Below are 60,948 nucleotides of genomic sequence, written 5' to 3'. Positions count from 1 at the left end.
TTGGCAGTTGAAGTGGAGTTACTAGAAAATGATTTCTCTTTTCTACTTGGGCAGGGGAGATCAGTGTCTAATTTGTAGTTAATGCAGGTAATCAAGATCTGTATTAACATTTAATAACCCATGGTTTGAGATAGTGTGTAGGAATTGATGATGATACACTTGTTGCTTGATATAAAATTGCTCTTGTAACTTCATTGGGAAGTGTAGACTTCACCTGATTTTTGTACTTTCGCTGAAAGGTTATGACCTTGAATTTTAAGGGATTGGTGTCTTTGAGTAAACATTAACTAGTTTGGACTTGTTTATGTACTTCTTGTCAAAGCATTTGATTACTAGGGCATTAAGTCATAATAGGGCACAGTTGTGTATATGCACACGATGGTTATGCATTATCTATATATTACGTAAAAAAGTTTATGGTTCTGATCTAGATGGAAGTGCAGCTAGTGTGCATATATAAGAGAGGCTAGTGTGATAAATAAGGGTGAAAATGGTTTTACTTGTATCTTGATTCTTAACTGTTCTGTAACTATAGCAGGCTCCCTCTTCCCTTGTCTCATGGAGAGTGAAAGTCCCTTCTTATTAGATAATTTGCCGCCTCATTAGGAGGAGGCGGCAGCATCTCTTAAAGAAGATATTAGGAAAATTGCTATGTCTTCATACAGTTTTCTGACGTGTTTCTCTCCTCATCAAGACAGGACTGCCACCTGGTGTCTTTTGCTTGCATTCCACTCAAGAGTATGTTGTTACCCTCTGAAAGTACAGTATTGAGCTGAGGAGCATTGTGGTGTAAATGAGTGTAATGGCTGGAAGGAATTGTATCTCTAAAAGCTTAAATCGTACAGTAGTCAATGAACATGCTGAAGTGTTTGTCTCATTCCAAAACATCGTGTGGTTACCAGGGAATTCTTGATGGTATTTGAAGGAAGATGCAGTGGTTTGTTTTTTGGTATGTAAATAAAACTTTGCCTGAAAATTGTTCAAAACACTAAAATGTCTCTAGCTTATGTACAAGGGGCGCTCCCTCAATTCCTGAATCTTACAACAGTGACAAGTAAGGTCATACCAAGATGATTATAGAATCACAGAATGGTTTGGGTTGGAAGGGACCTTTAAGGGTCATCTAGTTCACCCCCTCCTGCAACGAGCGGGACATCTCCAACTAAATCAGGTTGCTTAAACCCCCGTCCAACCTGGCCTTGAATGTGTCCAGGGATTGGGCATCTACCACCTCTCTGGACAACCTGTTCCAGTGTTTCACCACCCTCATTGTAAAATATTTCTTCCTCGTATCTAGTCTGAATTTAACCTCTTTCAGTTTAAAACCATTATCCCTTGTCCTGTCATTACAGGCCCTATTAAATGTCTGTCCCCATCTTTCTTAGAAGCTCCCTTTAAGTATTGAAAGGCCACAATAAGGTCTTCCCAGAGCCTTCTCTTCTCCAGGCTGAACAACCCCAACTCTCTCAGCCTTTCCTCATAGGAAAGGTTCTCTCTCTCTCTGATCTTTTTTGTGGCCCTCCTCTGGACCTCCTCCAACAGATCCTTGTTTGTCTTGTATTGAGGGCATCAGAGTTGGATGCAGTACTCCAGGTGGGATCTTACGAGAGCAGAGTAGAGGGACAGAATCACCTCCCTTGACCTGCAGCCCAGGATACAGTTGGCTTTCTGGGCTGTAAGTGCATTTTGCCAGCTCTTGTCCAATTTTTCATCCATCAGTACAGTTTTTAGTCCACCAGCACTAGATTCTCCTGGGGGTTCACATGGGCCCACTTCTCAAGTTTCTCCAGGTACCTCTGAATGGCATCTGATTCCTCAGGTGTGTCACCGCACCACTTGGCTTGATGTCATCTGCAGACTTGCTGAGGGTGTGCTTAATCCCACTGTCTGTCATTGATGAAGATATTAAATTATACTGGTTCTAATATAGACACCTCAGGGACACCACTCATCACAGATCTCCATGTGGACATTGAACCATTGACTGCTACTCTGGATGCGACCATCCAACCAACCAATTTCCTATCCATTGAATCGTCTATCTATCAAATCCATATCCAGTTTAGAGAGAAGGATGTTGTGGGGGACTGTGTCAAAGGTCTTACAGAAGTCCAGATAAATGGAGTCAGTATCTCTGCCCTTGTCTACTGATGTAGTCACTCCATCATAGAAGGCCACAAAGTTGGTCAGGTAAGACTTGCCCTTGATGAAGCCATGCTGCGTGTCTAGAATCACCTCCTTGTCTTCCATGTGCCTTAATGCAGCTTCTAGGAGAATCTGTCCCATAATCTTTCCAGGCACAGAGGTGAGGCTAACAGGTGTCTTTCACTAGATGAGGTTGCTCAAAGCCCCAGCTAACCTGATGTTGCACACTGCCAGTGATAGAGCATCCACAGCTTCTCTGGGCAACCTGCTCCACTGTCTCACCACCCTCATGACTGGAGGCAGTTCCCTCACCCTGCCCTTGTGTGCCATGTACATTGCCCCCTCACCATCTCACAGGCCCTGGGCTGGGCCCACACCCTAAGCATCAGTGTCTTTGCTGGACTAGGGATACCAGGAGGGTACAGAGGAATCCAGATGCAGTCGCTAATGTACCAAATAAGAGATGAGAAAAGTGTTTTTACTGTTACTTTCTTGGTTTATTGTTCTGTTTTTTTTAAAATTGTTAATTACCCAACCTTGAAAAGAACTACTAACGAAGGAGCTAGAAGGGAACTCAATGCTTCAGGCCAGCACTTCTTCCTGGCAAAACTTCAGTCTTCTGCTTCTCTAAAGGAAAAACTGTCTCTAACTTCTTTGCTTGATCTTTTGCTACTCTTCATGCACCACTGTGGAGAGTCTGGCTTCGTCTTCAGCTACCCATCTTTCAACTTTCTTGTCCTCAGTCTGAGAAAACCTATCTCCAGGCCTTAGGGACTTCAGTGGCCCTCCAGGGGACTGCTTTTGTCACCCTGTTGCAGCAGCCTGGTGGAAGTCAGATTGTCTTATCCCCTTTTCTTGTGGCTCAGGGCAGAGGATGTGGCACCCCTTTAGGAGAGGTGGGGGGGAAAGAGAGGGGCTTACCTTGTGTGGCAATCAACAAAATAATTGTTAATGCTGGGAGACAGAATGGGTGAGCTGGCAGGACAGCCAGGTGCAGAGGCTGGGTTGATGGTGAGTGCTGGCTGGGTGCTCCTATGATGCTGTGTTGATGATGTCATGGAGTGGAGCCCCTGGTATGTTGTAGTGATGCCAGGAGAGCCATGCTGGAGGTGAATCCACCTTCATGGGCTCCACACCATCAGCCACATGAGCAATGGCCATTGCTACCATGTGGCTGATGGTGTCACCCCTCTGATGCTGCCTCCTCTTCCCCCGTGTCTCCCACAACCAGTCATCTGCCTTCCCATGCAAAAGTGGGCAGCCACTCGCTTTGCTGCTATGGGATATCTTTGTTCCAGTCCTCCTTGGAATCTGAGGTCCTTGAAGCTCAGTGAATTGTGGGCCAGATGCTGAGGTCCATGGGCTTATAGGGCCTGGAACATAAAGGTGGTGAGGTGGCTCGTGACATCAGGGGGCCACCGTGATGGTGATGTATGTGGCTGAATATGACTGTTCTGGGTGTTGGAGGAAGCTGTGGCCTGAAGGAAGCCCTCATGTGGGAGAAAGAGGGGAGTCAGGAGGGCTAAGGGGCCCCTTTCCTGAGGATTGCTCCTCATGCCATTCTACTGGCCCTTAGGCACAGGGACTGTCCTCCATCTCCCCTCATGTGCCTGGGCTCCAGCCCCCTCCTCATCTCATGCCTGGGGTCCCCTGGATGAGATAGTGGCAAGTGTTCAAGGAGGGTCAGAGGTCCTCAGTGACTTCCTGTATACCCAGCTCCTTTTAGCCCTTTGTGCCCAACAGTGACTGAGAGAGGGCAAAGCATCCAGACATCCTGCAGACAGGAAAGGGAGACATGGCCAGCATGCACAAGGCCTCCTGGCACTTTCATAAAGGATTTGTTGATTGGTTTTGTTTCCCTTCCAGTATCTTCGTTTGCTATGTCCTTTTGGAAATGAGAAGACTAGGATTGTGCACAGTATTTGAAATCTGGGTGCAACATGCATTGAGTTGTTGAGGAAAAAGTGTTTGTTTTGTGTTCTAATTGGTTTGTTTTACTTTCAAACCATCTGTTGGCTTCCTCCCCCCCAAAGTTTCTTTGAAACTTCACTATCTTATAGTCATGAAAGTCTAATTTTTAGTGTAAGTACTGGACTATTTCAAAAATTATTTTCTAGTAGGGCTCACATTCATGGCCTGAACAGGCTATTCGAACACTGAAGAAACTGCTACATCTTACTTTATGTTCACATGAGACTTGAAGTCAAATTGATCTTGCATTTTGTTTAAGAAATGTTGAAACTGTACCATGAAAACTCTTCTGTATTACTGCTTTTATTTTTTCATGTGTTTGCTGAATATAATGTAATGTAGTTAAATCCAGGGAATTGGAACAGTAAGTTACATCTTCCTTGCTAACAACACTCACAACAAACCTCACTGTTTTAATTGAAAAGAAATTTATTTTCAAGTAGATTATTGGGTAAGTATGGTCTCTTGTATTGAAGTGTTTAGAAATAAAACTAAGACATGATGAAGGGCAGAGTGTTTACACTACTTAAACATACAATTTTAATGGGATAGAAATAACAAATTCCTTCTTTTTCCCCGAACTCTCAAATGCAACAGCAGCAATGTGTGTTGTGTATGAGAGTCTTTTTTGCATTCATCAAATGGAAAAAGTGGGGAATTGAGTTATGGCATAACTGTGTATTGCTATAAATTGCCCTCACAGAAGAGAACTGTTTTGGTGCTGATCTTCAAGCTAGAATGCAGATGTCTTTTTTGAACAAAATAATATGAAAAAAAAATTGCCCTCGATTCCAGACTAAATGTGTAAGTGCTTAATTTTCCCATTTAATAGGTCTTGGGATATTTAATGCTTTGAGGAATTGTGCCCCAGCCTGCAAAGGAGAGGCAAGTTGTAGACAGCAGGTTTCCAGTGGGTGATGCTTTGGCTAAGTAAATTAGGCAGTTTAAAAAGTAGCCACTAGAGTGCCCTCTGTCAGTTCAGGTGACTGGGAATTCTGTCTAGCTCTCAAAGTTTTTCAGACATGCACTTGTGCTTAGCTTTGTTTTGAAAAGATGGTCCATTTCTGGTGTCAAAACAAGCACTTTATAAATGCTAGTGTGGTATCTGATTACTGTCCATTGTTTGGAGAAAGAAAAAAAAAAAAAAAACCAAAACCAACACTGGGAACTAATTAAGTCTACTTGGGTAGTAACCGGATGAAGTTATGTGAAACGGGCAGAAGGGCATGCTTAGCCTTTTAAAGAAATCACTTATTGCATTTAAGGGTCTTAAAAATGTTGGTAAAGTCTCTTTTAATGATAAAAGCGCAAGAATTAATCGCTTTGTCCTTCCCCAGACCTGTCTACCTATTTGGATTTTAGAAGGCAATGAATTATTTGCATTGGAAATGCTTTTGTCACGGAAAAATAAGAGCTTTTTGAAAGCCCGTGGTGGTACCAGGGACTCCTTTGGTGGATGCTCTCCTTGCATCCAGCAACTAAGTTATCTTGCTAGTTGCTACACAGGAGTTGTAAAAACCTGTTTTGCTGAAGCAGGCTACCTAATTTAGGGTGTGTTTCAATCATGGAAAAGTTTGTTGGTGCAAAAGTAACTTTTTTTATCTGTGCACTTGAACTCTATAATAAGAAAATTGACAGTTATGTTCTAAGTTTCGTATACTGCAGTCCTTATTATAACTCTATGTAGCACTTCTCAGACTTCCATATATTACAGAATCTTCAGCTTGATACTGATACACTTAAAAAAACCTTCTCTTACTTGAAAAATGAAACTGAGTGTTGCTGTAAAATCTGAAGCTCCTACCAGAAGCTCTGTATGTTTTTAACATCCAGTTGTCAGGTAAAACAGCCTTCAGTTGGCTAGCTGAGGCCGTTTTAGTTTTCTTTCTGCACTGGTCTAGATCCCCATGTCTGCTTGTAGCTACCAATACTCAACTAATGGTAGAAGTATGAGGTACCAAGTTGGGAGTCACTCCCTGCAAGGTATGTTTCTCTTATCTGTTCTACTGAAGTATGAAGCTTAAAAGTTTAACTTAAATGAGCAGCTTACTTTAGTGGGGTTTTTTTTTATATCCAGGGACTTCTGGATGCTTCAAAGTAACAAGTCTGTTTTGTAAAAGGTTCAACATAGGAGACACTGCCCAAAACTAAGCTTATCTGACTGGGATTCATGTCTTTGTCCTGTAGCTTGAAAACAGGAACATCTATATTCAGGAAAGGTATTTGACAGCAACATTGACTGGAAGCTATTGATACAATTGTTACCAACTTTTTTAATAGAGACGCCAATTAAGCATTTGGCAACTAGAAAGAGCCACAGACTGGTTACTGCTGAACAAAATACACACAATGTGGCTTTCTGCAGCTGTAGTAGCCAGAAGACTTCAGTTTATTTTTCTGGTCTGAAAGGATTGCTTCTAAGCTTTTTCTTCCTTTTAGCAAACAATTCAAGTGAGAATTTCAGTTACCTCTGTCTCACAGCAGTTGACAGACTTTCTTTGATTTGGTGAACTACTTTCTTTCAGATTTAAGTCAGGTGTTTACTACATGGAATGTTATTTCAGCATTAATTCAGAGGGGAATCTGTTAACAATATTAACTCAGAAAACAAAGCAATATTTTTCTCAATGCTAGGTGTTCCTTAGGATCTTGAATTGTCACAACTTGTACATCAGCAAGTTGATGTAAACTTTCAGAAGTACTGTTTACATGAATTGGATTTCTGTTAGTCTTGCAGGGATTTTTCAGAGATTATGGAAAGCTAACTCAAGTTACAAAAGACAGTCAAATATCTGCAGCAGCTTTACCATCTTTAACAAAACTTTTTTTTCCACATCTGAGAGTTTTTAGTAGTATTCCTGAATTATTTTGCTGCTTGTAGTATATAATCTTGAGCACATCTCGTCTTTGGCAGTCTTTTGTATCTTGCATTGAATCTCAATGTTGTGATTTCTCTGCTCATCTTGACAATGAAGTTGGACACTGGAAGTAACACAACCCAGTTGATCTATGGAGTTTATAATAAATTTGCAGATAGAGAAATTCTGGGAGGAGCACTCCTGATTTGTGGACATAAGGCCTAATTCTGAACTCCCTTAATGGGGCTGAAATTTGAAAAAGCATGAAGATAATTCAAAATTTCAGAACTGGCAGATTTGGGGAGGAAGGATGGAACAGCATGCTGTGGTAAGAGTAACAACTTTTTGTTTTTAAACTTCCATTCAGAGTTGTGATAGGCTGATTCTAGATTATCGTCAGTGATAACATCTAAGAAAATTCTCTTCTCTTCAGGGTTTCTGGACTTCATCTTTGGCATGTTTTATGTTGTTTATTTTTCCTTATTTCAAAGGACCTGAGCTCCTGTTGAAAAGTGATGGCCGGCACCTGACATGTTGAGGGAGCACCCCCTAAAAGAGCTTGCCTGGGAGACAGTTTGTGAAATAACGCAGTAACATGTTTGCAGTAGTATGCCTTTTTTTGTTGTTGTTGCTATTTTCTGTCCTTGAATTTCTCTTGAAATAAGTAACTGAGAAATACATTGAAGCTACTGAAATGAGTTTTGATCACTGCAGAGGGATTTACATCTGGAGTTAGCATTGATAGTGGTTACTTGCAAAGATGCTACTTTCACTAATTGGGGCAAGAGGAGGGATTTGATCTGCTTTCTAGAGGCTTAAAAAAAATATACTGTGACTTTAATGCACTAGTTTCACCTGCCTACAGTAAGTTGGTGTGTAGCCTGAATACCCACAAGCTAGTGTTTTTAATAACAACTTTGTACAATTTCATTAAGCTAATTTCTGAGATCAGGTGTTTTGAACCCTGCCTGTAATTTTACTAATACTTTTACTAAGAAAAGAATTTTTTTCTGTGTTTTAACTGATTAATCCTTGCATGGATCTCAGATGATTATAAGTATCGATAGGGCAATTGAAATTATCTATACTTTTTCCTGATTGATTTTGTTTGACTCCTGTATCTTTAAACAGAAAGCTGTGTAATCTAGGGATGGTTATGTATGCTTAGAACTTCTGATAAATGCCAAGCAAAGTAAGGTGGTATTAAGTGATCAGTGTGTAATGGTTAAAGCAACAATGGAAACCTTAAAAGCAATTAAAACTTCTCCATAGTGCGTACCAGGCTTTTCAATATTTAGGCCAAATACTGGAAGTCTTGCTAATGAGGAGAGTCATAAGGATTTTGCTGGATCCTGGACTTGTATCTGTTTTCTAAACTGCTGAAGTACTAATTTGACACTTCCCTGTTATCAGTAGCTGTATTGTGCATGCTGAATCCACTTAACGTGGAAATAAATGTCTACCTCTTAGTTTGCATAAGAATTAGATGCTTCTGGTTTAGTTTTTGTAGATTTTTATAAGAGCGTATGACAAAAGCATAGTTTGGTGGTTGTCTGTTAAGCTTGCTCCTGCATCTGGCCTGCAGCTTACAGAACTGTTGTAGCTGAATTAGTGCTGTTCACCTGCAGTCCCTGCTGTAGCTACATGTCCTCCCAGCTGATGTCGCTAATGCACAGCAGGAATGAACACGTGGAATTAATCCTTCACACTTGGAAGGCAGTACTAAAGGAGCAAAAGGAGTGTTTCTTTCCTTATTTAAATGAGCTCAAAACCATGGTGCTGCCGATTGTAAGGAAAGAAAAGTTTCTCTAGTATGTGTAGTACCTCTTTCAAACTGCTTAAATCCTGCAGTCATGTAAGGCCAGCTTTGTCAGAGGTTAGATGTCATGTGAAAGCGCTGTTTCGGAGAGTGGGCAGTGGAGCGAATGCTTGTTTTGAGCTTAACGAGAAGTGGAAGCAGGAGTTTATTGAATCTGTCATAGTCTAAATATTCTTTCCTGATAGCATAGTTGTCTCAGTAACAACTGCTTGCAAGATGTGTTAGAGCAACAGAATTAACGTGAAGGTACCAAAGCATTTAATAAGGAAAGGTTAAGTTGCTTGTCTTTACATGTTTCTGTTATGGCATTTTACAATGTTTCAGTGGTTGGGGCCACTGCCCTTTCACATGTTTGCTTAAGATATTTTTATTGTCCATTGTTTCTCCTCCTATGTCAAGCTTATGGAGGAAGCTACAGCGAGTGAGTAGGTCCTGTGTTGAAATTAACTCCAGCACTGTGTGCTGCCTGCAAGTTAAAATTACTGTAATTCCTCCACCTTTGTAGGTGTTTTCTTCAATGGTAGGGGTGATACTCTAGTGCATTTAGGCAGGGCCTGTTTTTTCTTCTCCCAGCTCTGTTAATTGCTGAGCAAGTTCTTCTGAATCAGGGACTTGGTGCATAGATTAAAAACAAAGGTTAGGAAGAGCAAATTCAACAAATTGAGAAACGAAGTTATCCTTTTCTTTAATGCAGACTAGCATGTTGCTTTCATGTAAGTAAAATCTTGGAGCTGCCTAACTTATCTTCGGATGTTAGAATATTGACTATTGCTAGAGGTACAAAAATTACTACCGAGTATTCAGTCATCTTTAATCAAGCCTGATTTTTGTAGCTTTTGATTGCCAGCATCTACTGTTGTGTCTCATTTGAGTTTTAGAAAGTTTCTATGTGTGCAGGTACCTTTAGGGTTAGAAGCTATGAAATACTACTGTGAAGTGTTACTACAAATACTACTTAGATTTGTAAACTTAATGCTTTGTGTGTATTCTTCTTATCCAGACCAGCATGTTTTGGAAATTTGATCTCCATTCGTCATCCCACATAGATACACTTCTAGAGAGAGAAGATGTAACACTGAAGGAATTGATGGATGAAGAGGATGTTCTGCAAGAGTGCAAGGCTCAGAATCGCAAACTTATAGAGTTTCTGCTGAAGTCAGAATGTTTGGAAGACTTAGTTTCGTTTATTATTGAAGAACCACCTCAAGACATGGATGAGAAGATTCGATATAAGTAGGAAAACTTTCGGGGGTGGGGGAGACTTGGGAAGGTGGAAAGAGGGGTAACTTACTCCAGTTAATTTGATGGTGTGTTTTGAATCTCTGCATGCTGGTGTGTAGTATAATACTGGTATCTTTAGAGTAAGCTTGTTTTCAAGGGGCTTTTTAGAACTTTAGAATAAATCACTCTAATATTTGTGTATTTTTTCAAATGGAAGCCTTTTATCCACAAATGCTTCCAAAACCAATTTGTGTCCAAAGCAGACTTACAAAAAAAAATCAGAACTCAGGTGAAGAATCTTGTAGTTGTGATTATTAAGAAAACAGTTCAACGAAAAGCCCTATTTGCGTAGTATAGTTAAGTGTTTAGCTTTGTTTTGTTGATGACTGGTAAGATGTTTTGAAGATGCTTATTAGGAGGTCTGGAGCACTCGTTGGAAAAACGTACTTAAGGTCTAATTGCTGGTGTTTTCCTTTGCAGAGCAAAGCCTTCTCTACTTACCTAAGAATTGGGTATGGCTGTGACTTCAGCTAGTTTGCTAAGAAGGTTCAAACTCAAAAGTCAACCTAGTGATTTGTATAAAAGCCCTTCTACTATTTTTTGCCTATTTTAGTTATCTATGCAGAAAGCTGCTTTTTTTCTTAAAATAGCATGTGAAAAATAATGTGAAATGAGCTATGCTCTTTATTGCAGCACTTCATTTCTGGTAAACCAAGCCTCCTGTAAGTGTTTCTAGTAGAGTTTGAAATGGAAATATCTTTTGCTTAGAAACATTAAGCTGCTGATGCTGTCAAAATTACCTTTAGTGTGAGTGGGTGATAGCACTGTCAAATGCAGGAAATTACTGGTCTTGATGGCCTCTTGTTTAAACACTTGATGTTCTGATCTGTGCTTCTGACTCTTGTGTCATGAGGCAGTACTAGCTAGTTTTGCAGTCTTTGTCAGACTTTGATTAGTTTACTGAGTTTCTGCATAATTGTAATATATGTATATATATTAAAAAAATATCTTGGAGCTATTGCTCTTGATCTTTTCGCTATAATCACTGTTATATTAGAAAAAGGCAAACACACTGCTCCCTCCTCAATATCGGTCCAGTACTCTGAGCCTACTTAACATCTTGGTAACTAACTTTTTTGCCCTTCAAAAAAAGGAGTGGCTTCTAAAATGTGAGATCAGTACTTGAACAGTGCTTGCAGTAGTTTGCTGCTTTAATTAATGCAGACCATCCCTGCTTGAAAACTTGGTCAGAAGCCTTACTAAGTTCTGAATTCAGAGCTGGAAGTATGACAACTTTGAAGTATCAGCGATGGATAATTTTATTCCTTTTCCCCAGATACCCAAACATATCGTGTGAGCTGCTTACATCGGATGTCTCACAGATCAATGATAGGCTGGGTGAAGAAGAATCCTTACTTATGAAACTGTACAGCTTCCTCTTAAATGAATCTCCTTTAAACCCTTTACTGGCCAGTTTCTTCAGCAAGGTGCTAAGTATTCTTATAAGCAGAAAACCAGAACAGGTAAATATTTATAAGCTCTCCAATTTAACAAGTGTTCTAATAAAGTTGTACTCAGCTATCCTGCTTCAAGAGTACACGTTTGAGGGACATTCAACTTCCATAGTAGCTGAAGACACTAACTGTTTTTATAGTATGCGCAGGATTAAAAATATATATATCTGGATGAGTAAAATGTATTTGATTCAGATTTGCCTGAGCTATTTGTGCAGTCAGTGTGTGAGTGCCTACCTTTTGGCTTAATTTAGCTCAGTATTTTATATGGTGATATTTGCTTTAATTGCAAATTAATTTAATTTAGTGCATTGGATTATAAGTAGTTTATGGTCAGCAAGCTGGGCGTGAGAGTAGGCCCAAAACACACAGCACATGGTATGGATCTGTCCTGTACCGCTTTTGTTACTTCCATTACTCTGTATGTGTGTATTGTTTTATATTGCCTTGTACTGCAGTCTTTAAGTGGCAAAAGTGTTTAAGACATTCTCATTTGTTTTTTGCCTTTGGTAGGAGAGAGAAACTAAAAATGGTTGGTGTAATTTGCCATGTGAAATACAGATAAGCAAATGTAAGCTTTCTTTTAATTTCTAGATTGTGGATTTTTTAAAGAGGAAACATGACTTTGTAGACCTCATTATTAAGCATATAGGGACCTCTGCTATCATGGACTTGTTGCTCAGGCTACTAACGTGCATAGAACCTCCACAACCCCGGCAAGAAGTGTTAAATGTAAGTGAAATGTCTCAAAGGATTCTTGTCTGACATGTGAACTGTAGGATGGCTTATCTTCTGCTGGTTTTACTAAGTTTATTTCTTAAATGTGCTGAAATTAGATGTGTGGGGTTTTTTGCTTGGAGCTGCCAGTACTTACAGTGGAGCCACAGTGCCGGTGGGGACAGCTTAGAACCTGAGTGGCTGGTCAGTTCCCCTGGTCTTTAATATCTAACTTAAAACTGTCAGATACAGTTTTAAAAATGTTTCGGACCTTACTCGGCACATTTTTGGCATCCGAAAGATTATTTAAAATTATACTTAAGGCTTTCTTTTACAGTTGCTCTGAAACATTAATTTTACTTTTCTTAAAGTGTTTTTAGTCGTCGTTTAGCAATATCAACAGTATGACTTAATTTTGTTAATTCATTTAATTCATTCACTTGGATAACATTCTTACTAACACTCACAAACACTTTTACAGTGGCTAAATGAGGAGAGAATTATTCAGCGGCTAGTGGAAATTGTACATCCATCTCAGGATGAAGATGTAAGTATGGGTCTGACACTCTTCTGGAGCTGTCTGTTCAGCAAACTGCTGTACAACATAGTGTTAGAGCTCAGTTTTATTGTTTTCTGCTTGCTTTTTTCAAGTAAGCTGATTTCAGTATTTAAGTGTGGTCATTGGAGGGGAGGGTGTGTGGTTCCTCCTTCCTGTCCCACCTTTTGTCAGATCTGGGTTAAAACCTTGTGCACACTCAGTGTGTTTGAAGATTCAACTCTCATGTTTTGCCATCACTGGAAATTCTTGTCTCATGCCTCAAATTTTTTTGTCTTGTTAAGGTTTAGTTATGACATAAAGCTATTGCCTGAATGTTTTTTTGGGTAGGAGAGACTCTTATCCAAGTTGAAACTTTCACTTTTAATTGAAGAATTACAGTCCAGCATGTTATTACTCTCACAGTGAAAAGCTATGTTTTTCTGTTCCAGAGGCATTCAAATGCATCACAGTCACTCTGTGAAATTATTCGTCTAAGCAGAGACCAGATGTTACAGGTACAGAACAGTTCAGAACCAGATCCACTGCTTGCAAGTCTAGAGAAGTAAGTTGGTTTGCTGAATTTCTGATTTTATTTTCAGCTCATAAAAAAAAAAAACACACCATAGTTTTAAACTTTTGACCTGGAAAACATTTAGAAGTGGCAAGCTCTGCTTTTCAGGTGAATGTTCTTGGCTACTCATCATCTGTCTGTGTAATTTAAAATAACTTGCAAGTAAGCAGAGCTTGCCTGGAGGACTTCCTTGGGGGAGTTTTGTCTCATTAAAATATTTCCTTTGCTGCTAAAGTTAGTGGGATCAGTTCGTGGAGGTCAGCTTGATACTGTGCAGAGTACACGTGGGATACTCTGCCTTTGATCTGTTACTTGTTTTAAGTTAATGTAAGTGTGCGTTTCTGCCAGAGAAAATTCTCCCGTATTCCCTCTTTTCTTTTGCTTGTTATAGGTTTAGGTTTGTGTGGCTATTGACAAGCTGAATCAGGTTTTTGATCTGACTGAAAGCTCCCTTTTTGTAGTGTTGGTTGTCAGATCAAAAAAACTAGATCAGTGGAAGGAATAGGAAAATGCAGTGGGGCAGTGAGGATGGGAGTGGTTGTCCTAGTGGTATCTGCTAGCTTGAAATAGCTACTAGTTTTCTTTGTATCATCCCCTTATTAATTTTACATGGGCAAATGGTAGCTACTTTTGTTAACAGCTGTATTGTGAAGTAGTGTTGTATCTGATGCCAATGTTTTTTTCTCAGACAAGAAATCATAGAGCAACTGCTGTCTAATATTTTTCATAAAGAAAAAAATGAATCTGCAATAGTCAGTGCAATCCAAATACTATTGACCTTACTTGAGACAAGACGACAGATGTAAGTGTTCTTATTTTCTTATATTATGCCTGTATAATTTAGCTAAACTACTGTTCAGCAGCAATAATGTCTTCCCTGTACTTAACGACTGAACCATTTCTGTGGCCTGTTGAAGCTGAAGAAATAGAAGAGCGACCAAGTAGTTGTGGTTGGCATTACTACACTTTCACCAAATGCTTAGTCTGTCTTTGCAGTTCTTTCTAGAAGCTAATTTAAGTGTCACTTGACAGATCAGACTAATTACACTTCATCAATTTGTTTCTGAATAGAAGCAATACAGTAAATATGTACAGTGCAGTGAGTGGGTATTGACTCTTTAAAAAGGTGTTTAGAATTTTATTACAAGTGCACTTTGAGAAAGTACTGTACTCTGTGGTACATTCCACTTGTGTTGTTCAGGGTAGATGAGTGAAGCTCTTTGCTGCAAAAGAGGAAATAGAACAGCTGTAATGTTTAATCTCAAAGCCAGATTGGAGATTTCAAGCACAATAGACCTAAAAATACTAGGGCTGGGGTTTGGAAAAAATCTTGTTCAGCCATTACTTCATACTTAGTTTATATTTGTAACCTTACGTTTTTACTTGCCTCTTCATTCTTTTCACATGCCTTCAGAACCATGACACTATCAAAATTGTACCTTGAAGATGTTTTATAACTAGTTTTGATATTAATTAATCAGATTTTACTTGTATGTATTTTAGATTTGAAGGCCATATAGAGATCTGTCCTCCAGGCATGAGCAATTCAACGTATTCGGTCAATAAAAGTGTTTTAGAAGCCATAAAAGCACGACTTTCATCCTTCCATGAACTCCTACTTGAGCCTCCAAAAGTATGTGAAACCTTGTGTTACCAAACTAATTGAAACAAGACAGTTGCTTTGTGACTGTATTTTAGGCAGATTGCAATAACAAACCAAAACCCAGTTTGACAGCTTCTGGGCAAGTGTGTAGGCTCCTTCCTCACCTTTTATGAGCTTTGCTGTTCACTGTTGTTTTCCCTGAACCAATGTGTTGTGCTAACTGATACGCTTTTCCAGCTTAAATTTCATTTAATTAGATGATTAGCCTTAAAGCAATTACTCCTTTCTGAAAGCAATTAAAAGAGATTTGCTATGTATTCTCGAGGTGGGTCCTGTTTTCTGCTTGGAAGTCCTATCTGGGTAGGAAACGTGGGCTATGGATGCTTCAGTTGTTTGGAACTTTTGGCATGGCCCATATGAGGCCTGCATAATTCCTCTAGACTTGCCCAGGACCCAAGTAGACCAGCTCCATGGCATGCACCCTGTGCCCTAGGCATGTTAAATACTTTGAGCTTTATGATTGATTGGAGCAACTTACCTGTGTCATGCTGTTGCCAAAGATAAATACAAGATGTGTAAATAGGTGGTCAGAATTTCAGCTGGAGAGCTGCACCCTGAACTGGGTACCACAGTCCATAGCAGAAGAACCTGTGGGCCAAAGTGAAAATAAAGACGGGCTGTGTGTAAAATACCAGATGGGGGGTGGGTCAAGGTAGTGTTAAAGTTTATTTTAGCCTGGGGAAGACGAGACCTCAAGATTTGCAAATTCAGAAGAGGTAATAAAATACAAAGTAACTGTCTATTGCAACAACATGGCAGGATACAGATCTGTGTTACAGTCAAAGCAGGGTCACGTAAGATACTTGAGTATTTTCTGATGGTTGGACATACTTAGCATGTGAATAAGTCATCTAGTGAAGTTATTGATCTGTTGCTTGTTTTGAGCACTAGTTAAATCAGCATCTGTAGATTTTTTGCCTTATGTAAGGAATGGACTAAATGAACTAGCAGGATGTCAGTCATCTTTTTTCTGATGCAAGGGTGGCCCTGGTCAGGCAAAAAATGACGTCATGTCACAGAAGACAGTAGTGGTTATGTTGTCAAAATATGTTTGTGCTTTAGGATAGGAAGACATTTTCATTATGAATTCCCTCCTCAGTGCATATTTGCTACTAGATTTTTAGGTCTTACGGTAGCTAATACCAGATTTTTCTTATTGGCTGGTGCTTAGTTAGGAGACAACAGTTCTGGTTTGTAAACCAGTTAAAATTTCAGTGTAAGAACCATGAAACTTATGATCGTAATACAGAAAGAGATTCTTCCTGTGTTGGAAGTAGCTCCTTCAAAGACTACAGATGGAGCTTGTTTTGTGTATAACATTAGAATAAGACACCAGAGAACCTTGTTGCTTAATGACATTGTTTTCAAGTATATGAAGTTAAGATTGTTGAGACATTATAAGATATTTAGAGACTGTCTCCCTAGCTGTTTTGCATATATTGTAGCAATGTAGACTATAGCTGTACATGGATTAACCAGTAAGAACCATTTCCTAGGAAATATCTCCTAATTCCTTTCAAAGTTGAGTGGAATGCATTTACTTGGAGATCCTGTCTGTAGTTAACAATCAATTTTTACAGTGCCATTGGTTTCATGTGGTTGTTCTTAGTACTTCCTGTGTACAGAGCTAAAATAATCTATTCAGAACTGAAAATTGCTTTTTTGTAGGGAGAAGGTAAGATTGTTGCTCAAGGATTGATTGTACATATCTAAGCACTACTCTACATAGTAATGATGAGCTGTTTTTTAAGATATTTTAATGGGTTTTGTGTACATACCTTTTTCAGAAAAGTGTCATGAAGACAACCTGGGGTATATTGGATCCACCTGTGGGAAACACACGTTTAAATGTAATTAGATTAATATCTAGCCTTTTACAGACGAATACAAGCAGTGTGAATCAGGAGCTTATAGAGCTTAACAGCATAGGAATAATACTGGTAAGAACTTTAACTTCTTTATTTTTATGGATTACTATTAAGATCTGTCTGTTTTTTCTGTCACTGCAGATAATTTGTAGTATATTTTTCCAGCCTAATGTTTCAGCTTGTTTGTGTCGTGGCTTCTATTGCAGTGTTTATGAACTTTTAATATTGGATTTTACTGTTAAATTCATATTTTTGAAGTCAGCATTTTCCTCTGATCACTTGAATGGTGCTTAAAAAGGGAAAAAAGGAAGACTCAGGGAACTACAGGCCAATCAGTCTTGCCTCTGCCTGGCAAGATCATGAAGGAGATCCTCCTGGAAACTATGCTAAGGCACATGGTAAATAAGGAGGTGGTCGGTGAACACTCAGCATGGCTTTGCTAAGGGCAAATCCTGCCTGACAAATTTGGTGGCCATCTGTGACAGGGTTATAGCATTGGTGGGTAAGGGAAGAGCAGCTGACATCATCTACCTGGACTTGTGCAAAGCATTTGACACTATCCCACATGATGTCTTTGTCTCTAAATTAGAGAGACATGAACATGGATTTGACAAATGGACCTCTTGGTGGATAAGGAATTGGCTGGATGGTCGCACTCAGGTTGTGGTTCAATGACTCGATGTCTTAAGTGGAGACCAGTGACGAGTGGTGTTCCTCAATGAAGTGGTATTAGGACTGGCGCTATTTAACATCTTTGGTGACATGGACAGTGCATTATTGGCAAGTTTGCTGATGACACCCACCTGTGTGGTGTGGTCAACCTGCTGTAGGGAAGGGATGCCACCCAGATGGACCTTGACAGGCTGGAGAGGTGGGCCTGTGCAGACCTCATGAAGTTCAACAAGGCCTAGTGCAAGGTCCTGCACGTGGGTCAGGGCAATCCCAAGCACAAGTACAGGCTGGGCGGAGAATGGATTGAGAGCAGCCCTGAGGAAAAGGACTTGGGAGTGCTGGTGGATGAGAAGCTCAACATGAGCCGGCAATGTGCGCGGGCAGCCCAGGAAGCCAACCATGTCCTAGGCCGCATCAAAAGAAGCGTGGCCAGCAGGTCGAGGGATTCTGTCCCTCTACTCTGCTCTCGTGAGACCCCACCTAGAATACTGTGTTCAGCTCTGGAGTCCCCAACACAAGAAGGACATGGAGCTGCTGGAGTGAGTCCAGAGGAGGCCACGAAGATGATCCGAGGGCTGGAGCACCTTTCCTATGAAGACAGGCTGAGAGAGTTGGGGCTGTTCAGCCTGGAGAAGAGAAGGCTCCAGGGTGATCTTATCGCAGCTTTCCAGTACCTAAAGGGGGTCTACGGGAAAGCTGGAGAGGGACTTTTTACAAGGGCATGTTCTGACAGGACAAGGGGCAATGGCTTTAAACTGAAAGAGGATGGATTTTGATTAGATATAAAGAGGAAATAAGGAGAAATAGGAGTGGTGAGGTACTGGAACAGGCTGCGGAGAGAAGTTGTGGCTGCCCCATCCCTGGAAGTGTTCAAGGCCAGATTGGATGAGACTTTGAGCAACCTGATCTAGGGGAAAGTGTCCCTGCCCATGGCAGGGATGTTGGAACTAGATGGTTTTTAAGCTTTCTTCCAACCCAAACTGTTTTATGATTCTGTTGTCTACACCTTCTTAAATACATGAAGTGGTTTTCTTAGCAAGCTTATTTTTTCATCTGTATGTTCTCAAGTTTTCAGCCCTATTAAAGGCTTCCCTGTTGTTTTCGTTCTTTTCTTAAGTTGTTCCCTCAAAACCACTCTTTTCTCTTAAGAATATATGACACACCAAATGGTGTCTGTACTGTCCTATAAAGGGACAGTTGTAGAATCATAGAATCATCTGGTTGGAAGAGACCTTCAAGATCATTGAGTCCAACCATTCACCCTGCACTGTCAGGGTCCCTTAACCATGTTGCTCAACACCAAAGCTACACGGTTTTTAAACACCTCCAGGGATGGGGACTCCACCACCTGCCTAGGCAGCCTGAATTGGTAGATCGTAGGCGTTCAAACATCTGAAAGCAAGATATTGCGCAATAGTTAACTCATTACTTTTTGCTAATGTGGAATGTGTACTTTAAGTACTTCCTACCTCATACTTCAACTATAGCAGGACATATTCTTTGTCGTTTAAAAAATAACTAGCAAAACATGCTAGAACTTGTACTACAGTTTCTGAATACAATATGTAAATTTCTGTTTCTAAGCAGGCAGTTGCAAACTTGAAGTGTAAATATTTTCTCTGCCCCAAATTGTTTTAGTCTAGTTATTAGTGATTAGTAATTTAATTTAGTTAGGAAAATCCCTTTTTCCTTCAACTAATTAATACAGCTATGGTTCTAATGTCTTCATCTGTATTTCTCTGCACGATTTGGGTTTGCAGCTGCTAACCTCACCACAACTAAATTTTTGATAGATGATGATTTTGTAAACTAAATTCAGTGAGGTTTGAACATGCATTTCTGTTGCAGGTTTTACATGAGGAAAAACTGTAATTATAGCCACATAAACATCTCAGTGCTTTGTGCTGTTTGCTGAAACAGTACATGCTTTACTGTGCAGGCTTGACTGTGAGGGAAAGCAACTGTCTAGTTCCAGTCGCATATCTTAATGGGAGGATGTCCGTAGTTTAGGAGGGCTGAAGTAAAATTGGAGATCTCTGGCTGTATTTTGAATGAGACTTAAATTGTTTAATACTGTTCCAATCACTGCATTTATTTCCATAACTAATTTCATTTTAGCAGTGACAGCAATCATTTGAGTTTTGCAGTAAGTAGTGTAAAATAATGAGACAAAGCTTGAAAAAATCTTTCCTATGTTGAAGAAGAGTAATGTAGAGAACCAGGAACATGACTTAATGAACACTTTCTTGTGTCTCAGCCTCAGTGTTTGTCTTGTGTAAGGCATTTAACAATCTTAAACTGCATCTAGATCATCTGAGGTAGCCTTCTGTAATAGAAGAATAAAATTAGTAGATAACAGGTTCAAAACAGATAGATATGATTTTGTAAGAAATCTTACTGAAGTGAGGAGCATGTTATAAATGGTATCGTAGATGATGGAAGGTTAAGTGAACTCATAAGAGGAATCTGTCAAGGGCTATTAAGGTCATAAATAACACTTCTGACTTTTCTGCAGAAAGAGTGTAAGTGGGGAGCATCATTCCTCCCTGCCATTGTTTTCTGAAAGTGCGTTATTGGTTATTTCTGGGATAAACTCAGTTACAGTTGAGTCTATTTTTCTGATCCAGTGTGGTAGTCCTCTTGTTCAGATAATAGCAAGCACAAGTATTAACTTTTTTGTATGTCATAAGTTTTCTCTTGCACAATAATACTTATTGTAAAAGTCAAAATTTATTTCAGTGTAGCCATTCAGATGACTTGCTGGGGTAAGACTATTGGTTAGGTTTAATGAAAAGACCTTGGTTTGCGTAAACTGTTGAATTTTTTTTTCAGGACATGTTCTTTAAGTATACATGGAATAACTTTTTGCATACTCAAGTAGAAATCTGTGTTGCATTGATTCTTGCAAGTCCTCTTGAAAGCACAGAAAATGGCACAATTACAGATCAGGACACTACTAGGGACAATCTCTTACTGAAACATGTAAGTTGTGGGTTTTTGGGGTACCTCTTGAGTTTTCCTGTCTCCAGACTATTGTAGCAGTTACTCTTACAGAAAATATACTCCAGTTTTACGTTATGTATAGAATGAACAAGAATATTTTTCCGTTTTTTCTTAAAATGTCAGGTCAGGGTGTTAAACCTGAAAGTGCCATAGAGTAGATTTTTGCTGCCTCAAAGTGAGCATGTGTGCAGAGCTGCAAGTATTTGTTTTCCTTGAAGGAGAAATTCCTCTTATTTTTAAGAATTAATTTAAGAATTAAAATTGCTATTTCAGTAGCTTTATGCTACTGCAACTCAGCAGCTATAAAGAGAAGTAGAATTAATGTAGGCTTAGTTTGTAGGTTTCTGGTTGGGATCTTACTGCTGCTTCTGAACTTTAAACCCTTTAATGAAAGTATTTATCCTGAACCTCAAATTAATTGTCTTGTGGGACTTCAGTATTTGTTAAAATTACCTGTAAAATGCATAATAGTGTTCTGCTCTGCTTCTACTAAGCATATTTTGCTTTTTTGATAGCTTTTCCTTAAGTGCCAATTAATAGAACGAATACTTGAAGCATGGGAGATGAATGAGAAGAAACAGTGAGTAACTAGTTTTTTTATTCTCTGCAATTGTCTATGTAAGACTTGAATTGTGAAATGAGCATATGACCGATTCATAACTGATCTGGGCAGTTCTAAAAATACTTCCATGTTAATGTTTGGATTAAGGCTTTCTATCATAGTACTTTTTGGTAGCATTCTAATGCTTTTTCCCATGATCATTCTTGCCATGTATAAGATACTACTATGATCTTTAAAGTCTGCCTATCTTCAAGTACAGAAACAGACCATAAGTTTTGAGAGGACAGGAAATACTTTTCTCCAGTAAGCAATTTAAAAGTATTTATAAACACATCAAAGTGTATTGCGTATTAGGGAGCAACAGACTCCTAAGTAGTAAAAGCCAAGTCCTCAGCAATGGAACGCTTCTGAAAGTATGTGTTGGTGAAAGGATAGAAGCTTCAAGTAGCTAATGTTGTCCGAAACTGTGTTCATAGTAGGAGAAAAAACCCTTAATTTTCACTTGAGGTGATAAAGCAGTTCTCTGAAGACTTGTAAGTTTGACTTTGGAGATACTGAACAGTAAAGGCTACCTTTAATTTGTGGAAATACTGCTGCTTGTTTTGAATGTACTTGTTACCTACACAGTCAAGGAGATAAGACAGGAATCTCTAAGTTGTTCCTGTAAACAGTGTGATACAGCTTTATTCATGACATGTAGCACTGACATAGCATAATTTCAGTCACCTCATGTGTTAGCTGTTGATGATGGTGGAAACGCAAGTAATGTGGTTGCTGTTTGCAAAGCAAGCTACTTCCTGAACTGCTGTCACTTTGCAAGGATTTTAGTCAAGTTCATGGGAGGTTTGTCTTGCCAATTGAGTGGGTTGGTCTTGATTTATTTTTTTTCCATTTAAAAAACACAAAAACCTTAAAGGGTTGACACAGCAAATGACTGGTGAGCTTACAGCTAAATGCTAGAAATTGAGTCCAAGTTGGACCTCTCACTTTAGCTCTTTGGTGGGATCTAAAATGATTCCTGCTGATCATAGCTACTCAAAGCACTACTCTAAAAAGTGGTAATTCCTCTTTCTACAAAGCAGTTCTGTCATGTTATAAATATTCAAACGGCTTTGCAGTTGTACCTTTGGTATGCACTTAAATGTCATTCCTAAACTTCAGGAAAGCAATGATACCAACTTAAGTTTCAGTTGGTCATGCCATTCCTGCTTTATGCTAACCATAATGTTAAGAAACTCTGCAGTACTAGAGCATGCTTAGGATTTAAGATTGTTTTTTGTCTTTTGATCATGGGATCAAAGCTTTGAGAGAGTGTTTGATGTATTGAGGTTTTGAAAAATACTCTCAGCAACAGAAATTTCCTAAAAACTAGGGATCTGTTGTTAATTTTGTCTTTATCTTGATAATGCTGTACATTTTTCTTTCCACACACGCAAATGTGAAAGCCGAAATAATCTAATTGGATACTATGCACTTCCTTCTTGGTAGTTTACATGCTTGTTAAGTTTTCTAAACTGACTCGATGTAGTCAAACCAGTGGGTATCTTAAATTCTTGAGTATTTCTGTGAACCTTTGGTGTTAGTATGCAACTCTTCTGCTTAAGAACCGCTGTGCTATTTGTGTTGTGTAAATTCTCGTCTCTGGTAGTGTGTTTTATAACAAAATGTAGCACAGTTTCTCTGAGTGTGGGCAGTTGAATTCTTTTTGTCTCTTGCAGGGCTGAAGGAGGAAGACGGCATGGCTACATGGGTCATCTAACAAGGATAGCAAACTGTATCGTGCATAGTACAGATAAGGGGCCAAACAGTACGCTAGTCCAACAGCTCATTAAAGGTAATGTTAAGGTTTTTAAGTTTGTCTTCATGACTTCTATCAAATTTTGAGGAAGTGAATCAAACTTAAGGGCAGTTGTTGGATAAAAGAAGAAAATATTATTTCTGATGCCTTCAATTTAAAACCAGCTATCCTTAAACATATGCATAAGTCTTTTTTCCCTAAACAGTATCAAAACTCACTGAAAAAAATGCAAAGAGATGCTGACTGCTTAATTTGGGCTTGTTTTCTAGATGGAGCAATCCTTATGGATTTAGGAGGATGTGCACGTTCTTTGCAGTATTTCTCATAGAGCAGAAGATAAAAATTAAAAGTTAAATGTGTCTCCATTGCAGATAGTATCAAATTGGTATTTTTTTTCCTGTTTGCTGTGTTAGAGCTTCCAGAGGAAGTCAGAGAGCGATGGGAGATATTCTGCACAAGCTCTTTAGGAGAAACTAACAAGAGGAATACAGTGGACCTGGTAAGTAGCGATGGGTAAGGTACAAAATTGCTGCCGTTTATTTGGGCCTCAGGGTTTTTTTTTGTCAGCAGCACAACTAATCTTCCCAACTACCATGTACTTATGTCAACAAGCATGTCTAGTTGTTGAGCTATGGAACTGGTAATTCTTTAGTTTACTTTACGACTAAAGCCATATCATTAATGTTTTTGTATGGGAATCTTGCAGTAGCTCAATTTGCATAGCTCATTTCAGACAATTGCCAAGAAGGAAGATTTCTTTACAACTTCGAGTTAGTGTCCTTGAAAGTTCCTGTCTGCTTGAAGAGAACAAACTAAAACTGCAGGAGCTGATGTTAATTGCTTTACCTATAGTATGTTAATGAGCCTATGTAAGTTTAATGGGAAGATGCTACCTGCATCCCACTGCATGTGTTGGTGACCTTGCAAATTTACTTGACTTCAGCATACTCTTGTTGTGGACCTGTTGCATTTCTTCTGCACGCAGCAGTAGTGATTACATTTTTAGAAAAAAGCTAAACTTTTAAGTAGAAGTATGAAGAGGTTTTGTATAATAATATTAAACATACAGTTTAAAAGTAATTACTTGAATGCTTTCATAAGCAGAGGCTGTTTCCAATGTAAACGGACCAATTAATGGATTTTAATATACCTGACTTCTCCAGGAATGTAGTGCTTTGCATGTGGCTTTATTAACTTATGCTGGTGCTATATTAATAGGGCTACAAGACTAATAGACTGTTAAATTTTCTACTTCAACATAATATAGCAACTGGAACATAATGCTAACATGATGTGTGGCAATAGAAGCATTAGGAAATTCATCTGAAGCTGCAGCTTGTAGACAGGACCAAGTGATGTACACATGGTATTTCTTCCATGAGCACAGAAGTTCGTAGTGCTTGTAGAATAATATTTTCCTCTTGTTAGAAACTACTTCTTGGTCAAGGCCAAGAGAAGAGACATCTAAAGAGGCAGAATTAGAAGTTGATTTATAGTTGTAATTAGCTTTTTAGATATGTAATAATTTACTTGGATGTACTTGATGTAACAACAGTAAAACCTCATTTAAAACACATCTCCAAACTTCACAATATTCAGTTTGAATAGAAACGAGAAGCATTAAAAGAAATTCTTGTGTCTAAAATGCCATCTGGAAAATACTGTGTCTTTGAATTTCTGAAGTTACAGGCTTTGTTTCTGCTTGCATGATCAATGCCTATGAGTCTTGGATTAGCATTTAGTTCAAAGTATCTTTAAACAGATAATGGAGATAATGGACAGTATAATGTAGTAATGGACAGTATAGTGAGGTGTAGGAGGCATTAAAAGACAGATTTCAAAAAAACTCAGCTTGTTGTTTTACTGGGTCAGGTTTTAAGTTACAATTATTGTATGGGTGTATCCTGAAAGCACAGCCCCACAGTGTTTCTTCCAAGTCGTCCTGTCCCCTAATATCCATGCTTTTGATCTATGCTTTGGTCTCCAGAGACCTGGCCTCTCCATCTACAAAGCTGGACAATTCGGCATGTCTGAGTGTTTGAGCTCTTCTGTAAGTTGATGAAATAATCCTGGGTTAAAACAAGCTATCAGAACTAATATTTGTGCCTAAAAAATTGTGTACCTGATTTAAAGTGCACATTTTCACTGTCCCCAGAGCAAGATCTTAATCACACCTTTCTTAATTTTCTATGGATTAGCCTTATTTATTGCTGGATAGACGAGTAGACTTATTTACTTCGTTCAAGGTTTTCCTGTCCTAAGCAAGCTGTTAAGCAGAATCTAGTCATGGGTGATATAATAAAGCACACAGTTCCTGACCTGAATGGCAGAACTGTGGTTTACTGTTCTACCTGATCTTCTTCAGTCAGCTTGCTGGCTTTACTAAGCTCAGATGATCTGACCTTTATGTGCATGCATACTCTTATGATGTGAAGTTCATTAAAAAAATATGTAAATAAGTTAGTTGTGGGAAGACTATGGGAATAACTGATCTTGTGAGTACTTTCAATGCTTTAGTCGTTTGGTGCTCACCAAAGAGAGTTCTTTTACTGTACAGGAACAAGGTATGTGGTCCTGGGGGGTCCTATGCATAATTAACTGCTTCTGCAGCCATGAGACTATTGTTTTTCAGTTATTGTATGCCAGGGGTGTTGACTGTAATACCAAGACTTTATCCCTTTCATTCTCTTCCTCCCTCTTTAGGCTTTTCTGTGTTTTAAGCAAGTTCTTGTTATGTTTTTCTAAAGGCAACAGTAACTGCTGATTTAGAAGTGGGTGTGTATCAGAACGACCTCAAGAGTTTCCCCAAAACACTTTCAGACTATACAGGCAGTTTATCTTTGTTTTTCCACTGTTAATTGTCCTAGTTGTGAAGTACTGCCAACCTTTTACATAAGCTTATCTACTGACACCTAGCTGAAGATTAAACAAATGTGGAGTAATTGTTCATTTTGTCTTTAGACAAGGTACACTAATGATGCTGGTACAGTGAAGAATGCTATACAGTTTTTAATACTAGATTTGTACAAGAGACTTTGTATAACTTCAAATGTGTTTCTTTATGATATCTTTCTAATATTAGTCTTGATATTGAATGTTCGTGAGGTATACTTACAGACTAGGTGAGGAGAATATGCCTCCCCTAAGCCTGAAAACAACAGTCTACAGGACAAATTATTCAGGGTTGCCTTAAAATAACCATGTAGTTCCTTTCTGGTAATATTGAGAAGGATTTTCTGTAAGAGAAAATGAGGCAAAAAATGCCATACACTAGAATTAATTAATTGCAAAAAGTGCCTGTCCTGTGTGTTGGTGTTAGAACTGGTGTTAGGTGGGTCCGAACAGTGAGGAGCTTTCCTGGCATACTCATGTATGTGTTAATGATATTGAAATATTTCAGGGACTGTTTTATATGGTATAGCAGTTGGGAAAACTATAATTCAGTTGATTGCTTTGATATGGAACTGAAGATTCAGCCATATGGCATGAGCATACTTGAGTGGTTGTCATACTATGCAAATGACTGAATTCCTTTGTGTAGGTTACTACCTGCCACATTCATTCTTCCAGTGATGATGAAATTGACTTTAAAGAAACTGGCTTCTCACAGGATTCTTCTTTGCAGCAGGTGAGTTGAATTCTTTCAACAACATAAGTTACTCTTTCTGTAAAAATAAATAAGAGATTTTAAAGCGGTGGAACTTGTATTTCTGTCACAAGCAAATACAAATCTAGAAAGTTTAAAATGAAACTTAAACATGTGTGCATGCACACAACTGTATTTTATCAAACTCGGAGGTATGGTTTTTAACACAAGTCACAGTATCTTAGTGTGCCTCCCAGTTTTTACTCGTGCTGTGTATGCAGATCTCATTATGCCTAAAAACACATTTTCTATGCCAGCTGTCTGGCTAAGTTGAACACAGTTTCTGCTAACTTTAGTTCTTACTAGATGTAGAAGTTTGAAATGGTGGCTTCTAATTGTGTTTTCTGGCAAGTGTGAATTGCTATGAAAGCAAATAATGGGTTTCTGCTGAGTTTTGCCAATATATATTTTTTTTTTTCAATGGTGACCTTTATTTTGATGGGGAAATGAGGATTGGCTATTTGTTGTTACATGCTTTTAGATTTTGGCAAAATGTCAAATTCTGCAGCTCTCTCAACAATATAGTGAAGTGCTAAGGATGCTCTTGTGACAGGTAGTATCTAGCAGCTCAAATGTTTTCAGCTTTATAGACCCTTGATACCTGGCAAGTGTATGTAGCCAAATCTTCCTGAACTAATTTTCTAATGAACTTGAACACTTATTTTTAAATTCTATATATTCTTTTGACAACTCATTTGTGAGCTTTCAGAGATTAATTATTTACCATTTGGTTTAAGGAAGAAAAATAATTTGAGAATGTCTAGGGAATTTTCAGATCAACGAGACTGAAAGCTTAAGTCAAAGCTGTATCCACCTTGAAGTTTTAATGTTTTCATAGCTTTTATTTGATAATGATGCAGCGTTTGTATATGGTTATGGTATTAGAATATTTTTGCAATGAGTGATTACAGAGAACACTGGTGCCATTTTGGTGAAGAATGGCAGTATGTATGTAATAGGACAGTACTCTCTGTAATATGCCTCTCTTCCAATTCTTTCACTGGTGGTGAAAGAGTGGGAGCCATGCAGCACAAGACTGCATATAGATCCCTTGTATGGAACATGTTACTTACATGGGTTATTGACCAAAATCTTTCAGCTCACACTAACAGCTGTGTAGGAGGAACTATCTAGTCTAAAACTGGCTTCAATACTTTATGCGTCTTCTGTAGCTTTTATAATAAGTAATTGCTTATCCAAGCTTGGATTGTGGGTGGTGGCTCCAGTTTTAAGAATCTAATGCTTTTTTATGTGGTTCACCAAAGTCAGTCACCACAGGGAGCTGCTCTGCAGCCGGCTTGACCTGCTGCGGAGCGGCAGGTCTTGGCGCACAGGCACTTTTCCTGAAGCAAGGAAATGCCAGGGGAGCAAAGAGACCCTGGGAGCCAGCAGCTCTCACAGGAGATGCTGATGTGGCCTGGGTGTTGCCAGAGCAACAACAGCTGCCTCCACCCCTACAAAAAGCAGCCCAGGGAGCTCTTAGCGACCAGGACCGCTGCCAACAGAGCAGGCAAACAGAACGTGGTGTGTCAGTCAGGGTGTCGGGTGGCAGTTTGCACAGCGGTTCTTGAGGAAGGGTGTGTAGGAAAGTGCAGCCAGCCCCCCAGCTCGAGAGGTGAGTTTAGTTGCTGGCCATCACTGCCTCAGAAGGAGCTTGGCGATGTTATCCACCTGGCGGAAGGTTAAGTCCCCTGTGCTTGGCAGAAGGGATGTGGCTATACAGACAGAGCTTGGATGGAATCATGCAGCTATCCAGGTCTCAAGCTGCAGGTCATGCCTTTCCCTGGTAAGGAACAGCAGTAGTTGAGAACAACTGAGGTGTGACCAGGTCAATGATCTGCTCAGCATGGGAGCAGAGCTGTGAGAGGAAGCAGAAAGGTTAAGGAGCATCAGGGAGTCTGAGACAGAGATAGACTGGTGGTGTCATGCTCTGCCCAACCTGAGACAGCAACAAGAAGAGCCAAAAAAACAAACCAAAACAAAAAACAACCCAAGACGAAGGGGATTCTGTATCCTTCCCTCACCAGGCAGAAGGCAGTAGCTTAAAGGAAAGGAGTGAATGGAGACAAGTCTGTGCTTAAGGCTGCAGGGGAACCCCACCTTGCCTTCCCAAGTGTATCTGTATAACAGGTATGAGGCCTTGGATGTGGAAGGCCCATTGATGGACTATGTGGATGATTGTCCATCTACACCAGGGGTGTTGTCAGGGTCAGAAAGGCCTATCCCCCATAGCATGACCACCTCCACAAGGAAGAAAAGATGAGTAATAGTTTTAGACAGCTCACATCCAAGGGGAACAAAGGGTCTGATGTGCTAGACGGACCCTCCTCTTAAGGATGTCTGCTGCCTCCCTGGTGTCCAGGTTAAGGACATTGCTAGGAAACTTCCTAGCCTGGTACAGCCCTCAGACTATTACCCATTACTGCTCTTCCATGTGGGTGGCGATGAAGCTGCAACATGATGTCCAAGAGCGATCAAAAGAGACTTCAGGGCCCTGGGACAGTTAATAAGGGAATCTGGGGCACAGGTTATCTTTTCTTCTCTCCTTCCAGTTTCAAGCAGTGACTTTGGAAGAAACAGATGTGCCCAGTCTATTATAAATATGTAGCTTTGTGGCTGGTGTCATTGCCACAGTTTTGTGGGGGTTTTTTCTATAATGAGGTGGCCTACATGGCACCAGGCTTGCTGCACCAGATGAGATTAAAAAAAAAAGCAAGTTGAGTCAGTGACACTGTGTTGAGGTGTAAAATGTTCAATAGTTGCCTTATTTTAGATGTCGAATAGATGCTATTGGTGTGTGTGCCTGAGACGGATATTTCTAGTGATAACTACGTGATAAATATGCAACTGTGCTTTCTTATCTGTATATAATGTACCTTTCTGGTTCTTACCATTTATAACTTCATGTTATTTCAAACAAAGGCAACTTTTTCTCTTATCTAGTATATTGTGGTGTTTCACCGTTTCTTTGGGGTGCATTTGGAAAGGTCCTTGCTAACGTGGTTAAACTAGAGATTTAACTTTCTTATTGAGAGCTGCTATTAGACTGGATTTCAAGTTAGTAAATGTAAGTAGATGTGTAGTCAGTGTTACCATTTTAAAATTCAATAGTAAGAGAAATGGTTTCCCTGTCCTTTATGTTTAGATTAGAGAGATTTTTGTCTTTGGACCAAAATGGGCAAATAGGATTTAGAGTATTATTAGAATCATTATATCACTGTCATTGGTCCTGGGGTTGCCAGGCCTTTTCTGATTATCAGATGCAACAAATGACGTCCAATTTTATTGACCAGTTTGGCTTCAACGATGAGAAGTTTGCTGATCAAGATGACATCGGCAAGTGAGTATAACGTTATCCTGGCTTTGACTATAGTCTTGGAAATTTCCTTTCTGACTGTGTGTTTGGCTGTGTCTTTGCTGATCATAAATACAAGCTTTTACTGATGTGGGGCAGTTGCCACTCAGTCCTGGCTTTTTATACTATCTATGTGCATTGATGAAAGCCTCCCCAAACAGTTTACAGAGGAAAGCAACAGCTTGTCTTCCATTTCTAATGTCCTGGTTGTGCCAACATGAGAGCAGAGTGCTTGTGAATAAATAACCGAATTATAACTCTGCTTTTGAAAGGTATGTCTGTCCAATGACATAGCGTTGTTGGGGACACTTTCACTTTCTCTGTGCCTCAGTGATTTCCATTCCCCCGCTGAATCTATGTACCAGACCAGATAATAGCTCTATTTTTAAATTTTCCTGGAAAAGATGACAGGAACAACACATCTGAGTACTTTTCTGTAGGGGACAGTAAGAAAGGGCATCGTAAATCTACCTTTGTTTTCAAGGTCAAGGCAGTTAAGACTTATTTCTACAAATAGGGTAAATAATGAGGAAATGAGAAAAATCTTGATCACATTAAAAAAAGAAGAAACCCACACCAACACAAAACCAACCAAAACCACCTGATAAAAAAACTGATCTCGTTCTTCATTTCTAAGTAAATTAATACCATAATGGGAAAGGGAAAGATGGGGGGTTTTGCTGAAAATACAGTTGATCTTTATTTTTGTAAGAACCCATTGCTTGGGATGCAAGAGCATGCAGGTAAGAGTAAAAAGCACTACTTGAAGATGGTTTCTAGAAGGGTAAAATATAACAATGTCTTAGTGCTTTTCTGTAAGACATGTTTAGCAAGTGATGGCTGACTGAAGCTTGCTCATGCCACCTAAGAAGCATTGCTGCCTTTTTACACCACATAATTTGCTGAGATTATAGGTTGAGATATGATGGGAGGGGAAGCAACAAGTGGATTTTCACAAGGATAGGAGTTGGAATTCCGTGAAGAAAATGCCTTTGATAGTGTATGGTCTTGGTGGAAAGAAGCTGACTGCTTGTATAAGCAGTACATCTCTTCAGATTTGATAGGCATACTGATGATGTGCTCATGAGTTGAAAAAACTGTAGATAAAGTTTCTTGAAAGTTATGCCTTTTGTGCAAGAATAAATTACACCTTAAATTACCTGCTTACTGTCACGCAGTGATTAGATGGTAACTTACACAGTAATTCAGTCGCGCTTAAAACTTCTGTTCCTTTAGACCACTTCCTTTGTTCCCTACTTTGTAATGCAGTGAGGAAGAGTAGTACGTGCTCTGCTGCATGCACTGCTATATGTGACTAGAGAAAGAATGTATGAACTCTTCTGAAAGTCTTGTAGTAGTTCATGTCTTTTCTCCATCTGTTTTTTTTGCTTCCCCTCGATTTAGTTTGCCTAATGCTATTTTTAGTCTAAGACATGTTATAGTAATTACTTTAGTGAAACTGCTCAATAGCTTAATATGTGAAGATGTGTAAAGCTTAATATTTAGTGTTCAGTTTGGAAAAAAATTCAGCGATTGATTAAAAAAAAGAATAATTTTTTCTTTAAGAAACAGTTGTAGATATTACATTTTCCACTTTCTTGCTGTTGAGAAGGTCCTTCTGTAGAGTGGTGAAATCAATTAGAAGGTATAAGAACTGCTAATGCAGATCTCTGCAGAAATTTGAGGTGTATCAAATGCTGTAGTCAGATTAGGCATTCTTCAGGCCTACATTTTTTTTCCAGTGCATAACAGTACAGGATTTGAGTATAGCATTTCAGTTATGCTTGCTTAGGCTTGTTGCATCTTCACAGCTAACTATAGGGTCAAGACATCACTGTTTTGAATTTTTCTTTAAAATATACAGTTAGAGAAAACACATGAATGCCAGGCCTCAATAGGGAATCTGACTGTTTTATGTTGGAAACTACTTTGTCTGTAATCTTATATTTTTAGATTATTGAAAAATGAGAAACCTAAGAGAAATGAAATTTCGTCATGCCATAATGCAACATCTTGTTTTATTGCATACATCTGCTTTTTTGTAGTGTTTCTTTTGATCGAGTCTCAGACATAAACTTTACCCTCAGTACAAATGAAAGTGTAAGTATGTGTTCCTATACTTTCAGAAGAAATACTGTCTTTTAAACTTCAGAGCGACCTGAGAGTTTTGGTAGTGGTGGTTAGGTAGCCGTTTGATGTGCGATCTTTGGAAAATAAATACCCTACCTTGTTCTTGTATCATGAGATTTTCTTATTGGAAGGCACTATTGTTATTTGTGGTCAGTGTTAAACAGAATTGCTTCTAATTTGTATGAGCATGTTCAAGGACAAGCTTGGATCCGATTTGTGCATATTGCACACGTGTTTTATGGATAGAAGCTATTTCAGTCTTCCAGTGAGATTGTGGTGACAGGAATGTGAGACAGACTCTAACCCTAGATACTATTTGCTAGTTGAGCTGAAATGAACCTCAATACAGAAAATGAGCTGGAGTGCTTTGTGGTCTGGTTATCTGAAAAGCTCTTCAGTGTCATTCCTGCATGCTGTTCTTAAACATGATGGAAACGTCTAGCTGTTCTTTGGTCCACTCGTTAGTAGCTGAGTAAAACAAGCACCACTGAATATTTTTATGCCAAACTTAAAGAAGTTAGAGAAATGTTGATTGTTGGAGTTTTTTCCCCCCCCACTAGTTTTGGATTCTCTTTGTAATAGCCGTATTTCCAAAATGTTTACTAGTGTAAGTAGAATGATCAATCATAAATACAAGTTTTATACTTTTGCTGTATTTAGGGCAATATAGCTTTGTTTGAGGCATGCTGTAAGGAACGGATACAGCAGTTCGATGATGGTGGCTCTGATGAAGAAGACATTTGGGAAGAAAAACATATTGCATTTACACCAGAGTCCCAGAGGCGTTCCAGGTAAGAAATGTTGCTTTCGTCCAAGTATCAGTATAGCGAGCCTTCACTATTGAGCATGTCTTTTGGTTCAGGCCAGCTGTTAGCACTAGCTAGTTCCGTTCTGTGGAGAAATGAGTAAAGGAACGGCTCTGGTGTCTATGTCTTCCAGACATAATTTGAAGATTATGGCAGCAGCTGCCCTTCCTACTCAGCTCTTCCTGTGTTTCAGGTTTTGTAGCTTTTTTTCCTGCTGCTTACTCTTTCCCTCTGCTTTTAAGCCAACTTAGGCATTCTTGCCTTGGACAAGGCAGCCCAGCTCTACACTTCTGTAGACCTTGCTGTCCTCTCTACAGTACCAGTGTGGTTGTGGAGAAAATAGGAAGCTACATTGCAGGAAAGAAACATCTGGTCCCTAAAACTCAGGGCTGTGCAGCCTGCCTTGATATCTACTGAACTTTGTCCCTGGATAGTCTTGCCTTTTCTGATCTTCTTGTGGATTGAGTCACAAACCCAACTTCTTCCCTTGCAACCTTCAAAATGCACATTGCTAATACTTCCTGTACAAAATAAGTTACTGTCTGATGGTGTTGTGGTTACTGTAATGTGATGTGTTTCCGGGACATCCTTACCTTCTCACATTACCTTGCTTTGTTAGTTGCACTCACAAGGAAGGGAGGCATGCCCATAGGGCTTAAAGTATATATGTAGTTAAAAGAGCGTGGAGTGGAATGCAGTTGGGGAGATTTTAAAATAGATTTGTTAGCTTTGTTAGATTTTAAAATAAATCAACTTTTATCTTGTTAGATTAGTGTTGAAGATAGTTTAGTATTTCAGCACTCCTGTTTAGTGTGAAGAGACCAGACAGACCAACAATCTCTGTACCCAGATCTGATTCCTTACTTTCCTTTTCTGCTCCCTTTTGCATGGCAGGTGTAAAACCAGTCTGTCTTTTACTTGCAAATGGGGGGGAAAAAAGATAGCCTCTTTACATGACCAAGTGAAAAACCATAAACCTTGGTTTTTTTGAGAGATAAATGAGGGGAATGCTAGCAGCTAACAAATTATACCTCAGTCTATCAGAAATCACAGCTATTGTAATTCTCTTCAGCTTCAAACTGTTGAGTATTTTCTTGTGCCCAAAATCTGTTACTAAACACAGAATGTAAACTCTGTTTGTATTTTAAGTTCGGGCAGTACAGACAGTGAAGAAAGTACCGATTCTGAAGAAGAGGATGGAACAAAACAAGACCTGTTTGAATCGCACACCAATACAGAGGACAAAATGGAAGTAGACTTAAGTGAATGTATGTAGCATTTCTCCCAGCTGTTTTGACTTATAGGAAAGCGTTAGATCTAGTGGTCTTATTTGGTAGGAGTTTTCAGTGTTTACTGTTTTTATTCCAACTGTCTTTAAGTGGGAAAAAATCACTTCATTAAGACTGCTTGCAATAGAGCATGCAAATGTTGGAAAGTTTGAATTCCTTATGTGTCTTAAGTGAAGTTACTTAGTCTCTCTAAAATTCATGTTACTTCAAGAGGGAAAAAAAAAAAAAAAAGAGGAGGAATCACAAAGGGAAGGATGAAATGTAATAATTTATAAGTCTTGAATGCCCGCAAAACTAACAGATTGTTAATCTCGAAACCTAAAATATGGTTATTTTTTCTGGAAGCTTTTCAGACCAACTTTTTATCTAGCAATACTCTAAAAAAGACTTCCTACAAAAGCGAACTGAATTTGCATTGGTCTGGTTTCATGTGTGAATGAAAGATGCACGTCAGTAAACTCTTATGTGTAAACTCAACTGATGTAATTGCTTTAAAAGTTTTCACGTTCAGGTCACAGTAGACCAAACTGGCTTTAGTTAAATTGGCAAAATCTGTAGATAAAAGCCCTGTGTTTATCTAGACTGTAAAGAATTAAAATAGAAGGAAAAGTTAAGGGTTTTCTTTTCTTTTGTCAGATTGTCGTTGGCATCTGTGTGTCAAACAAGTTTTGATCCATGTGGGTCTCCTCCCATTTCTGCCTGGGTTGGAATTTCTAATTGCTAGTCAGAGCTTCCTTTTCAGCCTGTTTTTTTGTATGTAAGTGTTAATGAAAAACATGTTTCCCTTGGGTAGGTGAAGCATTTGAATTGACCTATCCTAATTTAGGTGCTGTTAGGTCACAGTTGCTCCAAAACTTAAAATCCTTAAAATATTTTAAGTTGTAAAAATTGCTAAACTTTTCTGAAACTTAGCAATGGTATTAGTGTATGAGAAATTACTTAGAGACTGCCCGTACCTAAGTTGACATGCTCATGTTCCATGTTCAGGAACATGTACATAGGAAACAGAGATGAAAACTCTTTTAAGATTTTTTTTTTTAATTTTAGAAATTAACTTTGAAAAATTATAGCAAATGTTGATGTTTAAATAATAGAGTGGGGTTATATTTGTGTTCTAGTATGGTTTGGTTTTGTTTTTCAGATAAGCTGTATCATTTTTAGCAGAATACTGAGTTACTGTTTTCAAAATTCTGCCTTACTAGCAGAATTTCCCTTTTACAGAATGCATTCATTTTTTAACAGTATACAGAGGATTCTTCTGCTTGTACTTTGAAGTCTTATTATGAATTTTGCTGTTCTTTTTGGAATGTGCATATAGAGAATCAGTGTGTTAGACATATGAGTATTCTTTATTTAAATTTGTTCCTAATGAACTACTTGATGTTTTTTCAGCACCAAACTGGTCAGCTAACTTTGATGTACCAATGGAGACTGCACATGGTGCCAGTCTGGACTCTGTTGGGTCTGATGTATGGAGTACAGAAGAACATATGCCAGCAAAAGAAACTGGCTGGGCTTCTTTTTCAGAGTTCACATCCTCTTTGAGGTAAGAATGTTAGTGATTTAGGGCAAGTTCTTTGCTACTAAATGTAATGGCAGCTGCCATTTGGTTTCCTTGGGGTGTCTCGTCTCTACCCGAGCCTGTTTTGTTAGTGTTCTCGTGCAATACAAGGTGTGCAGTGTCCAAAGGACCCCAGGGGTTATGACAGTATGTCTTTGTATGATCTACCTCATAGCAGGCTTTTGTAGAATGGATGGATCCTAGTGTGTTATTGTTTTAGAGGATTTCTAAAGAAATTTTGGGTCCTTTAATATTGGTCTGTGACCAGAATTTGGGCTGTGATTTTTTTTTTTTTAATTTTTTAGTGTAGACTGAACCTAGTGAATGGTTGAACATGAACTATCGAATGTAATAGTCATAAAACGTCTATGATGATTCTATTTTATGGATGTAATAAAACAAATAAGCTTGGGGTTTTTTTGGTGTTTTGTTTCTTTGGTGATTTTTTCTTTTTTAAAAACCTGTATGGTTTTGCAGCTGTGGTATCTAGGTTAGGCAGCTCTGCACTGTTTTGAGAATGTGAGAGATATGGTTTCCTTTCTTGGCTTGAACTCTACATAAACAAGTGAAGTCCTCTGTGTAAGTGCCTAATCATATAGATGTAAATTTTCACTTGCCAAATACTAGTGGTCAAGAACTGATTCCTTCTCCAGTCAGCAGACTCTTCCTCTTATACCTCTGGCTCTCAGTTGTGTTGTCTGGGCATTAAACAGCTTGAATATAAAAGTATGATTTTTCCAAAATAAAAGTGTATTGTTTCATGCTTGAGGTAGATAAGTTGATAAGAATTACAGGTTGAGAAAATGAAGACTTCGAGTCGCCACATCAGTAGATAGAAAAGACATTGTATAAATGGGGAGAATTGTTTCAAGTGACCATGTCTTGTCTTTTGAACTCCTTTAGAATGAAAAACTTGTGGCTGTACTGTAATATGATGAAGTAGTAAAATCACGTGTGTAGTGGATGATGACTGCATTGGCAGTCTCAGCACTTAACCATCTTTCTAAATGTGCTCTTTGCAACTTGAAAGTCAGTTAAAAATGTTGGAAACACTACAAGGAGCCAGTGATACTTGTATGCCTTATTTACCAGGGACTTGTTTTATTTGGTTTGATTATAAGTAGCAATGGACAAGTGAAAATAAAACCACCACCAAACACATACTCAGTCAACTCAGTTCTGGTGGATTTTGCATTACTAAACTTATGATTAGCACGTCTTCCCAAGCCTCTACAAACAAACTTGCTGTTGTTCAGTTTCAGTAGAGTTCTAGGCCTCACAGTATTTTAGTTCTGTATCAAGCTGTTTTAAGAACGTTTCATTCTGCTATTCAGGAATGTTTCTAAAGATTTTTTGCTTTGTATTTGAAGCTCAAAAGATTCTTTAAGAAGTAATTCTCCTGTGGAAATGGAAACAACACAGACCCAATTGATCCCTTGAGTGCAAATGTAACTGCTCTTGCAACACAACTAGAGAGTAAGTACACTGCATTCAGAAATGCAAACAGATTGATTTTAAGTGTTGTGCCTGAGAAAGATCTCCCTGAACTTTAAAATTTAGGTTTTGAGACCTCTCTCATTTGACTCTGCTGCTGTTCTGCCAGGTAATGAAAACAACTTGGCAAAGAATCTCTGAACTGTTTTAAATTAGTTTCCTTTTTAAAACAACAACCAGTGTTACTGTTACCTCTAAAAAGCCTGCACATCATGAACAGAAAAGCATTATGAAGAAGTTAAGTGTGTTCTGTTAGAGAATCCTCACCTGTGGCAGCACTTGGTTAGCTGATCCAATGCCTGAGAAGTGGTAGCCTCTAGACTTTTCCTATGTGGCAGTAGGCCAGTAGCCTCAATGTGTTCAGATTTCCCCTTCTTGCTCATTCCTTTGAGCTACCTTCACTATGCGTGCACTAATTCTTCTTCTACATGTATGAAGTGGTTAAAGGCAAACGTGCTAATTAGCTTTTTGATACATTAATAATAGGCAGAGCAAGAAGTCCAGATGAGAAGTCCAGGGAGACTGGACTTCCCAAAGGCTTGTCTGTACTTGGAAGCTTATTGTCAAATTTGTACTGTATGGGCTTGTGTAATGAATTTGACTGTATGGAAAAATAGTATGTCACTATAATCCTACTAAAAGCTTGTTCAGGCAAATCTGTTACAGTAACCATTGTCAATCTAAATCACTTAAGTGGCTTGTGAAATGAAAAAGAGTTACGAAATGTGACTTTTCCTTCAGCCATTTGTAAGAAGTACTTATGCTCTATATATGTGTATGTGGGGGTTGCAAAAAAGTGACTTTCTCTCTAAGGAAGAATTCGAGAAGCGTACGAAACTGCAGAAATATTGTTCTAGTTATATTGGCTGGCGTGTATGCTTGCTTATGAAATAGAAACATAACTAGCCATGTACTATATTACTTCTGTGTATCTAGCCCCAGTAAGTGTTGCTATGGAGGCCAGCTCAGATGGAGAGGATGATGTAGAAAACACAGACAAGATAACTGAAACAGTAATGAACGGCAGCATGAAGGAGACACTGAGCCTTACTGTAGATGCTAAAACTGAAACGGCTGTTTTCAAAAGGTGAGAACATGTCTTTATTCTCCTCCCACACTTGTAAAATAAGCACTATTGATGGACACACTGTCAAACAGAGTTCTTTGCAAGTGGTACTGCGTGAGGCTTTAACTAGAGACATTCTTCCAAAGTAATTGTTTTGAAATTTTATTTCCAGTTAGTTACTATAACATATGACTTTCCTTATCAAGCCTTAATTTCAGTGGAAGGTTATTAATGGAAGACCGACTCAATAACTTTGACCCTGATGCACGTTATTGTGCACTTTTAATGTACAATTATTCTTTTAACATACAGTGAGCTGCCCGTCAAAGCTAATCTTTTTAAATTTGCACGGAATTGTTAGATTTGGATTGGCATTCCAGTCCCCTTATCCAGGAGCATGGAAGACAGAAGTTGAAGGCCAGCCAGGCACTGCTCTTGAGTGACTCATCAGACATTTGGGGTGATCACTGTTGACGATATGGATGATGGTATCAAATCTGTTCTGAACAGAATTCTAGCACATTCTAGTGGCACATTGTTTTTTCCAGTTATTCTAGAATTCTAACTCCTTAATTTTGATGTCTTCTGTTACAAAGTGTTTGATTCAGGAGTAACTGTCTTGGAATATGGTTATATTCCATATACGTATGTCAACATTGAGATCCTTCTATGCAATAAAGCACGTTTCCATTTAATATGCTGAGATCTCATGTAATAAGATCTTACGATCTCGGATTTAATGATTAATTTCTTTATTTGGCATCAAGTCTTTTTGTAGGGAAACAGAAGCTACAAACCGTCTAACCTGCAAAAATAATTTTGCCTGTATGAATTGAAGCTGGTGTGTCACCTTCACTGCCCTGATCTTGACAAATCAGAACGTACTGTAGCATTTTGGCGTGCAACCTTCTCATTCTATTAGAATAATTTCCTAGTAACTGTCCTTATTCTAGCTTTAAATATTGAAAAGAAGTTGTCCACATGTCTTGGGAAGTTGCTTAGAAAAAATACCAGTGCATTTCAGTAGCAATAACTTCCCAGTGTTAGTTGTTACATTGCTGCTCTTTTAAGTTCATTTACTTTATCTCATTAGTGGTAGTAGCTAAGGGCTACTCATTTTGAATGGTTCAGGAATTGAAATGTTACAGCTTTCAGTCACTCTTGCTTTGATCCTTTGATATCAAAGCAATAAATAAATGTCATCTCTTTTGGCACCTGACTTAACCTCTGATGTTTTTCAATATGGAGGAGGGAGCATTTAGGCTGCACACTGCTTGTAAGCAAATGAAAGTGTTAGAGGAGTTGAACCAAACAGTTTACAGGAGGATTGTGACTCAGTGCAGACTGATGTGGCATGGAACTGTAGTGCCTTGCTGACTTATTAAATGACACATCTACTCTCTCCAGTTTATTGTAGAACGCTTTCATATGGTCTGCAGTCCTGTTGTGTAAGTGTTTACAGTTGCATTAGTTATCCGTGCTTTTTTTTACATTTTAGTAAAATGCCTTAGTACACACACATTAAAGTGCTGTGACTTCTGATACTGGTGCAAAACTAACATGAAAAGGCAGCATGTGGTGGCAGTTCCTTGCCTGCCTTTGTAGAATTACCAGCTTGAGCTGTGGAGTAAGCACTTCAATTCTTGTGTTTAAAAGGACATCAGGTGCAAATGGAGGCAATATCATAGTCACCTGGGCAGAAGGACCTCAAAAGATCATCTGGCCCAACCTGTTGTGGGAAGGGGAGGCCAGATGAGGTTATCGAGCACTCTGTTCAGTTGCATCTTGAACACCTCTAGCAACAGGGACTCTGGGATCTTGGTTTGAAAAGGGGAGATTAAGGAACACAGGAGGCTGAAGGGTGAGGTCCTTAATAGGAAGACCGTTATACTCTGAGAGGTATGTGGTCTCACACCAAGTCAATGCTCATGTGGTTTTCTTTTAAACCAACTTCTAGGTATCCAAAACAACAAATGGAGGAGGGGAAGTAGTAAACAGTGTGGAGAGTAAGGGGGGAGGTTGTGGAGTTTAGATTAAGGGACAGTTAGGTCAAGTGGATGCTTTCAGACCTAAGCTCTATATAGGTTTCTGCCATAGAAATAGATGATGTTGAGTTGATGTAGAGGGGAAGAGCATCATAAACACAGTAGCTAATTTATGGAAAGCTGCGAAGGATAAAAAATGTGGTTTCTGAATTTAGCTCAAACGGAAAATGAAAAAGGAAGGAATAATAGGAGAGACTACCCCTTTTAAAAAAAAAATTAAAAAATTAGGAGATGAGTTCTGATGGTGACAAGTATTTTATTTTGAACAAATGAAGAGCATCAAGGCAATGAGATGGGGGAGATCAGATGGGGAAAACTGGATCTTGATGAGAGATTGCAATGCACAAAGACAATATTTGTTACAGGCTCTGCAGATGTAAGGAGGCATGGAGAAAAGAGGAGGATTCATTGAAATTTAAACAATCCATTGAAAGGAGAACTGTAAGAATAGGAAGAAAATCATCAGAGGAGAGTGGCTTTAAAATGTTCCTGACTTCTTGCATAAATAGATTTGTTGCCACAGAGATATAAGATTGATGTTTGTGTCTACTTCAGAGCTGCCTTAAAACTATCTCTTGCAGGTACATGGTCCAATTTGTATCTTAGTGCACTCGTAATGGTGTGACTGAGGTGGGAGAGGGTGGAATAGAGAGGGAGAAAAACTTTGATTTAGAGTCAAAACAGAAGTATTGCCTAATGACTTTAGAGGCTGCCTAGTTACATGGTAATATCTTATATAGTGCAAGTGTACTGCTTTCTTCACTGAACTGTTTCACTTTGTCTCTGAGAAGTTCATGAAATAAGAGGCTGCAGTCTTAGTACTGCATAACCCATACATCATATTTCACTGTGGAGTTATAGGGAGTTTAAGATGGCGATGAGTTAATGATTCTACTGATATGTTTCATGGATAGACTTCAATGCCAGTTCTGAGGGAATTTCTTTTATACTTTCTTCCATTTTGCATACTTGTGGCTTCAGAGTGTTGAAATCCATCGGTATGTATAGTAAGGATCATGACTGTGATTGCTACCACTTGAGGCATCACACACATTCCTTATTTCCTTTCTGGTCTTATTGTCATCACTGTATTTCCTGCCCTTTTATCCAGTCAAGTTTTAATGGATGTACACACTGGTGCGTATTTAAGTGTTTTTAAAGTCTAGAGCCATGTGCTTGATCTTCATGTTGCAATCATGACTAAGATCCATTTGCATGTGAAATATGGACCCGTCTCCCAGTTTTCTCCAGTTGCCTAAAATGTCCCTATAAGTTAATTTAAAAAATAACTACTTTCCTTTTTTTAAGTGAGGAAGGAAAATTGTCTACCTCGCAGGATGCTTCTTGAAATATGTAGTAGAAGAGAATGCGGAGGTGCAGAAGAGGCTCCTTCAGCTCTGCAGCCTAACAGCAGTCCAGAACAGAGGTAACTGCATTCAAGGATGCTTTCAATCCTCTAAATAGCAGTTTGCTTGCATGTTTTCTAATAGGGTTGATCTAACAGATTAATGAATTCCTATTAGTTATCAGCTCTGAGTTTAGCTCAATCTAAATGTGTGCTTACATCTATTTATAAAATTCTTACAAAATTATATTTTTTGTTGACTCTAAGACCCTTGTTGTCAAAAATGTATTTGCCATTGTACTATTTGTCTTGCAGGGTGTGTAACTATCTCCGTTCTGTTTTGTGGTAATGTTATCAATTAGAATAGTGAATTGATACACTTATTCCCCTACTATTTTTTTAATCATCATTTTCATAATTTGACTTTGTCATAAAAATTTACATAAGTTAGGTCTACCACTTTTCATTCTGTGTTCTAAACTGCCGAACAGTTTAGGGGACGTCCACTCGTTCAGCTGTATGAAAAGGAAATGGTGCCTTAAGTCATACTGTTTGTGAATTAGTTATTTGCACCCTTGTCTTCATCAGGTATTAATCTGAATACGTATAGATTTGGAGAAGATTTTCAAAGTACATTTTTTTTTTCAAATAAAACTGCCTAAAATGCAGAGCAACCTGGATTGCTCAGCATGTTTATTGGAGGGAAGAAAAGATGTTTTTCTGTGACAACTTGGCTATTAGTGCAGTCTTGGAGAATAGTAATTCCAGATACAATTCTGAGAGGACCCCCACCAAGCAGAGAAAGCTGCTCTTGGGTAAATTTGTTTCTCTTAAGTTGTCAGGTAGAGTACTACTTTCTCAAAAACACCCCACGTATTTATAGTTCTCATGTTTCATTTTCTGTTAAAGTACCTGTTGGGATTTTTCTGCCTCCCAAGTACAATGGTATGGAAATATACACAATCAACTAAGTCTAGTATGGCTTCACCCAAATCACATGCATGTAGGCTAACATTAATCACCAATTGTTCGAAATGCTTAATGCAGGGTTTTCATATCTGAGCTCGTGTCCGAGACCTTTAGTCAATCAGAATTCATCTTTATCTTAAAGCCTAAAACAATGAAGAACTTCAAGGTGGAACTCATCTCACCTACTTAAGGTATTATTCAGTGAAGACCTTGCTCTGGAACTTAAGTATTCATAAGTACTTCAAAATTAATATCTAGGCAAGAATTTACTGGTTTCCTAGCACATCTAATGGCTTGTTGAACATCAGGTGCAATCCCACAGGCTTGATTTTTGGTGTTGAGGCAAAGGGTGGTATTTTGCCATTTCCTATTTTAGATGTAATTCAAGGGTGCCCAGAGGAACTGTGCTGTCTCAAAGGAAACCCTTGCAAAAGGAAAACCTAAATGTGTGTTTACAAAACCCCAGGTAATGTGTAGGGCTTGCTCCTTTTTCTGCAGGGCAGGGCTTGGGGGGGTGTCAGAGCTGTGCATGCTGCCTTCTTGTTGGGGAGCTGAGGATGTTCTGAAGGGAGAGGATTTTGCTTAATGAAAAGCATTTCCAGGAGTCGCTTTTGCCTTGCGGTATAATAAGAGTATGATTCTGAAAATCAGAATTCAGAAAATATATATACATGTGTATATTTTCTGAATCTGTATTTAACTAGTTGTTTTAATAGTTTAAAAGCTTTGTTTCTTGACTTCAATAGATTTTAAACTATTATGAGAGAAACGTGGTATTTCTTTCACAGGATTTGTGTGAGAAGTAGTAATTTTTAAGACTTTCTGGACACTATATTATATATCTGGCTTTCTAGTGAAGACAAAATTGAAATGGTTTTGTAAGCCAAGATTTTAGAGACTAGCTCTACCTACAACACAGAACTCCACTGCGTGTTCTGTCTATACTGTATGCAGACTAAAAAAGGTGCAAGCATGTTTGACGAATTTAGGTTCTGTTTTTAGACTTGTACATGAGCTAGTGTGTCTTACCTCTACTGGGTGTTACACTAAACACTGCTACCTTTTCCTGTAAGCCAGAACTTTTCTACTCTGCATATATTCAGAACTTAATCAGGAAGTGGATTCTAATCAGAAAAAAAGCCTGTACACTTAGTAGTGAGAAAACCCAGAAACTGTCTTTCACAGCTTCTTCTTTATCTGGACGTACTGTTTTTATCAAGACAATATTTTTTAATGCTAAATTGTAGGAAAGAAGTCTTTGGGTACTAGGTGATTGCTTCTGAGATGCAGGAAATCTTGAGGAACTCCTTTGACTGAGACCAGCTGGCTCAGCGAAGCTCAGTACTTCTCTAAAGGTGGCTGTCACAGCAGTATAAAAATAAACATAATTGTGCTTTTGTGGCTCCATGCATGAATTACTAGTGGGAGGAGGTCCCCTAGGTAGGTCTTTGGCTGGTGGCCAGCAGTAGTGATCTCTGCTAGGAGCCCTGTTCTGTCATGGACTTTTTTCCAGTAATAAGAGCCTTGCCACTGTGCAAACTGTCAGATTTCCTGTCCATGCAGCACTTGTTTCTTACCTTCCAGGTTTCTCTAAAAAGTGGTTACTTTGTGTCGTGCTGTTTATCTTTGTCTACTATGTACATATTTTTTAAAAAAGTGTTTTTAGAGCTTAGCAGCCAAAGACTAGCTAGGGGACTCCTGCTGGTCATGTGCATGTAGAGCACGGACCCAGAGTGTCTTCTCTGTGATGTACACCATCAGAGAACAGGAGTTACAGGTAACTTTTCTCATATGTAGTTCCAAATGGTATTTATATTCTTTAAGGGAATCTTCAAATGTATTCAGTAGACTTGCACTGAATGGAAGTTGAGACTTTTGGTTTTGTTGCTTGCAATTCATAATGTTTTCATGCACTACTGATTTGACCTCTTATTTGTGTTAGTGCAGAGCAATTGAGCCCATGTTTACACCAAACTTCTTATCTAGAAATGTGTATACTGTTATTGTATTACTTTTGCAGATTTGCTGCTTGTTTTTCTCCATGCTTCCGGAACTTTCATGCTAATGGACTGACATTCAAAGTATTTGTGAAGTGGCATTTTGTAGATTAGATTAATAACTAAAGCACTTTTTTTAAGACACTGCTGTTTTTCCTGTTGTGTCTTAGATGCTTACTTTCAAATACAACCTTAAATACTCCTGGTATCACATTTCACCTCACAGAATAAGATTTGAAGAAGTATCAGAAATGTGCTTTTTATTAGTGCTTCTCTTGGGTAGATACCACATCTCTAGAGATCACTTAGTAGCTCAGTTAATAAAGATCAGTGTTCAGCAACGTGCTCGGTTAAAGTGCCGTGCTTAGTTACGCAATAAGGACTCCAGAAAATAAATGGGATGACCTTATTATTAGCTTGTGTTTCCTCTCCAACTCAGGGGTTGTGCTACACATGATCTGGGATCATTGGTTTTTGGGGTGTGGTGTTTGTGTGTGTGTGTTTTGAGGGGTGTTTTTTTTTGCACCTACTCCAATTCGGTTTGGACCCTTCGTGTTTCTCTTGTATACTTACGTCTTTCTTTGCTCTTAGGACTGATCAACACACTCATTTAGGAGAGGCGTCTGTTAATGGCCCTGTATATGATATGCGATGTCTACTACCTTGGCTGAAGAAAATGAAACGGATACCCAGGTGTTTGAGTGGTTTCTGGAGGATTTCATCTAGACCCTGTTGAAGCCAGTCACTGCTGCACTAATTTCGCAAGGGATCAGGACCAGCAACATTTATATCTAGATTTTAAGACATTGTACAGAAATTCTAAGTGTAAAAATATTGCACATTGAGGAATACCAATAATTTTTGCGTATGTTTATATTGTATTGTCTAATAATGGGTGGCCTGTGAAATAAGATCCTGCTACCCATGTAATGATGACAGTAGTGTTACTATAGTTAAAATGGCTGTAAGAATAGTTTTATAAAAAAGTGAATACACAAATCTAATGTATTTGAGACATACTATTTGACAATTAGTGTGACCCAAAGTATTTAGCAGTTTTCATACATTTTTCACCTTGTAAAAAGAAAGAAAAAAATGATTTCATGTTTCTTCTGACACTGAAATGCCCTATAAATGTTATTTTGGTGTTTTAGCTTACAAAAGTGATTAAATAAGAATTTTTTGGTGTTCAGCATTTTACAACAGGTTTTTTTAATTGGTAGTTGTTTTCTTGTATGTTTAAAACAGATCAAAAATGTACGTCTATTGGTAGAGATTTTAAGTATTTATTGCTACAACTTAGTTGACAAATTGATGTTACTGTAAAGCCATATGTTCTGTTAAGTCTTGTTTGCTTGAAACAATACCTTACAGGTGAAACACTAGAAATTTGAAGTGCACATGGCTTGTTGTGTTTAAGTGATTCACCTGCCTTTTAACCCATTCACCGAGATTGAGTTTAATACCAAGCATTATTCAATGGAACGTTTCAGAACAATCTGCGTATTTTAAACGCTCTATAATCCTTCTAGACAAGTCAAGTAAATGAAATGCCCGTGCTGCTAATGTAATTACAGTACATGCATTTTAAAAGTATATAATGTTTTTAATCAAATTTGGCAGCAGAGCATGTTAATTGTATTTTCACTGTACTGATCTGTGTGAGGCTTTCATTTGTATGTTCTAAACCAGCTTTTCAAAGCTGGTTTGTGTATATATAGTGATTCTGGAAACTAATTCTGTGTAATTTATAATTTTCTATGGTCAATGTAAAATTCCAACAGCCTTCTCAAACAAAACGAAGCAATATACTGTATATTGCCACATTGTCAGGTGAAAGGGTTAAAGTACTTCACCTCCTGCACTTTTAGATGCAATCCATTTTGTTTCTGTAATACTTTTTGTTTTTTTTACATCATTTGTTTTTCCTGACCAGTATTTAAAGCCAAAAGGATACTCTAAACAATGGCCAATGATTTATTTTAGAAGGTGTCCCAAGCAACGTGCCTAAACATGACATTGCTACAGAAATAAAAAAACAACCACACATATGTATGATGGTCTGGCCCTTATTGCTTCCTTTCTTGCATTTGCTGCAGCAATTTCAGTGGCGCTAATCATTGCAAATTGTTACAAACTGATCACTTGTGTGAAAATGGAGGGGAAAATACACAGTGTCATAGCTGGAATCGGTAACTATGGTGCCCTTTAATTTGTTTTTATAAATTATGGAATTCCATCTGTTTCCAAGTTGTTCTTCTTTAGTTCAGAATTATTTCCAGATCAGCTTGACAAAAAATGTTTGGTGTATATTAGCTTCAAGGTTGGCAGCTGTGTTTTATTTTACTGAACAAGCAGTTTTGGAAACAAAACCACTGATTTCAACAATATAAAGTTGCAATCCAAGTAGATATTCCAAATATAGAGAGCAGTGTGTTTGGCTTACATAAGTTTGACACTTGAAAGGACAAAGTTTTATTCCTTTTCAGTGGAGCTTTTTGTCTCTTGCTAACAGGTTGAATTAATTAGCTACTAGCTGTGAAAAGTGAAGGAGGATACTGGCAGCAAATAGTTGAAACTGTATTTCAGCCCTGTTGCCTACAGTTCAGCAAAGTCTTAGTATGTTGTCCTTCGTTCTGTTAAGAACTATCATGTCAGTCCACTATCCAGGTCCATCCTGAGCTCAAATTGAAATGGGAGAGTATTTTGTCCCCCTTCCCTCCATTCCAAGGTAGGTAATATCGTTGAGTGGAGGTTGTGTGAAGTGGTGATGAGTGGAATTCACCCTTCAGCGTAGTTTGCTGTCTGATTAAGGGTGCAGTAGAGATTAAACCTAGCTGGCTTACCTAATGCTGATTCTAGTGGTTCTTGAGGTTTCTTCCTTACTGTTGCATTTGTTTGTTAGTTTTAACAGCTTATGTGGGAGGCGAGTTAAGCCTAGAATGAACCTAGATGTGATGTAAGCGTGGGCTTGTTCTGAGGTGGTGTAGGGTGTGTTTTACCCACTAACTGTATTACTTGTACAAGGAATCCAGAACTTGAAGGGAGAGTTTTTGGGGGGGTGTATGGAGAGTGTGTACACACACACACTCCCCACACACCTTTTGCCATCTTTTGCAACACCAGTGCTGTTCACATAGGCTTACGAAGGTTCGAACATACTTGGAGAGTTCTTCTCAAGGCTTTTCTCTAGCCAGCTGATTAATCAAATTTTGACTTGTATACAATGGAATTTGTGAGTCTTCTTTATTAAAAGATATTTTAATGCATTTGTGATATGGACTACTAAAGTCTAATACCTTTATACAGATTTGACTTCCTGCAGTGTATTTAGTAGCGATTAAGATGCAATAAGCTTGTGTTGTGTGACTTGAACTGATACATGCATTGCCACCTTTTACAAGGCTCTCTGAAATGGCTAGAGGCTCAGTCACTTGAAATGAGGAATAGTGATGTCAGTTGGTACCACACAGGGCAATGGATTTAACCCTCAGGACTTCTCTGGTAAAGGATTTTTGCTTGAGCAAGAGCTTGTTGCAAAAGTGGCTAGACCAGCAAATATATGCAGTAGCTCATGCTTCTTCAGATCTGTGTGTCTCTTTACCTGGCAGAGTAGATGAATCATGCCACCTTGACAGTTAAGCCATTATTTTTAAGTGTAAACCTTGTACTAGATTTTATAGCGAGATTATTCCATTTAAATAAAAGTGTAAGCTATTGTCTTGGATAACATTATTATAACTAAGCAAGCATTCCCCCTGTTCAGTGAGTTGACAGGTAGTCACTGAGAAGACATTCTCGTTATACCTTGTAAATGCAACTCAGAGCAACCATACTCTTGAGTGAAACCCTACCTTCTTGCTCCTTGTATCTACCTCTTGAAATAGTGATGTCTGTATTGTCGTCTGCATGCTCCTGTGGAAACTTACTGTGGCATTCATTCTTTGTGTGAAATCCATTGAGGAGGTATGAAAACCTGAAGAATAGTAACCACTTTATTTTCCTGTTTAAATTAATTTCCTTGGAGATCATTTTGTGTTGACATACGTCTTACACAGTTATATCAGGAAGTATTTATTGTATGTAACTTATGGCTCTTAACAATCACTTCTGACTGTATCAGAATAAATAGTGCATTCTCCAGTGTAGTGTAAGTGCTTCAAGTTTCATTATAGAAGTGTCTATATTGTTTCTGAAACCAGGACGGAAAATGGAAGTTAATGCTAGCAGCAGCAAGCATTTAAGTCTGTCTTTTTAGTTCTGCATCTTAATGTCCTGACAGGAATTTGGCATCCTTCTGTTCTACTGTTGTTTGAATATGTAAGGTTACAGCATGGAGGAAGAGTAAGGCAATAAAATTAAAACAAAAAAAAAAAAACACTCATAGCATAAAAGTAGAGGCATCTTCCTGCCTGACTTTAGCTATGGCCAGCTTCATGAAACCTTTTGGACTTGCCCAGACTCGGCTTTGCTTTCTGGTTCAAATTGTTCCAAGCCTGTGATTTGCCCCGTGCTTAGTCTTGGTTAAATGACTTGTGTGTAGTACACTTCTGTTAATGACCTTGCAGGGAAGTCAGTGTGTGGTGCTTACTGCTTCCATTTGTGGCAGAAAAGTAACAAAAACTGAACTTTACATCGTGTGCTGCTAGTAGTATCTTTCAGAATGTCTCTCATAGATGAGTCCAGGCTTAGTGTTTGCATTTTTTTCCATTGGAGAGGAGAACTTTTTCTGTATTTTTATCTTCTCTAAATCATTAAGTACCTGCAGAATGAGGTAGGATTCCCTTTAGTTTATCTTTTGGCCATAGCTACTGTAACTCTGATTTTAGGACCTTCTTCAGACGGGCATTCTATCCTTCTGTTCTGGGTCTCTCTCAGTGGTGTTGGTGCTTTCCTGTGATTCTATATTCTCCGCATCTCAAAACATGGATTCTAAGACTGTAATTTTAGATAATGATTGTTCCTTGGCAGAGTGTCATCCAGAGTAAGAGAACCAAGCCTTGCCTGGTGTGGTTGAGTAGATTCTGCACTCATGTCTCATGAGATTTCAACTTGCTCAGGTAAACTTTATCTGGCTGTCTCACTACTTAGTCTGTGGATGATAATTAGGTAGATGGGTGGTTGATTCTCAAGAGCATAATAGAGATACTCCATTTTTTTCAGATGGAACCTGAACCGTTAGTTACAGATGGTACTGCTTTTGAACTCCACTAAGTGGCTACTCTTCCTTCCTTTCTTAACTGAGAGAATTCTTCCTTCCCCTCTTATCTACACCAGTTATCTGTCAAAGGTGGTCACAATTTCATCTTGGTAATCGTTTTTCATCTTAATTAACCTGGTTCTTTTGCCAGGGCACTGAAGCCTGACACATACATTGCAAATAAACCTGCTTTTCCTTCACCAAACAGAATTACCAGTCAGAAAGATAGAGTTTCTCTGATGTGCTGCAATGAGCCTCCAGCTGCCCTAAGGAGTGGTCTAATGCGTCCTAAAAACAGTCTGAGGAAGTAAACTCACCTGGGTGGTTATGTGCTGTTCTTAGGACCTTCCTGGTCTCTGCTGGAGGAACAAACTGCCCATGACGTCACATTAAGTCCAGAGAACGTGGCTACAGGTAGTGTGCATGCAGGACCTCCTGACCCCAGCCATCCCAGTGTCTTGAACCTGAGCAGGCCTTCACAGAAAGATCTTTGCAGATGACTCAGCTCTGAAGGAAGCTTTCCTCATTTGGTGAGGCATACCCTAGTGGGAGTCTTCAATTACAATGGAGAAAGGAGTATCTCAGAAAAAGGCTTTCATTGTAAAAATAGGTGGAGGTTCATGGTTATGTTAAGCTGAATTTGCATATGAGGGTGCTTGGTGCTCTTTCATGTGAGCTATTCTCCAACATCTTTTTCTGTCATATGAGAAACTATAGACTATGTTCTAAATGACTAAGTAATCAGTTCCTTCAGTGAGAGGGGTAGCTGCTACTTCCAAATACATCCTTGTGCCAAGTGTCTGCAGAGGAATAAGGAAGCAGTGTTGGGGTAGTGTGGCAGATTATACCAAAACTAGATCACCCAGTTACAGTGAAACATACTTACTAGAAACATACTAGGTAGGCAACAGAGTCAAATAGGAAGATTGTGAAATGGTGGACTTCAAGATCCTTAAGGCAGCAAGGAGGGTGCTCAGCCAAGCTCACTGCCCTGGGTTTCAGGAGAGCAGACTTCAGCCTCTTCAAGGGTCTGCTTGGTAGAGTATGTCGAGATGAATCCCATGGAGGGAAGAGGGGACCAAGGCAGCTGGCAGATATTCAAGGATCACCTCCTCCAAGCTCAGGAGCAGTGCATCCCAACAAAGAGGAAGTCAAGAGGAACGCCAGGAGGCCTGCATGGGTGAGCAAGGAGCCTCCTGGACAAACTCAAGCACAAAAAGGAAGCCTACTGCAGGTAAAAGCAAGGACAGGTTAGCCTGGGAAGAAAGAATACGAGAAATTGTCTGAGCAACCAAGGATCAGGTTAGGAAAACTAAGCCCTGATAGAGTTATATCTGGCCAGGGACATCAAGGGCAACAAGGAAAAAACTACGTGGGTGATAAATGAGGACTAGAGAAAATGTGGGCCCTCTCCAGAAGAATAGGAGACATGTTACCTGGGATATGGAGAAGGCTGAGGTACTCAGACTTTCTTGCCTCAGTCTTCACTGGCAAGTGCTCCAGCTGCACTACCCAGGTCACAGAAGGCAAAGGCAGGGACTGGGAAAATGAAGAACCATCTTCTCGACCACTGAGGAGAAGATCAGGTTCGAGACCATCTAAGGAACCTGAAGGTGCATGGGACCTGATGAGCTGCATCTGCAGGTTCTGAGGGAACTGGCAGATCAAGTTGCAAGCATTATCCATCATATGGGAGTAATGGACAGCCTGAAGTTCCCATCAACTGGAAAAAGGGGAAGTGTAGCCTCCATTTTTAAAAAGGAAGACCCAGGGAATACAGGCCAGTCAGTCTTACCTCTGCATTGCAAGATGATGGAGCAGATCCTCCTGGCAACGATGCTGAGACACATGGAAAACAAGGATGTGATTGGTGACAGCCAACATGGCTTCACTAAAGGCAAATCATGCCTGACAGATCTTGTGGCCTTCTGTGGTGGAGCATTGGTGGTTAAGGGAGGAGCAACTGACATCGTCTACCTGGACTTGTGCAAGCATTGACACTGTCCCACATGACATCCTTGTTTGGATTGGACAGGCAGGATTTGATGGATGGACCCACTTGGGGATAAGGAATTGAATGATGGTCGCACTCAAAGAGTTGCGGTCAATGACTCAATGTCCAAGTGGAGAACAGTGATGAATAGCGTTCCTCAGGAGTCAGTATTGTTGCTGGTGCTGTTTAACATCTTCGTTGGTTCATAGACAGTGGGATCGAGTGCACCCTCAGCAAGTTTGCCGATGACACCAAGCTGTGTGGTATGGTCAACACGCTGGAAGGAAACGATGCCATCCAGAGTGACCTTGGCAGACCTGTGCAACCTCATGAAGTCCACCAAGGCCAAGTGCAAGCTCCGCACTGAGTCCGGACATCCCAAGCACAAGTACAGGCTGGCGGAGAATGGATTGAGAGCAGCCCTGAGGAAAAGGACTTGGGGTTTGTTGATGAGAAGCTCAACATGAGCAGCAATGTGCACTGGCAGCCTAGAAAGCCAACTGTTGTCCTGGTCTGCATCAAGAGAAGCGTGGCCAGCAGGTCGAGGAGGGGATTCTGCCCCTCTGATCTGCTCTCGTGAGACCCTACCTGGAGTACTGCATTCAGCTCTGGAGTCCTCAAACAAGAAGGACATGGAGCTGCTGGAGCGAGTCCAGAGGAGGGCCACAAAGATGATCTGAGGGCTGGAGCACCTCTGCTATGAAGACAGGCTGAGAGAGTTGGGGCTGTTCTGCCTGGAGAAGAGAAAGCCCCAGGAGACGTTCTAGCAGCCTTCCGGTACCTAAAGGGGGCCTACAAGAAAGCTTGAGAGGGACTTTTTACAAGGGCATGTAGTGATAGGACAAGGGGTAATAGCTTTAAACTGAAAGAGGGAGAGATTCAGATTAGATAAAAGGAAGAAATTTTCACTCTGAGGTGGTGAAACACTGAACAGGTTGCCCAGAGAAGCTGTGGCTGCTTATTTCTGTAGTGTTCAAGGCCAGGTTAGATGAGGCTTTGAGCAATGTGATCTAGTGGACCGTGTCCCTGCCTGTGGCGGGCGGTTGGAAATAAATGATATTTAAGGTCCCTTCCAACCTTCCATGATTCTATGATCATCTCTATTGCACATGTCGAGACACCGACTTGAAAGAAATAAAGCAGATAAATGACGTTAAGCTTTGAGGTCAGGGGAAGGGGATTCAGAGTTCTTAATCTCAAGCAAGCCGTTTCTCTTTTTGGTCATTGCAACATGTAAGTGAGCTACAAAAAGAAGGTTACATCTTTTTTGCTCTCTAACTGCCTGCAAAATGATGGGCTGCTGTAAACAAAGCCTCTGAATGACCTTGTGCTCCTGGGAGAAATTTTTTTTCAAATAGTTCATGGCCTTGATGCTTGTGTCAAGTGAATCAGGAGGGAAAAAGATGAAGTTCTTAGTTGCACTAGAAGAAAGAAGCAGGATGCACAGTAACTGAATCCTCTGAATAAGTTGTTAATACGAAGTCAGAATTTGTAGTGATCATGTGTGCTGAGTATTATGTCCTGAAATCTGACCCTTTGGAGTGTGGAGATTCAGAAACTCAAATGATTGCTGCTGCTGCAAGGCAAAAATTACAAGGTGATTGTTTTTCTGTTGGCATCAGTTGTCATAAGAGACTTCTGTCCTGACTTTCCATGAAGGCTGCAGATTTAATCTTCACTTATGTGTAACAAAAGATATGGACTCTCATAATATGGCAGTTTGAAAGGGTAAGTAGTAAACTTTTAAGATTATTTTTAGATTGTCATAACACCCAACCATATATTGTCAAGGTATTCCACAGGCTTTTATCTGACTATAGGACTTAATGCAGTCTCTGGACTTCTGATTTGCTGCAGCTTTGATCTAAGCTAGTATGTCCTCTGCTTGAATACTGCTGCCTTTTAACAATATTCATTGTACATTCTCATAACAAAAAGGCTTTTTTGATCTCAGAGCAGGAAGGTTAATGTGGCAAGAATTATTTTTTTTTTTAATAAGCCATATATGGCCTTGACGTGTGCCTAAAAACCTCTAGGAGTGTTTTAGAAACTCAAACGTAAGCATAAGCTTTTTTATTAGCTATAGCTTTTCTGTTGAGGAGAAATAAAGGTAATGATGTTTACTACTAAGCTGAGATGCATTTTTATTAGGTCTTCAGCTTACTGAATATACATGTAAGGACCTGCTCACTGCTTTGCTGCTGCCATAGCAGCCCCTATAGTGGCTGTGTGGTGGAACTGATGAAACACCTGCAGTAACAATACTGCGTGTGTAGTACTTGTACTTTGAAACAAACTGCTTTTACTCTGAGAAGTGAAGGAGAGAGCAGAATCTATGTCAATACTGCCTAATACTCTTCATTATAAGAAACTTGTATCCCTATTGTGTAAGAGCTTATCATCAGGATGATTCTTCCAGAACTTAGGGAAAGAAACAGTGCTAGATATGAGGGTTTTTTTCTACACTCAAAAGATGGCAATTACAAATAGGGTGACAGATAAACTATTTCAGCTTTGTATTATTTTTACAGTGCAAGTAACTCTTGCTTTCTATGCATAAGAATCCTGGCAGTGGTTGTGCTTGCATTCTCTTTTCCATGTCTCATGGAAGGTTTCACAGACTTAAGATTGGGACTGTGCAAAGATAGAATGAACTGTTGTAGAACTGCAGAAATCATATACGTAGGTATTATGAAGTAAGTGTTCCTTTTTAATAGATCTTAGGAGCTAAGTAGATGTCCTGGGTTGCGTGAAGGGGTTCTGGTGCAGGAAGAGGGGATTTGCTCCCTGTGACTTCCCTGTTTCAGAACCGTGTCTAGACCCCCGGTTCTGGCCACCCAGATCGGGCTCCCATCCCCCTCGGCGTGGCCAGTCGGCGCCTCTGCGAATTGCCCTATTTAAGTGGGACAAAGGAACGGGAAAAGGTGTTTTGCCCAGGAGCAAGGAGAGGAGGGCACTGCCCCCGTTCCCGGCCGGGGGCTGCCCGCACTGGGCCGGCGCCACCCGCTAAGGATGGCGGCAGCGGAGCCGCCTGGGGAATTCAGGGAGCACCCCGCTTCCAGGGTGCTGCTGGGCCGAGTTCACCCAGAGAGGACTAAGATCTGAGAAAAATGGCCATACAGACACCGGCTCAGTGAAGATGGAATGGGACGATGTATGCTGGAGCTGAGTTTCCCCTGCAACCGGTGGCGAGATGGCAAGCGGCCCCCCTGCAGCCAGGACAGATGCGGTGGAGCAGAGACCCACTTGCAGCCCGTGGAGAAGCCCACGTCGGAGAAGAGATGCCTGAGCCTGAGGATGGTCGTGAAGCATGGGCACAACAAGGTAGAGACGCATCTAGAGTCCGTGGGACAACCCACGCCGGAGTGAGTGGCAACAGCTCCCTAAGAATCCGAGACTGGTAAAGCCCGAACTGGAACAATACAGTGGAGAAGGGTTGCGTCCTGCGGGTAGGACTCACGCTGGAGAAGTCTGGATTTTTCCTCGTGAGTAGGGGATCCACTGGAGCAAGAGAAAAAGGGTGTAAGGACTCCTCCTCCTTTAAGAAAAGGAGCGGCAGTAACAACATGGGATTAACTGACCTGCACCCTGCCTTCGCCTCCCCCCCCCCCCCCCCCCCCATTCCCTGTTCCCCTGCGCTGCTGGGGGAGGAGGTAGAGCCAGGAAGAAAAGGAAAGGCGGGAGGAGAGAGGTGGTGTTTTTTTAAGATCTGGTTTTGTTTTCTCTCTATCCTCTCAGGAAACTGTTAATAAATTGAATTGTTTTATCCCCAAGCTGAGTCTGTTTTGCCCGGGACCATGGTCAGTGGGTGATCCCTCCCTCTGTTCTTATCTCGACCCTCAGTCCCTTTTATTACATTTTTCTCCTCTCCACCTCAGAGGGGAGCAGTGAGTGAGCGTCTGAGTGGTGGCTGAGCCACTGCCTGGGCTGAACTACAATAGTAGAGACGAAGGCTGATAAGTAAAAGCATATACATCTAAAGCTGAAAGAGGCAATTCAAAACATCTCTTCTGCAAATCTGTGTAACAAAGACCGGAATTTCACTTCATTTCTACTGCTGTTGCTGTGAGTCCAGCAACCTGCCTCTGACTGGTGAATGCTAGTTATATTAATCGACGGCTTTTAATAGATCTGGATAAAGTAACTTACTAGTAGTGATAAAAAATGCACACTGTTTTAGCAGTCTAGTTTGTAACTGGTAATAGGTCTAAAATCCAAAAGTGGCATATATTATATAAATCAAGCAGTAGATCTAACTGAAATAAAAAAGCTGTTCTTACCCCATATCTGAAGAATTAAATGTTACAGAAAAAAAGTATTGCATCTTCTGTCTTCAGCTCATTAGCTACCCATACAGCTGCAGCGCCTTGCATATGATACCAGATTTTTGCAAAAGCAAAAATTAAGTACATCGCCACATCACACTTAACTTTTTTCTTGGATATCACTCAGTATACTGCAATTTTAATTGTTTTGTTTGCCACAGTGAGGAACTAGGTCAGAACTGCTTAGTTTATTTCTAGCAGTAATGTGAAATATAACTAACTTCTAAGCACTGATTGGGAGTTGTCTAGCAACCGAAAACTCATCTACTGCTGAGCCTTTAGAGTCAAACTTCTTGTAGCCTTATTTCCCTAGATGTTTTTTTTTCTTTTCACCCCCTCTAAGCAACTTAAGCATGCTAGATCAGCTTGAACTCGGGGTCTGTCACATGCCTATGTGAAGAGCTCAGTTCAGCTTTGAGTCATATACAGCATAATTCCAGATCATCTATGCTAAATTCTTGTTCTATTTCTCCTCCCTCCTCTTGCCCACTTCTTGAGAATGGGCAAAATGGTAGAAAACCAAATAGGATGTATTTTTCCTCCCTGGGACACTGAAACCTGCCTGTTTAAGGAGAAGGAAGGGCCTGTTCTGCTGCAAGAGGAATAACACCTGGGCAGCGAGAAGAGTCTTGCTTGAGATCTGATTGCCAAGATGAACACTTAAGGGGTGGCAAAGTCCCCAGATTTCAAGCCTCCATGGCTGTCACTGCTCAGCATGAGTCTTGATTTTCAGGGTCCTCCTGCTCTGCAGAAGTTGATGCTCAGTGAAGCTCCCTATCTCCCTTTGATAGTAGCCAACGCTTCAAAACCTTGAGCTGCACAGCCAAGTGGCATTGTAACCGGAAGGGAAAACATGACCACTCATCCCATCCTATGTTATTTGGTTTTCCCATTATGCATTTCTATTCATTTTCTAAGGGCTTAGAAGATTCTAAAGCATTTCCTATAATATATTTTACTACTGTCACTATCTTCAAAGTGAACAAATATCTTTCTTTAAAGATATAAACTTGTTTGCAATAGATTACAGGTGTTAAATAAAAATATGAATGCTTAAATGGATTTGAGAATAAAACTTTTGTCATTTTCATCAAGTTTTACAACTGTTTACACCTTCAGAGAATCAGTAGTGGTGGCATGTTCTCAAACAGCTGTTAATGTGATCTTAAAAGACATAGCTGCCCTTTCAAAAACAGTACAGGAAAAAAAATGCCCCCTTTTCAAGATTTGGCATAGCTAGTACACAGCATAGTAAAACTCCTCAGTTACATGTCATCCATCACACTGTAATCAGTAATATAAATCTATGACTGTTGCAGCCATGAAAGAATAAGGACGGAAAAGCCTGGACAATTTTACCTTACGAGAAAAGTTTTTAAATTCTTATCATTAAGTACACTAGGGTGATCTTACTAGTGTGGGCTAACTTCATATTGAAAAAAAATCAGCATCTTGGCAGTAGTACTGCAATTCTCTCAGGGAATTTGTAATTCTCCCATGCACTTAAAATAGCTAAGAACTCTAACGAGTCATTAAACTGTGATTTAGTCAGGAAGTGGGCACTTTTGTATTGGTGAACATTTGCTATAGAAAATGCACTTGAATTATGACCAGGATAACACTTTTTTTAAAAATTACTGGTATTGTGATGTGACATAAAACTAACATTGTTAGTAGGTGTAAGACTAGCTTGGATTTTAACATCTAAAACTTAGATTGGCTTACCCATCTATTAATACCTTCTCATTTATCCAGTCTGAAAGAAGTGACTTAATGGTTTGTTTTTTTATCTTGAGAAGGCAATTTTCCTCAGCTGCAATAGGTAGACCCAGAGTGTTCCTCTAGAGAAATCTGCCTCTCCAATGATTATCAGGAAAGCCTAGGGAAATAGTTAGCTCATGTAGCTGTATAGTTACGTTAATTAAAACAGAATTGTACAGGTACTCATTTATCAAAAATGGTTTGGGTTTTCTTTCCCTAAAATACTCCTTACTCCCATTCCACCAGCTGTTGATCATAGACTGATTTAGTATCTATGTTGGGAAGATGAGAAAAAGACCAGCTTCTTCGGAATTTTGAGGAGCAATAAATACAAATAATATTGTTACATTCCTTGATATTGGACAGCAGTTACATAGGTAGCAGTGTATTGCAATTCTTTCTCAGGCGGTCAACTTGCCCTTTCCTACTCTACTCATCTGTTAGATCAGTAAATTATAACTTGGTAGGATGTAAAATCCAAAGTGAAAATCAGGAACCATAAAGCTTTTAAACAACAAAAAGACAACACTTCAAACTGAGAAGGGTAATGGGAAGAAGCAGTGACAAGAAAAATGCCACAGGAATAAGTAACTATCCTATGACTCCTTCAAGTAGCACTATACATATGAAGTGCCTCAGATGCGTATAAATTCTGAATCAATAATTAAAAAAAAAAACATAATTAAAAGTATGTTCCTTTTCTATTATTAGGATTAGCTTTCCAGGGCGCAACCCTATGTGTAACACTGCATCTCAAATATTTTGTGAGGAACAACCTTCCACTTTAACTTTCCATGTTTGCCAAAAAGTTCATATTTATCTACTTATTTTCTAATTTTCTTCTTCATTACAATCTATGCTTGCTTGTTATTAGCTTGGTCTCCTTAAAAATGCCTGAAAATAGGCCCCATGTTATGATTTTTCCACTCCTCTAGTACAAAGTAGTGTTTATCGCCTTGTACCAATAACAGTTATTCTCCATTCTGCCCTTGATAGACAGCGCTGATGTCGGAGAACTTCTCCCTTGCCTGAACCTCTTGGAGTCAAATACAACAATGTAGGCATCATTATACTAACCACTGCAGAGTCTCCACCCAAAATCCCTGAGGGCAAAATGAGAAACTTATACTATTTCCTTTATTGCTGTTTCTCCTTTCGTTACAAGCTAAATGGTTTCTCCATAATCAGCCATGAGGTCTCAATATCCTTTTTCATGGTTGCATCATGTTTCATTATGCCCACTCTCTTCGTCTCTTTTCAGGAACATTTTCTGTGAGTCTTATGGCAGGAAGTGATGAATGTTGGATGCACTGACCATATAGTGATCATATGCTTCTGTAACTGAGATGAAAGACCACCTAAATTTGGGTCCTGAGGTCTTTGGTTGTAAACATTCTTGCAAAGCTTCTATACCCAGTCACAACAAGAACAGGAGTCCTAACTGTGATCTCCAGGCAGGGTTTGTAAGTATCTGAGTTCACTGTATTGGACTGAAAGGATGAACTGTTCTGAGTGATGAGCTCTACATAGGTAAAAACTTTAGGCTTTTTTTAAGAATTTCACAGAGGTAGATTACTGATTTTTATGTGTCCAAGCAAACAGTATATTTCTTGTAAACACAAGTACTGCTGCTCTTACAAGGACTTGAGGTGCTTGTGAAGTTATCCAAGCTTTCAAAAATCTCCAGAATCTATTTTGACCACTCTGACTTGTCAGAAATGGGAGGTTTGCCAACTAAGTCATCTAAAAGTTAAAGAACTATTTTCTGAAATGGAGAAGCATAGGTAAAGTGAGCCAACATGATAACTATCCTTTGAGCTCACAAACAAGTTGCTTTTGAACAAGATATCTGAAGTTTGTATTGTCAGCTGACAAATGAATGTTAATACCTGCAGTTCTTGGTGTGATTTCAGATTTGTATCTTTGATTTCCACTGGATCTTTCAAAGAAAACAATAAAACAAAACCATTTGTGGTCTATATAGGCAAAAACAATCCAAGAAGTTGAACGTAATTAAGAATTCGATGATTTGATATGGGTAAGTATCAGTCTCTTTGTATCCTTACTGTTATTTTGTGAAATTCAAGACACTTCTATGAAAGAGTGAGGGTACTGATGTTAATCACATTAACCACGAGGTGGGGTGGGTCATAGTGATGCATGTAATTCATATGAGTAATATCATGGCAAGTTCCAAAATGATGAGAGTTTTTTTGAGTAGATATGGAACTTAGTTTTAGAAAATGAGGAGTGATGAAAAAAAGAAGTCATGATCTGATCATACTCTGAAATGGGATTAAAAAAATCACAAATAACTGGGTAACTTTTTGTGTAATGGACACATAACTGAAATCTGAAGTGGAAAAATCCAGCTAAATTGCTGTAAAACAAAAAGAGATCACCAGAGCTGTTCAAAGAGCAGATGTTCCCTTTACTTTATCTATGCATCTCCCGTGTAAGTTGAGATCAGTTGGTTTGTCTTTACGGATGCTGAGATGATAGATAACTCCTATGTTTTTACGTAATCAGTAAAGCTGTAAGACAGAAGGCCAAACTTAGCTGAACATAAATCAGTAATTACAAGCAGCTGGAAAAAAGCAAACTAAGGTAGTGTAGCAAACAGAGTACCACATAAAATAGTTACTCAATCCAGCACAGGCAAAAAGCCTCAGCTGGAGAACTTGGTAACTCCTTTGTGTTTTAGAAAAATGTACCTATTTGGACAGACAACATAGAAAGGTATGTGAATTACAGAGGTCTAGTAATGTAACTTATGAAAACACTTTTAGAACTTATTGGTTACCTGTTAGAAAGTGAAGGGAGAAAGAGATCTTCAAACAGGAAAAAAGAATACTGAAAAAAAAGTAAGTGGTAAATTTTGGCTTCTAACGCTGCATTAAAGGAATAAAGCCACCTGATTCTTGATAATTTAATGTCTGCCCATTTGGACTGACACAGCAAGTAACTAGTGTTCTAAAGTTTGTCTATAATAAGTGGTGCAAAAGCCTGGAAAGTTTGTCTTCATGATAAGATTTTCTTGCACATT

The 60,948-nt window shown here is 39.3% G+C and overlaps 1 protein-coding gene across 1 annotated transcript; it reads left to right on the top strand.

Annotated features, from left to right (window-relative positions):
• The first annotated feature begins 7,487 nt into the window (after positions 1-7,487).
• Positions 7,488-46,656, top strand: PPP6R3 (protein phosphatase 6 regulatory subunit 3). Its single transcript, XM_009986272.2, is given in 26 exon segments — positions 7,488-7,581; positions 9,794-10,026; positions 11,351-11,537; positions 12,123-12,260; positions 12,727-12,792; positions 13,233-13,345; positions 14,043-14,156; positions 14,858-14,987; positions 16,805-16,957; positions 20,390-20,539; positions 21,076-21,140; positions 22,841-22,956; positions 23,334-23,419; positions 26,462-26,548; positions 29,809-29,906; positions 31,967-32,021; positions 32,712-32,842; positions 34,007-34,125; positions 35,539-35,692; positions 37,078-37,118; positions 37,121-37,183; positions 38,138-38,288; positions 41,621-41,655; positions 41,658-41,684; positions 41,687-41,738; positions 45,215-46,656. Coding segments are annotated over 26 exon segments (2,721 nt in total). The 5' UTR covers positions 7,488-7,569; the 3' UTR covers positions 45,360-46,656.
• The last annotated feature ends 14,292 nt before the right edge of the window (positions 46,657-60,948 follow it).

The sequence above is a fragment of the Tauraco erythrolophus genome, chromosome 6 (assembly GCF_009769465.1).
Source record: "Tauraco erythrolophus isolate bTauEry1 chromosome 6, bTauEry1.pri, whole genome shotgun sequence".
NCBI classification, from domain to species: Eukaryota; Metazoa; Chordata; class Aves; order Musophagiformes; family Musophagidae; genus Tauraco; species Tauraco erythrolophus.
Note: the sequence above shows the minus strand (reverse complement) of the source record. Positions and strands in the feature narration are given on the sequence as shown.